Genomic DNA, 72,089 nt, shown 5'->3' with positions numbered 1-72,089 from the left:
AGCCATTTAAAATCCAATAACCATAAAACAAGCATAAAACAATTGCAAAACAGCTTAATGTGGCATGATTCTGAATTTTGGATTGATTGAGTGAAGTTCCTTATCACTGAATTGCACTGAATTGAAGTCCTGTGCATGCTTCCCTGTCTGAGTAAGCCCCATTGAATACATTGGGACTTGCTTCTGAATAAGTATGCATAGAATTGCATCGTGGTGTGGTCATGGTCCCCCTCTGTTGTTTACACCCTGAGGGGCAGATTAGCCTGAGAGATGGTACATAGCCCATGGTTACCCAGGAAACTTTGTAGCTTATTTCCATTTTAAAATTTAATTATAATGATTAATATGCAGCAAAGTTTATGAAGTAATGCAGATCCACATAATACATTTAAAGCACATCCAACTCGCATTTAAAGCGCATGACTTCCCCCAAAGAATCCTGGGATGTGTAATATATGAAATGTAATATATGAAGTTACAGAGGCCAAAGAAATTGTTTCCATATAGGTCCCCAGTTCTAGATTCTGACCCTTTTGCCTTAGGTAAACTCTGCACTACATTGTGAAAACTATAGAAGTTACCTGCCATGTGCCATGGGGTCTGCTCTTTGGAGAGTGGTGGCTGGGTTTGGCAGTGGTCAAGAGATTTATGGGGTGCGAAGATCTAAACCACCACAAAATTCCTTGCTGTGACCATCTGTCCGAGAATTTGACAGGTACCTCCAAAAACTCAGACTTTCCTATCTTCACTTCATTTTGACTTGCAGATACTTTTGGTTTTCTGTCTTGTTTTTACATCTCACATTTCTGGCTTCTTTCTTTTACCTATTAAAGACTTTAGCAAACTATGAGATATCATAGTTTTCTCATTTTTAAAAAACAAATTCTTACAGAAAGAGGACTGCACATTTTCACTGATAATTTAGCTTGATGAAAGGTGGAATGAACTGAAGAGTTTATGACATGACATGTAAATTGTCTGCCACAGTATTTACCTATCCTTTGCAAATTGGCTGTCTGCTTTTGATAAGAAGGATTACAGCTGTCCACACTGATGAGGAAAGCATGTTTCCCCCCTCACAAAACATTTTCTTTTTAAAAAGAAGTTAACACTGAGAAAAATGCTAAGTGATTTATGGCTAGTTCAAATGAAGGTTGTGCAATTGCAAATGTCAGCTTTTCTTTTCCTATTTTATTTTTTTTGGTAAGAGGGGAAGCTAGGAAAAATACAAATAATGTTTTCTGTTCCATACTACCGTATTATATACTTTATCACCCAATGGCTTTGTGTAGTAACTGTTACTGAAAAGGCTAATTTAAGATCTAAATTTATTTTAATTAGGTTTTATAATGTTGCAGCAGATGTTAGTCTGTTTAAAGACAAACTTGCACTTGCTAAGAATTTCAATGAAGCCTCTATTTTAGATGCCACATTAGAATAGAACTAGAGAATAAAAGAAAGATATATTAGAATGGGGGGGGGAGAGAGAAAAGAAAAAGAAGGAAGAAGGAAGGCTCAAGGAAAAAGCGAAGCCTTTTTCATTTTGTTAGACATGCCCAGTTATCAGCTCCAGTACCGTAACATTGGGGTCGCAGTGCAGTATTAATAACTGCCAGTTGTTGTTAACTACTATGGAACACTAGATAACCTTACTGAGAATCTATATCTAGATCTTAGGCAGCAGAGTAATGAGTCCCAGTGGAATGAAAGCACCAGCCTTCTTTGTTGTAGCTATTGATCTCCTGTAGAATCCTGATGTGATTTAGATAAGAGAGGAAGAGATAATAACATTGATTATTCTATTTAGGAGCCAGACAGACTAAACTCAGGTACAACATGAACACATATACACACACATGCACAACCCACTTCATCATCTCTTGTCTTTTCTTCATAGTTCAAGGCAACACATGGTGTCACAGCAACAACAACAGACAGGGGCATATATCTTTCTGAGCGTGTGGCTAAGCACTTTGATGTAATGAAACAATGACATTTTTCCCCACTCCCTTTTTTGCATAACTATGCCTACAAAAGAAAACACTAAATGAATAGGCAGTTTTTTCTACCAGCAAGGCCAACTTTGCTGAGGCTGCTCTTCCTCTGGCAACAAACTATGCATAGCTAATGTTGATTTACATTCCTTCCATCCCATTGTGCCAGCCAGCGAGGCTGCTTACTTTAGAGGTCCAGTCTTTGAAGAGCTAAATGCAACAGCTGTCCAGCACTGGACATTGTAGAGAATGATGGAAACAGTTGATCCCTTTGAGATATGGTACCATACATGTACTGTATGGTACATGTATTACAATAGTGATCATATAGAAATAGAAGAGGACAACAAAAAAGGTAGAACAAGAGCCCTATTCCAAAAGTTTAGAGAAATTAAAGGAAAACTTGAACCAAGAGGGAGGGATGTTGAATAACCAACAGGGGCACACACTGACTGACCAAGATAAAATAAAAGGAAGATGGAAGTAATACACTGAAGAAATCTATAAAAGAGAGGCAAGGATGACAGCTTCATTCATGGAGGAACCATATGGTGAAGAACCAGAAATTTTAGAATGTGAGGTGAATGCTGCTCTTAAAATACTTGAAAGAAACAAATCACCAGGAACAGATGGCATAGTAACAGAGTTGCTACAAGTTACTGAGACTGAATTTGAGTCCAAATTTTGACAACAATTTATCAACAAATATGGAAAACAAAACAATGGACCACAGACTGGAAGCATTCAATATATATCCCAATTCCAAAGAAAGGGGATCCCAGGGAATGCAGTAATTATCAACCTATTGCCTTAATATCCTGTGCAAGTAAAGTAATACTCAAGATTCTACAACAAAGGCTCTTACCATATATGGAGCGAGAAATGCCAGATGTCCAAGCTGGATTTAGAAAAGGAAGAGCTACCAGAGATCATATTACACACATACGTTGGATAATGGAACAGACCAAGGAATTTCAGAAGAAAATCATCCTGTTCTTTATAAATTACAGCAAAGCCTTTGATTGTATAGATCATGAAAAACTATGAAAAGCTTTTAAAAAATGGGGGTGCCACAGCATCAGATTGCCAGAGATGTGTAACCTATACTCTGGACAAGAGGCTACTGTAAGGACAGAATATGGAGAAACCGATTGGTTCCCAATTGGAAAGGGTGTGAGACAGGGGTGTATTTTATCACCCTATTTGCTTAATCTATATGCAGAAATTATCATACGGAAAGCGGGATTGGACCAAGATGAAGGAGGTGTGAAAATTGGAGGGAGAAATATCAATAATTTAAGATATGCAGACAATACCTTACTCTTAGCAGAAACCAGTAATGATTTGAATGAATGCTGATGAGTTCAAGAGGAAAGCACAAAAGCAGGACTACAGCTGAAAGTCAAGAAGTCTAAAGTGATGACAACAGAAGATTTATGTAACTTTACAGTTGACAATGAGGACATTGAACTTGTCAAGGATTTGCAATACCTTGGCACAGTCACAAACCAAAATGGAGACAATAATCAAGAAATTAGAAGAAGGCTAGGACTGGGGAGGGCAACTATGAGAGAACTAGAAAAGGTCCTCAAATACAAAGATGTATCACTGAACACTAAAGTCAGGATCATTCAGACCATGGTATTCCTGGTTTCTATGTAATCATCTGCAATGTCGTGTTGGAGAAGAGCTTTGTGCATTCTATAGACTGTGAAAAAGACAAATAATTGGGTGTTAGAACAAATTAAACCAGAACTATCACTAGAAGCTAAAATGATGAAACTGAGGTTATCATACTTGGACACATCATGAGAAGACATGATTCACTAGAAAAGACAATAATGCTGGGGAAAACAGAAGGTAAGTAGAAAAAGAGGAAGGCCAAAGAAGAGATGGATTGATTCCATAAAGGAAGCCATAGACCTGAACTTACAAGATTTGAACAGGGTGGTTTATAACAGATGATATTGGAGGTCGCTGATTCATAGGGTTGCCATAAGTCATAATTGACTTGAAGGCACATAAAAACAAACTATACATTTAAACCCCAGATTTAGGGCTCATCCAGACGACTGCAAAATTTGTGACACGCCCGCTATGTGTGTTCATTATTTTTCGGTCGTCCAATTGATGTCAGGCACTGTTATGCATTTTCGCGGGTTAAATCCGCTCCTTGTAATACCGGCAAATATGCGATTTGCTGTTTAAAATCAGGAATCATCCGCTGTGCCTTCAGGAGTTAGGATGCAATACCGTGGACTTTACAGCTGATGGGCGGTTCTTGGGTTTTCCCCCTTGCCCCTTCTCCTCATTCCAGCCAATCACGTATCTGCACTTTTGCGCATGTGCAAGAATAAGCCTAGGAAAATTGAACCAATCATCGCAATGGTGGGGTGTTGGGGGGGGTCTGCAACTACTGCGCAGATGCATTTTATTTTTTGCCAGCCTGCAAACTGGGCAGCCGCTCTGGGTGAGATCTGCAATGCACAGCAAGCAAGAAAGGGCGGGTGGTCGGTTTCAGCCTGCCTCCGAAAGCCTTGTCAATTTCATTCTACTTGCTGGGGTTTTTGCTTCAAATCAGAAAAGCATACATTCTTTTAAGTGTAATATCGCAAATGCAAACAAGAAAAGAGCTTCTGGTCGGTTTCAAGCCTGCTCCAGAAAGCTTTGTCAATTTCATTCTCTGTGGGAAGGAAAGGGAGAAGGGGGGGGACACGTTTCTTGCTTTTTTGGAGAAATAAGTGCATTGCCAGCATGTGTATCTCCTTAAATATCAATAAAGGCAGAAAAGCATACATTCGTTTAAGTGTAATATCGCAAATGCAAACAAGAAAAGGGTGTCAATTTCATTCTCCGTGGGAAGGCAGGCGTGAAACCGACCAGCAGCCTTTCCTTCCCAGGTGAGAACTCCTTTACAGCCATATTGTGCTTCGTTGCAAAGGGGGAGAGGAGCATATGTACTTTTTTTGCTGACCAATTGGTTGATAGGGGGGAGGTTTTAGAGGTGGAGCTTGGAAAAAGCGAAAAGAATGTAGGGGTCTTACCGCTGAGTGTGCAGGTGCAAAAAAGCTTTTTTTAATTGGGAAAGAGCAAACTAAAAGGCAAAGTGAGGACTATCAGATGACAAACCGAATATGGAAACCATGGATTATTCCGCTCCATTTGGATAAGCCCTTAGTCTCTAGACACAATTTAGAGTACTGATTTGTTTGGTTTTTTAAAATCCTTCAAATCCCATAAAGTTTTGCAGGCTTGCAAAATGTGTTACAGACCAAACCAAAGATAGACCACTAACCATGTACAATGACTTGCCAGGTGCTTTATAGCCCTTCCTTCCTGTATTGTAGCCCTAGGGTACAAATTCTATATGTTTGTGAGCTGCCATATATGGCTGCATTTGGTATGGCTGGTCACAAGTTGTGCAGGCCAGCCAGCCTTAGTGGCTTGGGCCCAAATACATGTTGAACTGCCTCTACCCAATACCCAATCAGAACCTCTAAACTCTACCAAAAGCACCTCTAAGTACCCACAATCCAACTTAAAAATCCTGAAAGCTATAATTGGATGATTTGGCATCATGTTTTAATATTTTGCCAGGAATCCATAGGCAGTAATAAAAATTTTCCTGCAGTGTAACAGATTTAACAAATAAATTATGTTCTGGTTTCTAGAATGTGATATATAGCAATATCTTTGTTTGATTCTGATTTACTGTCTTCATTTTAAACCATTCAGTATTCTGCAGTTGAGATATACAAGCAATTTAAATGAATGAATGGATAAAACAAAAAGCAAATAATATACTATTAAAGAACTACAGAATCTGGCTGAACTCAAAAGAGTACTTTAGACTAACTTAAGAGTCTGCACCTACTCATTTGATTTTATCGATTGATGGATTGCATTTATATCCCACCTTTTGTCCAAGGAGCTCATGGTGGCATACATGGTTCTATTGTTCTCCTCCTCCTCATTTCATCCCCACAGCAACCCTATGAGGTAGGTTAGGCTGAGAGGCAGTGACTGGCCCAAGGTCATCCAGCAAGCTTCATGGCTGAGTAGGGATTCAAACCCTGGTCTTCCAGGTCCTAGTCCTACACTCTAACCACTATATCACACTGGCACATTTTAAAAAAACTTTTGTGAACAACAAGGTTCCATATCACAACCTGCTTTTGTTACTATGACGTCCCCACCCACCAGTCCCTGCCTTCCTGCAGCAGACAAGGGGGATGTCTGCCTCTATACACTGTATAATATACTCTTTACACATGTACAGAGGCTATTCAACGCTTCCCAGCCTTATGTGTAGGCTTGCCAGGTTTCCGGTTTTAGCCCAGAGACTCCGGTTTTTGGGGGTCCTCTCAAGGTCTCTGGGTGACTCATCTTAATCTCTTGACTCTTAGCTTTCATTAAAAAAAAAGTTTCTAGGTGGTCTGGTTCAAATGATATAAACCAAAATGTCAGTTGCTGTCCCCACAACTTCTGTTAGTTCCAGCTGCTCTAATCCCTGCCCTTTCAGGTTTTTAGCCAATAAGTGAAGTCAGGGTTGTGACTGACAAGATTTGTTGACCCACAGGCAATAGCTAAACCCACAGTTTCCTTTTTCTGCTTGTCTCACATCAGTAATTCAGTAAATATATAGCTTTCAGGAGCATAAAGAGTTCTTTCGGACTTGCTTCTGAGTAAACATGCATAGGATTGCACTACAATAGAAGATCACAGCAGGATCTTGTTAAGCATAAAAGTGTACATGCAGGGTTTTTTAAATGCACGAAGAGGGCAGTTTATTTGTCTTATTCATAACCTGTTTTGAAAACCTTCCCAATATGAAGCTTTTCTGAGAGTAAAGCTGCAATGCTAATTCCACATACCTGGGAGATAACCACACTGAATTCTGTAGGACTTACTTTTGAGTAGACATGGTTAGGATTGTGCTGAAAATTAGTGGGACTTTTGAGTGAACGTAGAAAAGGATTGTGTTTCAAGTCTTTCTCTCCCCCTCTGATCCTCTTTTTTTAAGCAGGCAGGGCTTACTTAGGTGTCACTGCTTTTATTTGGCAGGAAACTGATACTTTTTAAAAAAAAGGTCTGCAATGGCCAACTGGTTTTGACAATAAACTATGATATGGGGTGTATATATTTTTACATCTCCAGTGTGTGTGTATATGGAATATTTCCATCAACCCTGTGAGGTAGGTTTGGAAACCAAGGCAGCTCACAACATGAAATAAAGCCATTTAAAATCTAATAACCATAAAACAAGTATAAAACAGTTGCAAAACAGCTTAACATGGCATGATTCTGAATTTTGGACTGGGTGAATGAAGTTCCTTATCACTGAACTGCAGTCCTGTGCATGCTTCCCTGTCTGAGTAAACCCTACTGAATACATTGGGACTTTCTTCTGAGTAAACATGCATAGGATTGCACTATAAATACATTTACAGGTTGTGTAAATAATCTTTGACACTCATGCTTATATAAATATTTCTTCATGCTACATCTTGATATATATCTGATTTACACTATGGTTGTAAATTATTATTTACAAATTATTATTTCCTCTACATTTTAAGTGTGCCCTTCTTCCTTATTTATTATTTGATCTATATCTCGCCCTTCCTTCCGGCAGGAGACCAGGGCAGCAAACAAAAGCACTAAAAACTTTAAAACAAACTTTAAAACACATTAAAATACAACTTTAAAAATGTTTCTCTAAAAAAGTTTTCAAAACATCGTCTAAGATTAAAAACATTTTTAAAAAGGTTTAAGAACATATTAAAAAACACTTCCAACACAGAAGCAGACTGGGATAGGTCTCAAAAAAGGCTCGTTGAAAGAGGAAGGTCTTCAATAGGCACCAAAAAGATAACAGAGATGGCGCCTGTCTAATATTTAAGGGGAGGGAATTCCACAGGGTTGGTGCCACCACACCAAAGGTCCGTTTCCTATGTTGTGCAGAATGGACCTTCTAATAAGATGGTATTGGGGTGGTTCCTTGGGGTGGTCATGGTCCCCCTCTGTTGTTTTTGCCCTGAGGGGCAGATTAGCCTGAGAGATGGTGCGTAGCCCATGGTCACCCAGGAAACTTTGTAGCTTATTTCCATTTTTAAATTTAATTATAATGATTTATATGCAGCAAAGTTTATGAAGTAATGCAGATCCACATAATACATTTCAAGCACATCCACCTTGCATTTAAAGTGCATGACTTCCCCCAAAGAATCCTGGGATGTGTAGTTTCCCCCCACAGTTATAGATCCCACTACCCTTATTTATTTATTATTATTTATTTATTAATTGAATTTATATCCCGCCCCATAGCCGAAGCTCTCTGGGCAGTTCACAACAGATAAACATCCAATATACAATTAAAACATATATTAAACAAGTTGAAAACTAAACCTAAGCAAACACATAAGCAACTACAAAACTCAATACTAAATATTAAATATTTAAAAAGTATTAAATTGATTGGAATATTAAGATGTTAAAAAGTTAAGATATCAATATCAAAATGTTAAAATATTAAATATTAAAATGTTAAAATGCCTGAGAGAAGAGGAAGGTTTTGACCTGGCGCCGAAAAGATAACAATGTTGGCGCCAGGTGTACCTCATCAGGGAGAGAATTCCATAATTCGGGAGCCACCACTGAGAAAGCCCGTTTTCTCGTTGTCACCTTCCGGGCTTCTCTCTGAGTAGGCCCCCGTAGGAGGGCCTTTGATGTTGATCGCAGCGTACGGGTAGGTTCATATCAGGAGAGGCGTTCCATCAGGTATTGTGGTCCCAGGTATTGTGGACCCTTAACAAACTACAGTTCCCAGGATTCGGTGGAGGGATTCATGTGCTTCAAATGAATGTTGAATGTGCTTCAAATGCATGGTGTGGATCTGCCCTAGTATGCTGTGCATTCAATTGTGAACTGAAAATTTAAAAGATACATTTTTAAACAGGGCTGCAGTTCAGTGGTAGCACACATACTTTAAATGCAAAAGTCCAAAATTCAATCTCTAGAAAAGACTATTGCCTGAAATCTTGGACAGCCAATGCTAGTCCGTGTTATCAGAACTGGGCTAGATGGTACCAAATGGCCTGACTTGGTATAAAAGAGGAAAGGGACCCAAGGGCCACAGTGACTCTAAAATTTATTTATGTATTTTATTTACAACATTTATATACTGCTTTGTTGTAAAAAAACTTCAAACTGGTTTATAGAAGAAATTAAAACAATAAAATTATTGGCAAGAACAGTTAAAGACAGGTATTTAAAAACATTCAAAATAATAAAACCAACAATGCGTTAAATACAGAAAAAAAAATCATATCTTCTACATGCCTGGGTACGCTTGCCTAAAATGAGGTGCCAAAATGAGTACAATGAAGGTGCCTGCCTAATGAAAATAGGCAGGAAGTTCCAAAGCGTAGGTACTGCCACACTAAAGGATTGATTTCTTACAAGAACAGAGCAAGTACTATGTGGAACCTGTAATAGGGAAAGCACACCTTGAACTTGGCCTTGTAGCAAATCGGCAACCAATGCAAATTTCAAAGCAGAAGTAATATGTGGTGATAGGGTCTCATTCATGTCAGCAATAGTGCCGCAGCATTCTGCATTAACTGCATTAACCTGAGGTCAGGTGCTGCATGGGGATTTCTGTGACCTTGGCTGACTGGATGCCAGGATTTTTTAAGTTTTGGTTAGGAACACTGACTGGTAGTGGGAAGCTGAGTTTTCTATCTTACTCATAGGAATCCTGTTGTGGTTGGTATGATATTTCATTTAGGAAATCATCACTATCTTATGGGGTTTTTTTCTATATGCATTTCATTTACCTCTGACCTTACTCCCTTACATCCATAGAAGCAAGAACAGTGGTTTCATGTGCTCAGCTCAGCCCCCTTAAACCCGCTGATGATACACTTTGTTGTTTGCATGATGGTTTGTATCTTGCCCAATAGTGGTAAAAGAGAATTCACGTACTAGGAAGTGTGGCTTCAATCGCTTTTGTTCACAGAGATGTAAAATTTCAAGAAATTGTGAAGCCATGGGAAAAAACCATTTTTTCCCAGGAAAAAAAATGAAAATTTTGGAAAAAATTGAAAGAAAAGCAATATTAGCACTTTTTACAGATTGAAAGTCAGTTTGTTACTTTAGGAACACAAAATGTAATTATGTAGAAGTTGGTTTGGCATTAAATTATCACACTATCACAATTATTATGCATTCGTATTCTGACTCTAAAAGAGGCTTGCTCAAAGAATGTCTGCTGGGCAAATGGTATGATGGTCTTAGTAATTTAAAAGCTTCCTGCCAGTAGGTTTTTTCAGTTATTGACAATTGGGTTCCAGAATAATATATTGGTCTTGCAAGAGCTTGGTCAATTTGTTCCTGATCTTCAGGTGTCATCTTGTCTACAAATGAAGCTATTGAGTATTTTTTGGATGCAGCTCTTTTCAATATTTGTTTACTTGAAGATGCTACTGACGGGACAACACTTCATGAAGATGCAGATGTTACAGATGGAGCAGAAAAATTTGGAAAATAACCAGACAAATCATATTCTTGTATTTAACAAGTGTTCTGTAGATATTAAAAAATCCGTCATGGATGTAAGTGAGGAGGACCATAATGATGAAAGTACATGGAGTACTTTTAATATACCAAATGTGATAATGATATGCCAACCCAACTTGTACATAATTATATTTTATGTTCCTGAAGTAACAAAGTGACTTTCAATCTGTAAAAAGTGCTAATATTGTATTTTTTCAACTTTTCCAATTTGGTTTTTGTTTTTTTCTGTGTGGTGGGTGGCCACACTGGGGGCTATAAGAGAATATTAAGAGTTTTTAGACAGAACGCTGGAACAACAGCAGTAAAGAGATGTGGAGGTGGAAGAACAACAGCATGTGGTAGCAGAAGAGGAGACTGCTTTGGAGAGGAACAATGAAGTGGAGGAAACTCTGTGGGAAAGGGTGACAGTTAGGAGCAGAAGAGCTAGAAGACACCCTTCACCAGTGGAACTATGGAACTACTTGTGGATGAGACTGGAGAACAGCCTGTGGTGGAAGAATTACAGGAGACCCCGTGTGACAATGAGCAAGAGGCTGAAGCTCAATCAAGCTGGGGTAATGAAACCATGCCCCACAACAAGAAGAGAAGAGTACTAGTAGTGGGAGACTCCCTACTGCGTGGGAACAAAACCCAAGCATGCTGAGAAGATCTGTGGACTCACCAGGTATGCTGTTTACGAGAAGGATGGATTAGAGATGCAACAGAAGGGTTGCCATCACTCATCAAGCCCACCAACAGGTATCCCTTTCTCCTCATCCATGTGGGAACAAATAATACTGCCAAATGGAGCTATGAAGAAATCACATCAGACTTTGAAGTTCTGGGAAGGAAAATCAAGGACTTTGGGGCCCAGATAGTTTTTCATCCATGCTTCCAGTACTTAGAAGAGTAGTAGAAAGGGAAAGCAAAATACTCTGTGTTAATTAATGACAACGAAGGTTGTGCCAACATGAGAGATTTGGATTCCGGGACCATGGGCTATGGTTCCTGGAAGATGGACTGCTGGCAAGTGATGGATTTCATCTCACAAGGACTGGGAAAAATGTGTTTGGCACAGCATAAAGAAGTTCATTAGGAGGGTTTTAAACTGAATCCTAAGGGGGAGGGAGATGTAAACTTGGTTGTAACGACTGATGAAGGGTTGTGCACAGTAACGGGAACAGAGAGATTGACTCCAATAGGGCCCGGTAACAGTCCTCAGAAAAACGTAGTAAGGAAGCCAAGCCATAAATCACATGGTCTTCGATGTCTGTATACTAATGAGCAGAGCATGGGAAACAAGCAGGACAAACTTGAACTCTTAATACAGGAGGGTATTTACGACTTGATAGGTATAACTGAAACTTGGTGGGATGACTCCCGTGACTAGAATACAGCAATTAAAGGATATCACTTGTTCAAAAAGAACAGAAAAGGGAGGTGGAGTTGTGCTATATGTTAAAAATATATGTTAAAAAATTTACTCCTGAGTGCTCCCATCTAACAACTCCACAACACTTTCTTCCTACAACAATCTTCTGGTGACTAGCCTGGTCTGAGGGCACTTAAACCCTTGTTGCCAGAAGCAAGTTGTTGTTGTTATGTATCTTGAAGTCAATTTTGATTTATGGAGACCTATGAATCAGCGACATCCAGTAGCATCTGTTATAAACCACCCTTTTCAGATCTTGTGAGTTCAAGTCTGTGGCTTCCTTTATGGAATCAATCCATCTTTTGTTTGGTCTTCCTCTTTTTCTACTCCCTTCTGTTTTTCCTAGTGAATCATGTCTTCTCATTATGTGTCCAAAGTATGATAACCTCAGTTTCATCATTTTAGCTTCTAGTGATAGTTCTGGTATAATTTGTTCAAACACCCAAATATTTGTCTTTTCCACAAAGCTCTTCTCCAACAACACCTTGAAAATGAGTTGATTTTTCTCTTATCTAGTTCTCTCATAGCTGCCTTCCCCAGTCCTAGCCTTCTTCTATTTTCTTGAGTATTGTCTCCATTTTGGTTAATGACTGTGCCAAGGTATTGATAATTCTTGACAAGTTTAATGTCCTCATTATCAACTTTAAAGTTACATAAATCTTCTGTTGTCATTACTTTAGTCTTCTTGATGTTCAGCTGTAGTCCTGCTTTTGTACTTCCCTCTTTAACTTTCATCAGCATTCATTTCCAACCATTACTGGTTTCTGCTAGTAGTATGGTATTGTCTGCATATTTTAAATTATTGATATTTCTCTGTCCAGTTTTCACACCTCCTCCACGTTGGTCCAATCCTGCTTTCCTAATGATATGTTCTGCATATAGATTAAACAAATAGGGTAATAAAATACAACCCTGTCCAGAAGATTATCCAAGCCATTGATAACTTTATCTCTAATATCTTCATTAATTTCTTCAGAGATAACGTTAAATTCCAAACAGTAGATTTATGGATTAATTGACATGTTTATTTGGAGAAAAATTGATAGATATATTTCTTAAAGAATTGAAACCTCTCTTTGACTTTTTGTGGAAAGAATAAAGTAATGTTTATGAGATTTGATGATTAATTAAGATAACTACTGGAGGAAAGTGATTTTATAATATGATTTAAGAGACAAGATTGTTATATATTGTAGACCTATAACTGATTTGATCTGTGACAAATGGGAAGTCAATATTTTATTTTTTTTGTTTAATTATTTTTGTTTTGTTTTGTTTTTTGTCTTTGAATGTTTTATGATTTTGTTTTGTATGTTTTATGAAAATTTGAATAAAAATTATTGTAAAAAAAAAAGGACAATCAGCTGCTGTAGCACCCCTATTTTTTAAAAAGCATTTCATAGTTTTTCATGATCTACACAGTCAAAGGCTTTGCTGTGATCTATAAAGTACAGGAAGTTTTCCATTCTGAAATTCCTTGCTCCGTTCCATTAGCCAACGTATGTTTGTGATATGATCTCTTGTACCTCTTCCCTTTCTAAATCTAGCTTGGACATCTGGCATTTGTCACTCCATATATGGTGAGAGCCTTTGTTGTAGAATCTTGAGCATTACTTTACTTGCATGGGATATTAACAGAAGCAAGTAGGCTAGATTAAATGTTCCCTGCCCAGGCTCCATCTTTGAGTTAAGATTTCTATCTTAATTTCCAATTTTGGTATGCTCCAAGCAACTATGGTTGATGCTTAATGTATCATGCTTAATGACATCACTAGGGCCTGCTCCCTATGACATCACCAGGGCACACCCTTATGACATCACCTTGGAACACCCCCATGAAATCACTAGGGCACACCCCTGAAATCTCAGGGTTTGCGATTCTTCTTACCTGGCAATCCTACTTATGTGCAATATTTCCACTCACAGCCTGGGCACTGCACAGTATCCCACCCTTATCTCTGGGTGATCCAGGATACCTCAAACTCACTGTGGATATAGTTATTGCTAGGTTGTACGTGTTGCATACTTTTCCTTCAAGGGTACCCATATGGAATAAAACTGTCACCAGTTTCAGAATGAAACACCTGTTAATATTTGCCAAGAGATACTGCAGATTGTATTAGAATCAGTACCCCCCTGACTAATATTTATTTATGGTATGTAGTAACCAAGGTCAGGCTTGAGTATGGAACAAAGGAAAACAAAATGATACTTTATTTTCAGATGAATATTTTTAAACCTTACAAATAGAAATAAGCTCTGACACGATATATCACTACGCTACACTATCTAACTAAATCTTTCTTTCCCAGACCAACCACCACCCTCTTTCACAATTCCAAATCTAACTATCTATCCAAACCCCAGAATAAAATCAACTGACCACTTACCTGACAAAACCTCCCAGTATATTTTAAACACAAACCCTCACTCATACTCTCCTCCCAACAAGAGAATCCAACATCCAATCAGAAACATTCATGACAAACACTCAACGCCCTAACACTCTATTTTACCCCTCCCCTCTTTACTTACCAAATATGGACATATAATAGCAAACAAGTATCAACAGAACCAGGATTACATATTTACATAATCTTGTGATGTCACAGTCAACACTGTTCATTTTGTATATGGAAACTCTTTTTCTGTGCTTAATGGGAAGGATTACATCCAAGAAACGCAAGTCTAAATCACCCTTGCTTAGCACAGAATGAGTTATGTAGCACTTTGGATTCTAGCTTTTGTATCTGTCCATCTCCTAAGCAACATCTTAATATCAGCTTTCTTTCCTTTCTCTTGAGCTGCCTACTTTGACTGACATTTTAGTATTTCAAGTAGAGGTATATTTTAATGGTAATTAGAGTGCTTCAGGGGTTTGGCTATGGATTTTGAGAGTATGTTAATGAAGCTGAGGTACTAGATAGGTCTCTTCATGTCCATATAGCCCCATGATGTGCTCACAAAAATTTAGGTGATACTGAAACCCACACAGCTGATAACATCTCTAATATGATTCAGACGTGTTCTTGCTTGAAGGCTAATTATAACAGAACATTCCTTCTCCTGTTCTTCTTTTTTCTTTAGCAGTGTGCCAGATTTCCCTATTATTCACAACACTTTCTATGAGATCTATAATTAGCATGGAAAATAGCTAAGCTTGACACACCCTTTGTAAGGGGTGTGTAGTGGCTCTGTGTAGGTCTTGAATAATGAAGCAAAGTGGGGTGATTCAGAGTGCCTTTCCCCTTCCCAAACTGAAGCACAATGTAAATAAAGTGCTCTGAGTTGGATCAGGGCCCCTACAAAGCCTGATGTTGTTTTGCTGTTTCTGAACTTTTCTGTAGCCTCTAGTTCTGTTTTCCTAGATCCATGACATTTGCAGGATATGAAAATATTGCCTGTTTTTTTGTTTGTTAAAGCACAACAGTTAACTAAAAAAAGTTACAAGCTTCTTTCATTTTTAAAAAAATCTTACATTGTTCTGCTTTAACAAAAACAACAATCCACAGCTCTTCAAAACTTTGCAGTCAGTGTTCTAGGCAGTCTCACATTGTAAGGCCTATTAGGGAACACAAACAAGCACCAGAAAGGGCAGTTGGGGCTGCAAAACATACAAACAAGAGCATACACCACTTGGCCACCTTTTAATTATTTTAAGGTAAGAAAGAACAAGACACAATCCTCCCCTCAAAAATATGAAATGAATATGGATTTTGGTGTTTTAGTTGGCCTAATAAAGGCATTGCCTTAATATGGATTATGGGTGAAAGTTAATCCTTTTACTTCCTCATCAAAGATCTATTTGTAAATCGGCAGGTTTTTTTTTTATTACCTAGGAACATCTCTCTCATGTCAATGAATTTTCAAACCAGTTGCCCATATTCCCTAGAGGAAAAGCCACTGCAGCTGCCTTTCTGAAATTTGATAGGCTTCATGTCTCCCAGAAGGGACAACTGTGGTGCAAACTGCATCCAATTCTGGGGGGGAAATGAAATAGTTCTCCCTTGTTTTAAAAAATCAAACTTTAAAGGTGCCCTGCACAACAACCATTACATGTATCTGTTTGTAATTTGGCAGGCTTAGTCCACTCTGGAGAAAGTCCTATGACTGCAAATTTCACCCACTTTAGCCCACAGAGGGGAAATCTGGGCTCCTGCTGGGAGGAAGGGCGGGATATAAATCAAATAATAAATAAATATAGTCATTTTTAGATTCCCCATTATAGAATACATATATTCTACTATCGGAATACTTTGTGAAAACATAGTATTATTTTATAAAGAGCAGCTCAGAAATTTAAATTACAGATTGAAATGGACAGAGTACAGAGTGACTCAGAAACAGATGAGAATTTTTTTAAAAGCACAGATACAGATACAGATACAAGACAATTATTTCGGCCTTTAAAAAACAGTAACTGAGAGAACCCTGACAGCATGACAAAGCATGTTTACTTTGAAGAAAGCAGTATTGAGTTTAATGAGGCAGGTGTGTGTATAACAATACAGTTTATACCCATTTACTGAGGAGGAAGCTCATTGAACTGAATGGTATTTACTTCTGCATAAACATGATTGCCCTGTAATTCTGTTCTTTATCTACACACACACCAGTTTAAAATTTCTTTGGAATATTGAATTAATGTATTACTCATTGAGAAACCCAGTTTCATTTCATTTTAGATACACCAGTTGTTCTGCAATTTCTTTCTGTATGTTCTATTTCTTTTTTAGACCTAAACTGTAATGATATCCTATTTTCTTTCATTTTAAAAAAGTTGTTTTTCCTTCACTTCTGGCTCACTATAATTAAACAGTTGAAGTCTATGCCACTCTTTGCAGTGAAACAGAATACACCAGTTCGTTCCCTTGGCTGAAAAACATTTTCCTCTTGTAAAAGGCAGCATTTCTTGTCACAATACTTCATGGTAAACATGACATATCACTACTGTAATGCTACACATTAATCAACAAAACTGACTGGATTGTATCCAGTGGTGTCATTCCCCTTGGATAAATTTGGAAGAAGGCCCTTTATTTGCCCTTACAAGAGTCAAACCCAATACTATATTTCTGTGAGTGCAAGATGATGTGCAAATTCTTGCCAGTACTGGAGAACCAATAATTTTTCAGCCAGTTATAGGGGTACCAATAGTAGGCATAGTTAGTAAGAAAAGACAGAAAGGAAGGAAAGCCTGGATGTCTAGATTCTTGCTTGCCCAGGCATTGTAAAGGGATTACATTGTTGTTGCGGTTTTGATTTAGCATTGTTGTTCTGGTTTTTTGTTTAACTCATTGCTTTATAATTGTATGTGTTTTGCTTTAATTGTATTTTATTATTGCTGTACGCTGGCCTGAGATTTGTTTGGATGAAGGATGGGTTAGAATTTTTTAAAAAACACACACACAAATACACACAACATTGTTTTGCAAGTAGATATTTCACAACTTGCTTAACAGAATGCTGAAAGCTGTGAGTCAAGGTAGTTGCACTAGAGCTCCTTCCACTAATTGTTCTGCCAGTGCTTGCACAACTGGCATAAAGTCATGATGGCATATATTACTGCCATTATCAGATGGACAGTGGCTCTGAATACCAGCTTCTTGGGATCTTCAGGAGTGGGAGAGTGCTATTGTGCTCATGTCCGGTTTGTAGGCTTCCCAGAATGCTGGGCTAGACAAGCCTTTGGTCTGATCCAGCAGAGTTCTTCTTAAGTTCTTAGTTGCTGGCAGAACAGTGCTACCACACCTTATATGTTTTCTGCTAGTGTGGTGTTGGATACAGCCTATTATATTTACAAAACTTATTCCTTTGAGAAACAATGATGAATGCATATAGCAAATGTGATGCAAAGAAATTGGAAAGCATAATTATAAATATAATAGTGTCAGGCTTGCGGAAAACATTATTTAAAATGTAACTCCCCAAAAAGCTTAACACAACTGTGCAATTTTTTTTAACATATTTCACCTTGGCAGACATGTTTTAAAATGTACTTTATATAATAATAATAATAATAATAATAATAATAATAATAATAATAATATACTTTTGTATTATTTGGGAGGGACAAGAATTGCATTGGAATATTTGGAAAGTGCAAAAGCTGGCAATGACTAAGGGTGTGGTCCAACTCACGTTTTTACCGGGCTGGGGTGAGCTGGATGCGCCAGACCTCGGCTGTGCCAGTCTTCGCTGGGCTCTACCAGCAGGATCTTCCCGCTACCAGGGGTCTGCTGGGGATAGCCAACCTGGTGGATGGAAGGGCTGGTAGAAGCCAGGGAAGCCCTGAAAATGGAACGTTCTGGGGGCATGGCAGGGGAGGAGTCGCAGGGGAGACTTACTCAAGATCCTCCTCCAAAAGTCTGGCAGAGTAAAAAATTGTAATGGGCCTCTTTGGGGAGCACTTACTCCTCGGGAGGCCTGTTTGTTGGAGCCAGCACTTCCCAGCTGGCTTGTGTGCGTGGCTCCCAACACAGCTGGCGTTCAGCCAGGCCGGCGGCTCCTGAGCTGGTGGAGGATCCTGCAGAACTTTCCACTGGCTCCTCCTCCACCGCCTCCCCCCCCCAGCTTCCTGGCATTTGGATTGTTCTTTAAGTTCTGAACTGCACATTTATAGGGAAGGTGCAGATCAGGTCAGTTTTTTCCATGAACTTGCACTAGAATTTGCAAAGATAGAATTCCTCAGGCATTCCTACTTTAATCCATTTGTCCATCAGCCACATTTATGGCTGCATGCTGTTTAGAAAACTAACTTGTGCTTAGGCTTTCAGTGCTTTCAAGCTGTCTGTAGTTCTGACTAAACAAAGCAGAGGAGCAAAGTGATTCTGGCATTATTAACATATTTTCCTTCAACCCCCTTTTGCAACACTTAATTCAACAGAAAGCCACCCTTTGACTTTAATGGATTTTAGATGAAACTCCTGGCCATGAGAAAAAGTTAAAATTAAAGTGTTATAAAGCTTAGAAAGGGTAACTGTCCTACTTGCCTACAGTCCTTTTTTTGAAAACCTAGAAATTTCTAAGTATCATACAAAAGCAGCCTTAATAATATGGTAGCAGAGGGTAACCCTACATTTTGTGAAATAGGCCAGAAAAAAAGCAGGAATTAAACTAGAAATTATGTTTGACAAAAAGAAGACTACTTAGCAAAACTGGAAACCATGCTTTAAAGCTTTGATGTTTTTATTACTAAACATGAATATTCATTTTGCAATAATGATTTGCATAGTGTAACGTGTAGGCATGCATATGCAATGGAGATAACAGAAGTTTGAATCCTCGAGGAACCATATTTCCAGTTTATCATATAAAGACAAGTAAAAAACTGAAATGCTAGAATGTACTGAAACCTGAAGGCCACAAAAAATGACTGATTCCACAGAGAACATGCCAGCTATATTATGTATGCAGGCAGAAAAATGTAGGGAAGGATCACAAAATACCATGTCTTAAGTTTAATAACCCATTTAATATTGCCTTTCAATTCCATTTCATGCTCAGTAAAGCAAGCATAACTGAACCTTTCACTGATTCCGCCATCAGATGAATAGCTTTTGTTTTGAAAGCTCCAGTTACAATACTTTATCATAGCCAACAATTAAGGTCTACCACTGGGGTCATATTGGTGTTTTCCAGTGATTTAGTCAAAGTCTGGCAAGCAAATCATTCCAATGATAAATGCTTTCCCCCTTTTTTTCTTTTACTTAAACTATGGGACTACACCTAACTGCTTGCTTCAATGGGATAATGTATCCACTTTGTTCCCATCCTTTTCATAGCAAGATAGTTTTAAACTGGTGCAAGATTGAAATGTCCGTTCGGCTGAAGTAAACACAATGCAGTTCACTGTCCCATTTACTAAGGGTAATGGCAAAAGAAAAAACAAGGTATCTAAACTCATGGCATGCTGAAAACTGCTTTGAAAAGGTTAATGGTTATAGGTCTTCATGACTTTAAAAGAAAAAATAGTATGGTGGGATTCAAGCACCTAAGGCCCTGTTTATACATGCAGTTTATACATTAAGTAATAAAGTGTTTATTAGATTTCAGGTCACCCTTCTCCTCCCAAAGCCTCCTTTAATGTAGAAATCTTGTATGTCAGGGCAACAGATTCAGTCTAGCCTTTTCCCCACCATGGTACTTTTCTGCCTGGGGGAAGTTTGTCCTCCCTGGAGACTCAAGTGCGACAGTCCAAGTAGCATTTTATCACTCAATTATGTATATAAAAATAGGCCAATGAGAACAATATAAGAAGAGCAAGAAATTGTTGGCAACAAAGGTTACAAATCTTTTCATTGTCATTTCTCCTCTTTTGTACTGTTATTTATTTATTTATTTAGTTTCATTTATATACCGCCCTAAGCCTAACAGCTCTCTGGGCGGTGTACACAAGAGATAAACAGCTCAATATATAACTACAATAAATATAAAAGTCAAAAGCCAAAAACAGACAAACAACAACAAAAACCAAACAGCATCATAATACAACACCAGTAAAATACAATTAGAAATACACTTTAAAAACAGTTTAAAATACACTTTAAAATGCCTGGGAGTATAAAAAGGTTTTCACCTGACACCGAAAGGATAGCAGCGTCGGCGCCAGGCGCACCTCATCAGGGAGACTATTCCACAATTCGGGGGCCACCACCGAAAAGGCCCTAGATCTAGTCACCACCCTCCGAGCTTCTTGATGAGATGGCACTCGGAGGAGGGCCTTAGATGTTGAGCGCAGTGTACGGGTAGGTTCATATTGGGAGAGGCGTTCCACCAGGTATTGCGGTCCCATGCCGTGTAAGGCTTTATAGGTCAAAACCAGCACTTTGAATCTAGCCCGGAAACAAATAGGAAGCCAGTGCAGACGAGCCAGAACAGGTGTTATATGAGCGGACCTTCTGGTCCACGTCAACAGTCTGGCCGCTGTATTCTGGACTAGCTGTAGTTTCCGAATTATCTTCAAGGGCAGCCCAACATAGAGCGCATTGCAGTAGTCCAATCTAGAAGTTACCAGAGCATGAACAACAGAAGTGAGGTCATCACCGTCCAGTTAGGGATGTAGCTGGGCTACCAAGTGAAGATGGTAGAAGGCATTCCGTGCCACCGAGGCCACCTGGGCCTCCAGTGACAAGGAAGGATCAAAAAGAACTCCCAAGCTACAAACCTGTTCCTTCAAGGGGAGTGTAACCCCATCCAGAACAGGATGAACATCCACCATCTGGGCAGGGGAAGCACTCACCAACATCGTCTCAGTCTTGTCTGGATTGAGCTTCAGTTTGTTCGCTCTCATCCAGTCCATTATCGCGGCCAGGCAACGGTTTAGTACGTCAACAGCCTCACCTGAGGAAGATGAAAAGGAGAAATAGAGTTGTGTGTCATCAGCATACTGATGACAACGCACCCCAAAACTCCTGATGACTGCACCCAGCGGCTTCATGTAAATGTTAAAGAGCATGGGGGACAGTACCGATCCCTGTGGGACTCCACAATGGAGAGTCCAGGGTGTCGAGTAATGTTCCCCAAGCACTACCCTCTGGTGACGACCCACCAAGTAGGAGCGGAGCCACTGCCAAGCAGTACCCCCAACTCCCAACTCCATGAGTCTTCCCAGAAGGATACCATGGTCGATGGTATCAAAAGCAGCTGAGAGATCAAGGAGAATCAACAGGATCACACTCCCCCTGTCCCTCTCCCGACAGAGGTCATCATACAGGGCGACCAAGGCTGTTTCGGTACCAAAACCGGGCCTAAAACCGGATTGAAATTGATCAAGATAATCAGTGTCATCCAAAAGCCCCTGGAGCTGGCCGGCAACCACCCATTCCAGCACCTTGCCCAGGAACGGAACATTCGCCACAGGTCTATAGTTGTTCAAATTATCTGGGTCCAAGGAAGCTTTCTTCAGGAGTGGTCTCACTACCGCCTCTTTTAGGCAGTCAGGGACCACTCCCTCTCTCAAAGAGGCATTTATCACCTCCTTGGCCCAGACGGCAGTTCCGGTCCTGCCAGCTTTCACCAGCCAAGAGGGGCAAGGGTCCAGCACAGATGTGGTCGCCCGCACCATTCCAAGGATCTTGTCAACATCCTCAAGCTGCACAGACTGAAACTCATCCAATAAATAAGGACAAGACCGTGATCTGGATGCTTCATTAGGTCCAACTGCTATAATAGTGGAGTCTAAGTCCCGGCAAATGCATGCGATCTTATCTTGGAAGTGCCCAGCAAACTCGTCACAGCGGGCTACAGATGAATCTATAATGTCCCGAGGGCCAGAATGTAAAAGCCCTCGTACAATTTTAAAGAGCTCCGTTGGGCGGGAAAGTGATGACTTAATGGTGGCAGCAAAATAGCTCTTTTTTGCTGCCCTCACCGCTATTATATATCGCTTAGAACAGGCACTTACCAAGGCATAATTGCATTCATCGGGAGTTCGCCTCCATCTGCACTCAAGCCTCCTCCTCTCTTGCTTCATCGCTCTCAGCTCCAAGGTATACCATGGAGCTGTGTGAGCTCTGCATAGGAGGGGGTGCATAGGAGTGATCGTGTCAACCGCCCGGGTCATCTCTGTATTCCACAGATCGACCAAGGCCTCGACAGGAGCACCAGTCTTCTCAGTCGGAAAATCCCCCAGAGCCCTTTGGAAACCTTCCGGATCCATTAGTCTCCGGGGGCGGACCATTTTAATAGGTCCCCCACCTACAGGCAGTCTGGCAAAATGAGCAGTCTTAAGTAATGGAAAGTTCAGGAGAAACAAAGGTATCAATCCAAGTTTACAAGAGTATAAATTTAGGCATACAAAAAACTAAACACAAAATAGCACACTATGTTAGCCAAATTTTTGACTTAGCTGGTGATAGGAAATGGTGAAAGTGAAAGTTAAAAGTGTGAAGTTAAAAGAGTGGGGCCTAAGTTGTTTAAGGCTTAAACACTAGCATGAGCAGTTTAAATTAATCTGAACTGTCAGTCAATGCAACTGTTTAAGAACAGGGGTTATATGAGTCCTAAAAGCAACACCAGCTTGAGTGGAATGAGGGGAAAGTTGCACCCAGATAAGTGTAAGATGTAACCTGTTCAATAAAATGGTTGTTAATCTGCCATCTACTGTATGCTTTATACTCTTCCTAGCGAAGACTAATACTTTGAACTTAATGTAATTAATCACCAGACTTTCCTCATTACAATAAAAATCCAAAGTCTTTAGAAGCTGTCTTAGACCTATATTTGTCAGAGACAGAAGCACCACATCATCAGCATACAGAAGAACTGACAGGGATCTATTTGCCAATCTAGGCAGATGAGAGCTAACTTCCGCTAAGCTTTTAACTAAGGAGTTGATGTAAAAATTAAATAAAGTAGGGGCAAGTACACACCCGTTTAACTCAACTGAATATTAAAATAGACACAGGTAAGTGGCTAGCACAATTGCAACTAATCTGCAGATGAGTATTTTCATACAGTCTGCAGATAAGTGTTAACAAGCATTTATCAGTTTTGATATCCTCAAATTCTATCCCTCTGAATTAAATCAAAAGCTGATTTGAAATCAATGAAAGCTACATAAAGAGCTCCCTCCTTTGATAATGCACATTTTACAACAAGATGTTGGAGGACAAGGCCCTGATGCATAGTAGATCATCTCAGCCTACAATCAGCCTGTTCATCTTGTAGAATATTTTCTTGTTCCAGCCAGTTTAATAGCTTCTCATGTAAATGGCTGGCATATAATTTACTAATAAAACTTAATAGGCTGATGGGTCTGTAATTTGCAGGGTCCAATCTTTTCCCTTTTTTGTATATTGGGATGATAATAGTGATCCCCCAATCCTCTGGGATGCACGCTGAATGATCAATATAGGGCCACTGGAACGGGCGCCTGCCACTCTATATTGGCTTTAAGGTGGGATATTATCTCCTCCAGGAGCTTTGCTGAATTTAAGATTAGATTCTTGTGAGAGTGAATTCCATAGTTTAACTATGTGCTGTGTGAAGAAGTATGTTGTTTTGTCTGTTCTGAATCTTTCAACGTTCAGCTTCACTGGATGTCCACAAGTTCTTGTATTATGACAGACGGAAAAAACTTTTCTTTATCCACTTTCTCCATCCCATGTATAATATTACACATTTTTATCATGTCACTCCTTATTTGCCTTTTCTCTAAACTAAAAAGCACCCTGTCCTCCTAGGGGAGTAACTCTATCCCCTAGATCATTCTGGTTGTCCTTTTCTTTTTTTTTTACAATAATTTTTATTCAAATTTTCATAAAACATACAAAACAAAATCATAAAACATTCAAAGACAAAAAACAAAACAAAACAAAAATGATTAAACAAAAAAATAAAATGTTGACTTCCCATTTGTCGCAGATCAAATCAGTTATAGGTCTACAATATATAACAATCCTGTCTCTTAAATTATATTATAAAATCACTTTCCTCCAGTAGTTATCTTAATTAATCATCAAATCTCATAAACATTACTTTATTCTTTCCACAAAAAGTCAAAGAGAGGTTTCAATTCTTTAAGAAATATATCTATCAATTTTTCTCCTAATAAACATGTCAATTAATCCATCTCATTAATAATAATAATAATCTTATTGTCATAACCATAGTCCAAATAAACATATCGATTAATCCATCTCATCAAAATCTGTTAGGTCCAATAATTTCATTAGCCATTATTCCATTATCCATATTAATTCCATCTTCCATCTTCAATAGTCCTGTTAAGTCCAGTAATTTCAGTGTCCAATCTTCCATTATCAGTATTCCATAATAATCTTGCTGTCATAGCCATAGTCATATAATAAGAGTCTGATGGGAATTTCCTCTATCCCAAATATTTTCTTGCCATCAATTCTGAATAAGTTGCTGAAATATTGTTGTAAAGTCATATCTGTGTTCTTCTTTTTTACAAAATGCACTGGCTCATCTCTTGAGAGTTTTTCCATTGTCACATGGCTGCAGTTAATTCCATATATTTTCTCTATATCAAGCTCCATCACGTCATTCCAGTCCAGAAGATTATCCAAGCCATTGATAACTTTATCTCTAATATCTTCATTAATTTCTTCAGAGATAACATTAAATTCCAAACAGTAGATTTTATTTCTAATATCCATAAACTCCAGATCTTTTTCCAATTCCACATTTGTTCCAATCTCCAGGGCTTGTATCTTCCCTTTATTTTTTCTTTTCTCATCTCTGATCTCATTCTCCTCTCTCACAGGATCCCCTATTTCTTTAAGCTCCTGCATCATTTTGCTCAGTTCAATTTTCAGCTCCTTACTGCCCTGTCGCAGGGTTTGTTTCGTTATCTCAATCTCATCCATTATTTTCTGAAACATAATTACTTCCAGATTCTCAGCCACTTTCTTGATTGCCATTTTTAAAACCACGAAAACAAAACAAAACAAAAATAAAGAAGAACCACTTCTTATTTCAGCAACAATTGGGTTAATATTCCAGGCTTGATGACATCACAGTATAAACAGAGCAGCCTGCCTTATCTCTCTATGTTCAAGAATACAAAACAAATTTAGTTCCCAGCATCAAAACAGTTAGTGGCGTCGTGAAGAAGCAGATTCGTCAAAATAAAATAGACCAAAAAGAGAATAGTCCCAGACAATATAATGTTCCTCGGAATAGAAATCCCTCTTCTGTTTATATCTTTAGAATGCACTTCCAGGACAGCTTTTTGCAATAGAAACAGAGATAAGCTGTTAATTTCGTGAATAACAGAGAAGAGTTATAGCTCACCCAGAAGTTCTTTAAAGCTGATTCATTTGACAAATCTCTTTTTGCTGCAACAATTTAAACCAAGTAAAAAAAATAATAGAAAGAAGGGTGCTTGCCTGTTAGTCCATTTTCTCTTTGAAGAAAAGATAAACGTATCTCATTAATCAGATAGAGCTTGTTCGGAAGTCCATCCGGCATTGCTGGCTGGACCTTTTCTCATAAATTAATGAAATCCAGTCCTCCCAACAAAAACAGGCTTTTGAGGTTGATCTCTACGTTTCTCCCTGCCCGGGAGAAATTTCATCAATCAAAAAAAAAAATGTTCTGACTGATTTATATCTGAATAAGCTTCTTTTGAGGCGGGAGCCCGTCTCAAAAGCAGGCACAAGCGAAGTCACCCTTCCCGGAAGTCTCTGGTTGTCCTTTTCTGAACCCTTTTCAACTCTACAATATTCTTTTTGAGGTGAGGTGACCAGAACTGTACTCAGTACTCCAAATGTGGTCACACCATAATTTGTGTAAAAGCATTATGATATTGGCAGTTTTATTTTCAGTTCCTTTCCTAATGATCCCTACCATGGAATTTGTCTTTTTCACAGCTGCCACACACTGGGTCAGAATCTTCATTGATCCACCCAAGGTCTCATTCCTGATCAGTCACCACAAGTTCTGACCCCATGAAGGTATACGTGAAATTAAGAGTTTTTGCTCCAATATGCTTAACATTACATTGAATTGCATTTGCCAGTTTACTGCCCATTCACTTAGTTTGGAGAGGTCCTTTTGGAGTTCTTTGCCTTCCCTTTTTTTAATTAACCCTGAACAATTTAGTATCATCAACACCTCACTTGGCCACCTCACTGTTCACACCTAAACTCTATATCATTTATGAACAAGTTAAGAAGCACAGGTAATTCCAATCCTTGGGGGACTCCACTTTCTATATCCCTCCATGGGTAGAACTGTCCATTTATTCCTGCTCTCTACTTCCTACTACTTAACTAGTTCCTTATCCACACAAGGACCTCTCCTCTTATTGCATGATTGCTAAGCTTACTCAGGAGTTTTTGGTGAGGTACCTTGTCGAACGCTTTTTAAAAGGCCAAGTACACTATGTCAGCTGGATGACTTCTATCTATATTGTCATGAGCCCTGCTGAGAACTCTTGGCAAAGTGTGAAGGAGGAGAAATACTAAGGGAGAAACCCAGTCGTCTGCAATGGGATGGGCTGAAGCTGGACAAGACTTCAGTAGTTTGGCCAGTGACAGTGCAACACCCGAGGTGCCACCTGTGATAGATGAGCCAGCGGCCAACAGTGAACTTCCCATCTCCAAGCCTTGTAACCTTGCCCTGCCTCCAGAGTCTCCTCCATCTCTGCTCTCAGGACAGGAGGAGTCAGAGTTGTGACCAGAGGAGACTGGAGAAGAACTGGTCATGGCATCTCCTCTCCCGTCACCAAGGATGCCCCGCTGGCTACAGGTGTGAACAGATTGAGCCTGCTCACCAGCCCATCCATAGGAGTGCCCATTTGCTGGCCCAGTCCCAATCTGGGAGGCATCTCCTGTGCAAGTAGTGAACCCACTACTAAAGTGGTCTCTGGGTGTGTGTCAAATTGTTGTGACAATGTCTTAGTTTGAGTAGCTATGCTTAGCCATGCTGTTTAGAGACCCAGAGACCTGTGAAATCTGTAACCTAATCTATGTACTGCTCTAGAGTTAAAATTTTCATTAAAAATAATGGAGAAAAGTACATCAGTAATACCGTGTCTGATTCTAAGGGGTGGAGCCAAGACATATATGCTTGTTTACACTTTTAAAGAACTGTATTCGGTTGGTGAGATGGGACTTACCCTTGCAGAAGTCATGCCAGTTCTGCTTCAGCAACACTTGTCCTTCTATATGTTTTTTAAAAAATCTCTAACAATACTTTCCACCAGTTGTCCTGGGGGACATTAAGCTAACTGGTCTGTAATTTCTGGGATCCCCCTTGGATCCCTTTTTGAAAATTGGTGTTACATTGGCCACTTTCCATTCCTCGGGTATGGAGCCAACTCTGAGGGACAAGTTACATATTTTTGTTAGGTGATCAGCAATTTCACATTTGTAATTCTTTGATAACTTTCAGGTGGATGCTATCCAGACTCAGTGATTTGTCAGGGTTTTTTTGGTCTAAGCCTAGAACTTGGTCTCTTGTCACCACTATTTGCCTCAGTTCCTCAGGCTCCCTTATTGCAAAAGTTAGTTCAGGCACAGGGATCTGACCTATATCCTCTGCTGTGAAGACATATACAAACAATTAATTCAGCTTCTCTGCAATCTCCTTATCCTTCTTTAGCACACTTTTGTCTCCCTTATTATCCAAGGGTCCAACTGCTTTCCTAGACAGTTTCCTGCTATTAATGTATTTAAAGAATGTTTTGTTGTTGGTCTTTATGTTTTTAGCAATGTGCTCCTCAAATTATTTTTTTAGTATCCCTTATTGCCTGCTTGCATTTCTTTTGCCAATGTTTGTGTTCCTGTTTATTCTACTCATTCGGACAAGATTTCCATTTTTTGCCTTCTTGCCTCTATTGGTGTCTTTGACCCTGCTTGTTAACCACACTGGCATCCTCCTGGCCCTGGTGGTACCTTTCCTGATCTGCGGTACACACTCCAGTTTCTAATACTGTCTTTTTAAACAACTCCCAAGCATTTTGGAGTGATTTAATTCTCTGGACTTTGCTTTTCAACTTTCTTTTTTATCGTCCATCATTTGGGCAAAGTTTCCTCTTTTGAAATGTGACCATGTTGGATTTTCTTGGCAATTGGCTGTTTACATGCATGTTTAATTTAATAGCACTATAGTCACTGCTCCCAACTGGTTTGACAACACTTGCATCTTGCACCAGGTCATGGGCACCACTTAAGATTAAGTCCAAAGTTGCTGCCCCTATAGTTGGTTCCATGACCAACTGGCCACAGTCATTTAGGGTTTCTGCTATGATCACTACATTGCTGCAGTCCTCTACAGACCAGTTCTCCCATCTTAACTCGGAGGCTTCTAGCATTAGTTTATAAACACTTGTATACAGTGTCTCTCTTCAAGTGTCTTTGGCATTTGTGTTTCAGCCTTTGGTACTTTGGCCTCTCTGGATTGCTATCCTGTGCCCCTGCATTCACAATGTCTAATTCTATGCCTATCCCATTTAAATTTTCATCATTTTTTTTGGTCTTCATCCTAGAGGGGAGATTTGTTCAGAACTAAACCCTCCTCAGCTCCTGTCGGCTTTTCACCCTCAATCAGTTAAAAAGCTGCTCTGCCATCTTTTTGATTTTAAGCACCAGCAATCTGGTTCCATCCCAGTTCAAGTGGAGCCCGTCCCTTTTATATATGCCCAGGTTGTCTCAATATGTTCTCCAGTTTCTAACAAATCCAAGCCACTCCTCCCAATACCATTGTTTCATCCACACACTACAAAGCTGTGCCTGTCTAGGTGGCTCTGTATATGGAACCAGCAGCATTTCAGAGAAAGCTACCTTGGAGGTTCTGCTATGGGCCCCAAGGAGAACCTTTGGCAAGATTGGGAGGATGAAGAGTGGGTTACAGATGACATGGAGGGGGAGGGGGAAATTATGGGAGAAATGTTTCCAGAAATCTTTGGCAGCTCTGATTCTGATGAATCAAATAGTGTCCTTACCCCCCCTTGCATCTATGACAGAGAGAAAGGAATTCCCACTGGCATTCAACCCAGACATAGCTGTTGAACAGATAAAACTTAATGAACAGTGTGGAATCTTCCAGAAACAGCATAGTAAAAGCAGCATGTCAGAGTCAGAGATTACACTTTTGCCAGGGTCACATAGATTAGAAAAGAGATAGCATCACCTAAAGGAAATGCTCGCTGCTCCTAGAAGCAGCCTTTGCCTTGCAGCAAAAGCTGGAAAGTACTAAATACTCAGACAAGTAATGTGCCCTCTCACATATTTAGCATAGCTAGGCATGATTAGGTTGTTGTGACTCCACATACCAAGACTGTATGCTGAGATATGTCTGTTCATGTTCTGTATCCTGCAACATGCCTTGAATGTTTGATGTTGGATTCCTGTACTGACTTCTGAAATAAAGCTTTCTGTAAATCCCAGCTATCAAGTCCTGAGTCTCCTTCTCTGGTTGGGAGCCAGGACAGGCTCTGGCTTTCGCATCCTACCTAGCAAACTAAACTTTGCTTCGAGGACCTCACAACTATATTTCTCCATGTCACAGGTGCCAACATGCACCACAACCATTGACTCCTCCCCAACACTATCTACCAGGCTATCTAGACAACAGGCTACATCTGCAACCTTTACGTCAGAAGGTTCTATAGTGGAAGGCTAGTCAGCTAGCTTCTTTCATGTTTTCCAAATAAGCATGGATCTCAGTGCATATATTTAATGTATGGATATATTCACTTCCCTCATGCATGGTGGTTTTTATGTTGGAAACATGGTACTAACATAATTTAAAATTAATATGGCTGGAAAATGTATAGGTACAAAGGTTTTGATTTTACTACCAATTAAGTTTGCAACAAAGCACTCATAATGTTTGCAACAAAGCACTCATAATGCCAAAATACAATTTAAATAACATCCCAGAAGAATATAAAGATCACATAAGGAACAGGTTTGAGGCTTTAAACTTAGTTGACAGAGAACCAGAAGAACTATGGAATGAAGTCAGGGACATTATCAGGGAAGAATGCAAAAAGACAATACCTCATGTTAAAAAGAGAGAAAGACCTCAATGGATGACTGAAGAAACTCTTAAAATGGTTAAGGACAGAAGGAAAGCAAAAGCAAAAGGAGACAGAAACATGGTCAGAACCCTAAAGGCAACTATACAACAACTAGTATGTAGGGACAAAGAAAACTATTACAATAATTGTATAGAAATAGAAAAGGACAACAAAATGGGAAGAACAAGAGCCCTATTCCAAAAGATTAGAGAAATGAAAGGGAAATTAAAACCAAGAGTAGGGATGTTGAATAATCAACAGGGAAACACACTGACTGACCGAGATGAAATAAAAGGAAGATGGAAGCAATACACTGAAGAACTCTATAAAAGAGATGACAGGATGACAGATTCATTCATGGAGGAACCATATGATGAAGAACCAGAAATTTTAGAATGTGAGGTGAAAGCTGCTCTTAAAATTCTTGGAAGAAACAAATCACCAGGAATAGACGGCATACCAATAGAGTTGCTACAAGCTACTGAGACTGAATCTGTCCAAATTTTGACAAAAATTTGTCAAGAAATATGGAAAACTAAACAATGGCCCACAGACTGGAAGCGTTCAATATATATCCCACTTCCAAAGAAAGGGGATCCCAAGGAATGCAGTAATTACCAAACTATTGCCTTAATAACCCATGCAAGTAAAGTAATGCTCATGATTGTACAACAAAGGCTCTTATCATATATGGAACGAGAAATGCCAGATGTCCAAGCTGGATTTAGAAGGGAAAGAGGCACCAGAGATAATATCGCAAACATACGTTGTATAATGGAACGGAGCAAGGAATTTCAGAAGAAAATCACCCTGTGCTTTATAGACTACAGTAAAGCCTTTGACTGTGTAGATCATGAAAAACTATGGAATGCTTTAAAAGAAATGGGGGTGCCACAGCAATTGATTGTCCTGATGTGCAACCTATACTCTGGACAAGAGGCTACTGTAAGGACAGAATATGGAGAAACCGATTGGTTCCCAATCGGAAAGGGTGTGAGACAGGGTTGTATTTTATCACCCTACTTGTTTAATCTGTACGCAGAACATATCATACAGAAAGCGGGATTGGACCAAGATGAAGGAGGTGTGAAAATTGGAGGGAGAAACATCAATAATTTAAGATACGCATATGATACCATATTCTTAGCAGAAACCAGTAATGATTTGAAACGAATGCTGATGAAAGTTAGAGGAAAGCACAAAAGCAGGACTACAGCTGAACATCAAGAAGACTAAAGTAATGACAACAGAAGATTTATGTAACTTTACAGTTGACAATGAGGACATTGAACTTGTCAAGGATTATCAATACCTCGGCACAGTCATTAACCAAAATGGAGACAATAGTCAAGAAATCAGAAGAAGGCTAGGAATGGGTAGGGCAGCTGTGAGAGAACTAGAAAAAGTCCTCAAATGCAAAGATGTATCATTGAACACTAAAGTCAGGATCATTCAGACCATGGTATTCCCAATCTCTATGTATGGATGTGAAAGCTGGACAGTGAAAAAGGCGGATAAGAGAAAAATCAACTCATTTGAAATGTGGTGCTGCAGGAGAGCTTTGCGGATACCATGGACTGCGAAAAAGACAAATAATTTGGTGTTAGAACAAATTAAACCAGAACTGTCAGTAGAAGCTAAAATGATGAAACTGAGGTTATCATACTTTGAACACATCATGAGAAGACATGATTCACTAGAAAAGACAATAATGCTGGGAAAAACAGCAGGGAATAGAAAAAGAGGAAGGCCAAACAAGCGATGGATTGATTCCATAAAGGAAGCCACAGACCTGAATTTACAAGATCTGAACAGGGTGGCTCATGACAGATGCTTTTGGAGGTCACTGATTCATAGGGTTGCCATAAGTCGTAGTTGCCTTAGAGGTACATAACAACAACAAAATTTTGTTCATTTTTGATACCTACTAAGTTAAAAGAGAAATTGCCATGTGTCTGTGTGCAGTCGTAAAGTACTCTTGATCCAAAAGCTACGTGTACACGATTCTGCCTAACCTTTTGGCAATACAAACCAATCTGAAGATGTTATTTTGAGATAAATAAGAATTCTCCAAGTACCTCTTCTCAGTAGATGATTTATGGAATCAATCCATCTCTTGTTTGGCCTTCCTCTTTTTCTACTCCCTTCTGTTTTTCTGTATGTATGGGATGGAATTGGAACACTTCCAGTCTGTGGGCCATTGTTTTGTTTTCCATATTGCTTGACAGATTTTTTTAAAACTTTGGACAGATTCAGTCTCAGTAGCTTATAGCAACTCTATTGGTATGCCATCTATTCCTGGTGATTTGTTTCTTCCAAGTATTTTAAGTGCAACTTTCACCTCGCATTCTAACATTTCTGGTTCTTCATCATATGATTCCTCTGTGAATGAATCTGTCATCCTGGCACCTCTTTTATAGAGTTCTTCAGTGTATTGCTTCCATCTTCCTTTTATTTCATCTCGGTCAGTCAGTGTGTTCCCCTGTTGATTATTCAACATCACTACTCTTGGTTTAAATTTCCCTTTCATTTCTCTAATCTTTTGGAACAGGGCTCTTGTTCTGCCCTTTTTGTTGTCATGTATTTCTGTACAGTAACTATTGTAATAGTTCTCTTTGTCCCTACGTACTAGTCACTGCATTGTTGCATTTAGGGTTCTGACTGTGTTTCTATCTCCTTTTGCTTTTGCTTTTCTTCTCTCTTTAACCATTTTAAGAGTTTTTTCTTAAAATCAGAAATGAACAAAATTAGTGTAACGCTATGTTAGTGTTTTGACTGATGGCTTAAAGACTTTCTCGGTATATGGTGACCTTCTACTATCTTAAAAAGTCTCTTATTTATTTGGTTTTATAAAAAACTTTTTGAGCATGTGCTCCATTAAGCAGCTCACAATATAACTAAATACAAAACCAAATAAAATATAAACCCATTTAAAATATCCACTTCTAAAACACTAATGCTAAAAGCTAGCATGAAATAGTAATAGGAAGTTGCCTTATCCTGAATCAGACTATTGGTCCATCTAGTTCAGTATTGTTGATACTGACTGGCAGGTTCAGACAGGAGACTTTCAGGCGCAGGATGTTCCTAGCCCTACTTAGAGATGCTGTGGATTGACCTTGGAACCTTCTGCATGCAAAGCAGATTTTATTTATTTTATTTAACCAAATTTATATACTGCTTGAATGTAAGCGGTTTACAAAAAGGTTTTAAAATCATCAATAGAACCGTCAAAAGCAAGTAATTATAATAAATTTTAAACAATTAAATCAGCTACTAACTAAAAAGATAAAGATAAAACAGATGCTCTACTACCGAGCTACAGCCCTTCAGCTACAGATGAACACATCTCAACATAGTAGTCCCAGTTTATGATTCCAGATTATCCTACACATCAAAGGCCTTAAGGAAAGATTATGTCTTCAAGCCTTGTTTAAATAATTCAAAAGGGGTTGAATTCCGTAACTGTGGGGCTACTGCTAAGAAGGCCCTATTACAAGTGCCTGCTAGACTAATTGTATTCACTGATGAGCACTTGATGCAGATCTCAAGGTATGGGCAAGCTTATATGGGTGTAGGTGGCCTTTAAGTAACTCAGTCCCAAACCATTAACAGCTTTAAAGATCATAACCAGAATTTTGACTTGCGTCCAGAAACACACTGGCAATGAATGCAATTGGTACAAGATTGGTGCAATATGTTCTGACTGCCTGGCACCAACCAGTAATTCCTCAGTTGCATTTTGTACCAGTTGAAGTTTCTTCAAAGTCAGCCTCATGCAGAGTGCCCAGACTTTGCCAACCTGGTGCCCACCAGATGTTTTGGATGACAAGTCTCATCAGCACCAGCCAGTATGGTCATTGAAACAAACGATGAGTGGAAAGCCAAGAACAGACCTTGGCTTTTGTTTATACTTTGTTTGGAGGGAAACAAGCCCTGGACATTGGACTGCATATAACACTAAGCCAACATTCTGGTTTGCTTACTTATTTACTTCTTTATTTGAAAATATTTCAGTCATGCTATTCATTTACAGAGAAAATACCAAAGCACACCTTGGGAAAAACCATTTCCGGCTGATGGCAGAAACATCCCACAGTTAGTGTCCACCCAATGTCAGCAGTGAGAGCATTTCATATGGTAGGTTCCACAACAACACAGCACAGGAAGGAAAGGAGTGGGTACAATTCAGAAGCATGCACCAGGATGCTGTTCATTCACAGTAAAGTCAATAGTGGGCAGTTGATGGTATGAAAAAATGCAAGTTTGGCTCACCCTGGCATGTAGTGAGCATAACTCAGCACTATTCTCATGGTCAGTCAAACTGCAGTGACAACACAGCTATACGAAGGCTAGAAATGGCAGCTTCCATGAACTGAAAAGGTCATGTGAGCATTAATGATTATTTGTCCACAGATATTTTTAAACAATAAATTCAATTTTTGATCATACGCTTCCTTTTAGATTCAGTGAAGTCAAAAGGATACATGGATTCAGTACAGTATTTGCATCAGATATCGTCTGCGTTCTACCCCATTAAGCTGTGGAACCCCAATAATACGTTAATCTGTGCCTTTTTGTCTGCTCTCCTATGTAGATTTCAGCATTTTTAAGGCAACAGTACTGCAGATATTTATTGTCAACTGAAAGCTATATATCAGGTTTCATCCTCTAAGTTTTGGTATTTCTCTCAAAAATGGGGATGGTGGTGAACCAAACAACCAGCCAGCCAGCCAGCCTGCCTGCCTGCCTGTCTGTCATTGGATTTATATCCTGCCCTTCCTCCCAGCAGAAGCCCAGAGCGGCAAACAGAAGTGCTAAAAACACTTTAAAACATCATAAAAACAGACATTAAAATACATTAAAACAAAACATTAAAAACATTTTAAACATTTTTAAAAGCTTTAAAAACTTCTTTTAAAAAGGGTTAAAACATCATTAAAAACATAACAAGCAATTCTAACAAACACATTAAAACAAAACAACTTTAAAAACATTTTTAAAAAGCTTTAAAAACATCTTTAAAAAAGGATTAAAAACATATTGTTTTTTTAAAAGGTTTTTTAAAAAACATATTAAAAAGCAATTCCAACACAGACACGGACTAGGATAGGTCTCAACTTAAAGGGCTTGTTGAAAAAGTCTTCAATAGGTGCCGAAAAGATAACAGAGATGGCGGCTTCCTAATATTTAAGGGGAGGGAATTCCACAGGGTAAGTGCTGCCACACAAAGGTCCGTTTCCTGTGTTGTGCAGAATGGACCTCCTGATAAGATGTTATTTGCAGGAGGCCCTCACTGCAGAGTGCAGTGATTGACTGGGTATATAAAGGATAAGACGGTCTTTCCGGTATCCTGGTCCCAAGCTGTATAGGGCTTTGTAAACCAAAACTAGAACCTTGAACTTGGCCCAGTAGCAAATGGGCAGCCAGTGCAATTCTTTCAGCAGCAGGGTGACATGTTGGTGATACCCTGCCCCAGTGAGCAGTTTCGCCGCTGCATTTTGCACTAGTTGCAACTTCCAGACCAACCTCAAGGGCAGCCCCACATAGAGCGCATTACAGTAATCCACCCTGGAGATTACCAGTGCATGGACAACAGTGGTCAGGCTATCCCAGTCTAGAAACAGCCACAGCTGTATTACCAGTTGAGGCTGGTAAAAGGCACTCCTAGCCATGGAGGTCACCTGGGCCTCTAGCAACAAAGATGGATTCAGGAGCATCCCCAGACTATGGACCTGCTCTTTCAGAGGGAGTACAACCCCAGCCAAAGCAGGCAACTGACCAATTATTCAAACTCGGGAACCACCAACCCACAGTCCCTCTGTCTTGCTAGAATTCAGACTCAGTTTATTGGCCCTCATCCAGCCCACCACCGAGTCCAGGCAGCGACCAAGGGCTTGCAACGGCCTCTCCCGATTCAGATGTTACGGAGAAATAGAGCTGGGTATCGTCAGCATACTGCTGACACTTCACCGCAAGTCTCCTGATGACCACTCCCAAAGGCTTCATATAGATGTTAAACAGCATGGGGGGCAAGATGGCACCCTGCAGCACCCCACAGCACAACTGCCAGGGGGCCAAAAGACAGTCACCCAATGCTATTCTCTGAGGGCGACCTTGGAGATAAGATTGGAACCACTGTAAAATAGTTCCTCCAATACCCAGCTCATCAAGTTGGCCCAGAAGGATACCATGGTCAATGGTATCAAAAGCCACTAAGAGATCAGGTAAGAATAACAGGGTCACACTCCCCCTGTCCTTCTCCCGATAAAGGTCCTCCATCAGGGCGACCAAGGCCAATTCAGTCCCATAACCAGGCCTGAACCCAGACTGGGATGGGTCAAGATAATCTGTTTCATCCAACAGTACCTGCAATTGGTGCACCACAACCCTCTCAATCATCTTCCCTAAAAAGGGGGTATTTGCAACTGGTCGGTACTTGTCACAAACCAATGGGTCCAGTGTGGGCTTTTTCAGGAGTGGTCGGATCACTGCCTCTTTCAAGGTGGCTGGAACCACTGCCTCACGCAATTATGCATTGACCACATCCTGGATCCACTCAGTCAAACCCCCTCTGCCAGCTCCAAGACAGAGTGGTTTCCTTATGACAGAGATGGAAGTTCTGTAGACTATAGCAAGTCCTCCCCCCCATCCCTGCAGCCTGTGCTGGTGTTGCACCGAGTATCCAGGTAAGCAAAGCTGGGTCAGATCAACTCCTCCCAGCTCACCCACCCAGGTCTCGGTAATACACACCAAATCGGCACCTTCATCCCCAATCAAATCATGGATGAGAGTGGTCTTATCGTGTACCGATCTGGCGTTAAACAACAACACACACAGGCCAGTGGACACAGCAGATGAGCAACCAGGAACCCATCCATGAGAGGAGTGGCAGCAAGGAACAAAGAGCAGATAGCCTTGCCCTCATCTTCTATGGTAATTCACCACATCCCCATGGCTATACTTCCCTCTACCTGTGATCACTGAAATTGGGGTGGCATCACCCATGTTCCTCCATACTAAGACTCTTCCTAAACATCTGATATGGACCCAGCACGAGCCCACCAACAAAACCTGCCAGAGCCAATTATCCCAGTAGGCCTCTGTGAGAATTGGGAACAGTCATATCCATTCAAACTTTTTCACACGGGCCCATCTACTCCCCTCCTGTCTCACACCCAGGGGGGGCCAGACTCTCACTCTGAAGGCATCTGGTGACTTTCTCCTATCGTTCAGTTCACTACACAGGCTCTCACCCTGTGCAGGAACTACACATGCACCACACACCCTCCCCACCACCAATCTCCTCTAGACTGGTTTAACAGAAAAATAATAAAACAATTTTTTAAAAAAGTAATAGAAGGGCGGTAGCACCCTTGCCCTTGGGACTCCCCAAGAGATTACCCCTTTGGTGTCTCCACTTCGGTGGCAACCCGGGCAGTGGCAGACCCGCCACCCAACGGCAGCTGGGCTTTTATGCCTCCTGATCAAGCCAGCAGCTGATGCAAGATTAACTGCAGCCTGGAGCCACAGCCAGGCAGGGGGTCCCAGTCCTTGCAGCACTTACCTGGGACCTCAGCTGTCTCAAGAGACAGCAACCCAAAAGAGCAAGCAGCAAGCACCCAGATGCTCAGATACTCACTCCTAGGGCAGGCAGGTTTTCTTCAGTCCCCTAGTGCTGCAGCTGTTCCCCTGGATGTGTGGGGATGGTGGTGAATCTATATATCTTTAAAGCATAACATTGACTTTTTAGTTTAGCTGCTATTAAGATTTATTAATCCTTGTGATCTAACAACATCTTAGATGTTCCCCAGTCAATATGATTTGTGCAAATAAATCTTGATATTGGCAACAAGAGTCAATATCTTCTTAGGGTTTTTCAAAGTGGTGGCATAAAATGATGATGGTATGAAGTATGGAAAACAGCAATGGCAATTTCTCTGATGTTTCATATTGACATCTGATTTGATTTATTCTTCACAAGCTCGATTACTTTATGTGCAACATTCTGAGTGCACAGAACAGTAATGCTATAATAACAACAAAAATTGTGCTTTTGCCTGTATCAAAACATTTGGCCATTACACCACCCAGGTCAAACAAACAAAAGAAAGATACATATTTAAATATCTTAAATTTATACTTATGGGGCTGGGTCCAGAGTTGACGTTCTGTTCACAGAAGGGACTGCAATCCAGTGGGGGCTCCTGCTGGAAGAAGTAGGAGGGGATGTGTTTTTTCCTGATTTTCTCTTCCCTGCATGCCCCACATGCCACCTCCCTCACTGTTCCAGAGGGTGCCTCCCAATCCTTTGGAGCAGGTTATAAGGGGACACAGGAAGCTCTTGGGAGAAGAATGATAATCTAGCCCCTTCTTCTAATGGGAGTGTCCCATAGGCAGAGTTCTGCTGAAAGGACTCTGAATCCATGCTATAAAATAGGGGCTCACAAACAAGTAATAAAAGAAGCAATAAATATAATTCAGTTTGAATATTTAATGCAAGGGATGTGCAATCTCCTGTCATCAACCACAAATCCACAGACATGCCATGGACCACCTGAATTAAGCTTGCAGAGCACAATCTGGGTATCCCTGTCATTAGTAAAATAGAAAAATTATTAACACTGTCATAGCTATCCAAGAATCATTTACTTTAGTTTACCATACTTTTCTAATTACTGATATTTCTATATCAGAAAGTATTACCAATGGTATGACTGTTTTTCACAGCCTGGAAAAAGAAATGCTCTGACAAAAGTCTCTATTTTGGCATTTCAAAACCAACTGGCACATTCAGCATCTTGTGTTTCACAAACCTCAAATACAAAAGTCAATCTGCAGAAACACAGGACAGAAGTCCTTATTCTTATCCAATCATCTCAGCAAGCCATGATAGGAGCCACACTGACCACACAAAAACTTCCTTAACAAGCTCAATCATGGATGCCCTATGCCATTTCTTGGGGGAAAAAATCTACATGTACCTCCTTGCTGTCTGTTCTTGATTTTAGTGTATTTTTTTGTTCACAGTTGTGAATTACTGTTTTCTATTTAATTAAACGCAACCAACTGTAATTCCCCATAGGTTATATAACCTCATCCAAAACACAAGGTCTTCTGCACTCCATGCAATTACATTAAAAATAAATAAATCTGCTTATATAATGGCAAGACTGAATGAAGTCAACAAAGCACTTCAGTTACACAGAGTATTGATAATATTTTAGCTCTGCCCCCATTGTGTGTACAATATACTGTAAAAGTCAATATTATAATGGGGAAACTAGAGTAATTACCATCTTCCTAATATTCCTATTTAAATGCATGAAAAACGGATTAGCTGAAGGAGACCCTATATATAGCAGAAATTGCATCTGCTTAATATTTATGCAAATGCAAATTCCATATTCTACCAAAGGTTAGAGTTTACAGAAATAGTCTCCTCCCAGCATATTTGAAAAAGTACAAATATTATTTCAGAAACAGACATTTAATAAATGTAATATATGCAAAAGACTACAGATGATATATGTTGTTTTTTCAGACCTTAGCACAGGTGGAGCCAATATTTATGAGACAATTTTATTAGAATTTTTATTGATACATATAAGATAGCATACATCTACAATGACTATTATTTAACAGGCAAAGTTTTACACATCCCTGATCTGCTGTGCCAGAGGGTGTTGGCATGGGGAGGAAATGTACTGCCAGCAAGGAGTGCCCAATGTGCCCACCCAAATGGTATCCTTGCCATTTGGAAATGGTGGCAGGGCTGGATCCTGAGTCATCCCTGCTGCCGTCAGTCTCATGATGGGCTGCTGTAGGTAAAAATGGGGTAGGAGTTGTTATTAAGACCACTGGTTATTTAATCTGTTTGAATGTCCTGTGTTTGTCTGTTACCTAGGTATTTGGTTAAATTGGAAACTATTTTTTGCCCTCATTTGCTTGCTTACTTTGTGACAGAACTGTTAATTTGTTTACTGGAGCTGTTTATATGATTTTGTATATATATTTTTAATCTGTTTATCTTTATTATTTTGTTCCGGGTTCTGAGATTAAAATTATTCAGTACTGTAAACAAATAAATACATAAATGATGTCAACATGCCTGAATCTGGGCCTCTTCACTGCACAACTTTTGGAGCTGCCCCTGCCATTTTTCCCCTCTCCATGCCCACCTTCCACACTCACCAGGGTGAGTGGCAGGGGTGTAGATGCGGAGAAGTCTATGCCATTCCATCAAGCCTCGCTGAAGCTGGCCAGGGATTTGGATTGCAGTCTGAATTAACAGGTTTGCAGTTTCAGGGATGGGAGGACAAGTCAGGATTGGGCAATAAGTAGTGAACATGGAACATATGATTGGGAAGGTCAACTAGGGACTTCTGGCAAATTGAAAGGCAGGATATAAAATGCTAAAAATGTAATTAGTAAAATAAACTTCTTCAGTATATGTGAGGTGGAGAAAGGTTGGCCAAACTGTTCAGAGGCCAGACCAAGGGAGGGTTGTGGGTTCATGATATGGTTCCCTCCTGCTGCTCATACATTGACAGAGGAGGAGCTGGCCAACTGAAGATCCTGCCAAGCACTAAAGGGGAATTGACTCTGGAGGAAGCCTGAGACAAGTAATGTGGATGTGTAGAAGTATGGATGGTGACTGAAAGATGGTTTAGAAACGGCTCTGCTGTAGAAACGAGTCTAGCAAAGGAAAAGAAAAGAGGCTTGAGGGAAAGGGATGTTTCAAGTATAATGAGTAGCAGGTCAAAAGATGTACAGGAATGGGAAGGGGAAACAGAGGTGGACAGCAGCATAGAAATGGGATAATATCTTATTAAGGCAGATGATGCAGGAGATGCTGTTGGGGCAGAGATGTGGAGCAGTGGCGTCACTAGGGTTGGTGTCACCCAGTGCGGCCCGCACCCACTGCACCGCCCTAGTGACGCCCCTGATTGCAATGTAAACTTCACTGGGCTGATCCGCAGACAAAATCCAATGGGAAACACAAGGTAAACCTGTTCCTGCAATACAGACCCGTGTTTTCGCTGGACTTTTAAATGGCCAGTTTGCAGTAACTGCTCTGAGGCATGACTGGTGGCATGGGATCCGTCTTTGCTCAAAAGTGACCTGCTCCTCCAAAAGCCAAGATTTTAGAAGAGAATGGAGAGGAGAATGGCTTTGCCTCTTTGAGTACTCTGATCCCTTAGCTCATCTATTGGAGAGACTAAAATGAAAAGGACCACTCAGATACATTTTCATATACGAGCAGTGTGAATGGCAAGATTTGCAATACCGGTGAATGGGTTTAATTCCGCGTCCTTGCATTTGGAAGGAAAGCATGACACTCCAACCCTGTTTCCACACACATTTGTTCGGAAGCAAGGCTCTTTGATTGCAACAGGGTTTGTTTCCGAGTGAGGATGCTTATAGCCATAACCCTAGATTAGAGCCGGCAAAGCAGATGCAACAAAGATTGGAGCCACCAGCGATCCAGGATCAGTTCTGATGATCACCCCTACTCAGGAAACTTTCCCCCCGAGTACAGTGGAAGTTATTTCCACGTAGGACCGTAGCCTCCGGGCTGCAGCTTGCATTTGCCGTGAAGGACTAATGATATCTCACTGCGCAATCCTAACCATGTTTACGTAGAAGTAAGTACTAGTGAATTCAGGTGGGCTTACTCCTAACTGACCTTAGGATTGCAGCCTTCATTTTCAATACTTTCTGTTGGGCCCCAATGAAAAGCAAAAGCAACAGGCCAGGTTGGTCACAGACTATCCCTACAACATAAAACAAAACAAGCCCCCACATGATTTATTGAAGGAATGCCACAGAAAGAGTGAGTCTTTTGATACATGCGCCTTTCCCTACCTATACTTTCAGAAAGAGCAGGCGCACTTCAGCCTTCCCATAGAGTTTCTTTTTACACCGTGGTTCTGGCATGAGCCGAGATGCAAATGTGCATTTGAGCTGAAGCCTGATGAGGAGCTCCGGAACTACCTGCCCCCTCAATAACTAAGCACAACAGCCAGCGCTCTCGAAAGAAATTGGACTTCCTCCCAAGCTTAAGATTGGGGCGTAAGAGAAGGACGACACAGGAGGGGGGAGATTGCCCCTCAGAAGCACCAAGCTGAACCCCCGATCTGCAGAGCCCAGCACACTTTTGACCAGAATTCTGGGGATTTTGCTGCGACCTGCGCAGGTTAAACCATGCCTACTTTGCCCGAAGTGGTTAGCTAACTTGTGGGAGTGCGCACGTGAGATGGAGGGAGGTGGGAGAGAAAGAGCGTGCGGGAGCGAGCTGCGAGAGAGTGTGAAGGAGCCAGCCTGTGAGGCGGCAGGGCGGGCGCTGAGGGAAGAGGGCAGTCACCACGCTCTCTCCTGATCTCTCTCTCTCTCTCTCCTCCTTGGCTGCGCCTGCTGCTTCCCGGCGGCGGTGCCTAGGGCGGGGGGCGGCTCTGGGTGTCACCCCCATCTCGTGGTGTCATCCAGTGTGGCCCGCACCTGCCGCACCGCCCTAGTGACGCCCCTGATGTAGAGCACTTCAAAGCAAGTTTATAACCTGGCCAGGGGGGATGTTTTTCTCCCTGAGTATCTGTCACCTTTTCTTGTAATTGCTGATCTCAATCTGGACTGAGCCTGCAGGTGCCTGCCCATCTCTAGTGGATAATGTCAGGGACTGTAATACACAACAATACTTCAGTAACAATGACAAACATAGTTAAAGTTGAATTACATCTGAGAATTTGATAAGAGTGAATATCTCAATTGGTATTGTTTAGATTGTTCTTCTAGGATAATAGGCTGTGATTTTTACACTCTAATCAGTGAAGCTGTTCTCAAGAAATGATGCACTACATTTGAGAGGAGTGGTCATCAACCTAAAATGAAGCATTGGAAAAACTCACAGATAGTATCCACCACCATTATTCACCTGGATAGTTTTTGATTTGAACCACCACCTCAGAGCTGGCTCCATAGCAGATAGAACTTAAAAATAGTCTAGGCAGGGGAGGAACAATTCACATTGGCATGGAGGGCCATTTCACCTCCACATTGGGTCCCCACACTATCACCTTGGCTAAAATGTCTCCATTTTGTCTGGACATTTAGCTGGCAAGGTATAGCATTTTAGGACATAATGTATTTGTACTGACACCTTACTGAAATGGAAAAGGTAGTGATCCAGCCCTCAAAATGCTGGCCTGGAAACATGTGGCCTTCCTAATTGAATCAACACAGTATCACCTATATATTGGCTACTGAGCTCTTTTATGACATTACTGTTAGTATCATAACACATTTACCCAGCATCAAGCATACCTCTTTGTCAGGGAAAGTCAACCACTCCTCCCTTTTTTGCACCTAGAGCCTTCCTTCCAGCTGGCATCCTATTCTGTTATTAATTTTGGCTTTCTGAAATTATAACTAGCTTAGACCTCTGAAGTCAGTGAAAATTTAAGCGTTTGTATGAGATCCCACAAGCAGATTCTAAGACAATAGTCTTGCTAGGATAAATTCAGCCTGACTGACTCCTGGAGCTCTCAGTTTTGGGTGTCTACCATTGCACTCAGAGATCCCTGCCTGAAAAGTGTTGTCTTGCCCAAGGAGAACCTGAACATGGAAAAGTGAGTTTCAAATTCATTTCCTATGTATACATGCCAACAGATTACTTCAATGTACCGCTTTCTAGAATAGGCCTCATACTGATAATATGCCAGTTATGAACAAAGAGCAACAGTAGCAGTCCAGATAGCAAATTGACAGGTTGTTAATATTTTGGCAGGTAATCCAAATTTGATGTGGGGACTTATCAGCTGCATACTGCTACTACAAAAAAGGGGGGAGTGTTCAGCTCTAGTTGAAAACAAATGTCAACATTTATTATTCAGTCAGAATGCGAAACACTTCAATATTCAAATTAAAAGTCAGATTCTCAAATTTGTCAGGAGTGGCCCTTAGATTTGAGGGTTTTCTATATGTACTCATCAGAAATTGGATGAACTGTGAATAAAGAATAGTGGTCAGGAGTTCACTTGAATAAATATTTCAAAAGGCAGGACGATGTTATGTTAATACTGCAGGTTTCTTTTAAAAGTTTATGTAAGCAGACGGAAAGAAGTGTATTGTTTCAAACTGTCTTAACCTCACCCAGTCAAGTGTGTGTTTTTCACTGCCAGGAATTGAGTGAGAAATCAGGTGTAGTTTTATAGGAACATTTTTTATGCTGCCATTATTTCCTTGTGGAAAAACAACAGCTGTTTTCTCCCTAGCAATATAAGCAAAAAGATTTTGATGTAAGAAATAACACCAGTTTCAGTTTGGGTTCATATTAATTCCTTCCCTAAATCACATGGGGATGAGAATAAAAATAAATTTTTGAGACTGTATTTAACAGTTTTTCTAATGCATAACTGTTATCTGATGTAGCTATCAACAATATATTTTATATTACATTGTTGTCAGCTTTGGAAACTAAGTAAACCACTGGGCTGTTAAGGAAGCAGCTTTCATGGGCTCTAGTGAAACACCAAGTCAGAGCATATCTCCACTGATACTTTAGCATGAGTCAATGCCTATTTAACCCTACCTCCCTGTTCATCAGCTCCCACTGGTAGTACATGCCCTGGTCACCTCTCGTTTAGACTACTGCAATGCGCTCTACGTGGGGTTACCCTTGAAAACGGTCCGGAAATTACAACTTATACAAAACGCTGCGGCTCGACTACTTACAAATTGTTGCCGCCGGGAACACGTCACTCCAGTGTTATTCGATCTACACTGGCTTCCAGTTATTTTCCGGGCTCAATTCAAGGTGTTGGTACTAACCTTTAAATCCCTACATGGTTTCGGACCAGTTTACCTGATGGAGCGCCTCCAGCGTCACCAATTATGCCGCCTGACAAGATCAGCCACTCAGGGCCTTCTCTCAGTCCCACCAACTAAAACAGCTAGGTTGGTGGGGACTAGAGAAAGGGCATTTTCAGTGGCGGCCCCCACTCTCTGGAACTTCCTCCTGTACGATCTTCGGCATGCCCCTTCCCTGAATGTATTCCGCAAAGCCTTGAAGACCTGGCTTTTCAGACAGGCCTTTGGGACTTCCGGGGAGGGTTAATTTTCAGGACTAACTGCCTATTACTCTGAACTGTTATCATTCCTATTTATAGTTTCCTTGTTATATTGTATTTTATGTGTATTTTATTGTGCTGCATTTACTGCAACTGATTTGTACGTCGCCTAGAGTGGCCATTGGCCAGATAGGCGACACATAAATTAAATTATTATTATTATTATTAAGATATTGGCATATCATATAGGACCTGCATGGCTCATATTACAATGAACAATCATAGCTAGTAATTCATGTGGTAACTAATATAGATGTAGAATCAAGGCTGACAGATTTCATACGGGCTAGTTTTACTGTTGTTTTAAATTTTTAACTGTTTTATATACTGTTTTAACGTGTACGTCGCCCAGAGTGGCTGGTCTACCAGCCAGATGGGAGACTAACAAATCGCATAATAAATAAATAAATAAATAAATAAATACTACAACATGCTATTTGGACAGAAATCCAAGGAGTCCAATACCACTACTACTATATTTGTCAATTTGCAATGGTTTATTTATTTATTTAAAATATTTCTATCCCGCCCTTCTACCCTATAATAGGGCACTCAGGGAGGCTTACAAAAATCAAATCAAATATGTACATAATAAAATTGTAAACAGTAAAATCACAAAAATATTAAAATAAATTAAAATACATAAAATACATAAAATACAACACATACACACACACACATATACATACATATAGGGATTGGTACTAAAGGGACTACAAAGGTAAAATTTAACGTAGGAGGCATAAAATCAGTGTCAGGCTCTACCTTCAGTCCTTCCCAAAGGCTCTCCGGAACAAGATTGTTTTCAGAAGTCTCTGGAAAACCAACAGGGAGGGAGCAGAGCGAACTTCTTGGGGTAGAGTATTCCAAAGCTTGGGGGCCACCGCTGAAAAAGCTCTCTCCCACGTGCCTGTCAATCTAACATCTTTCACTCCAGGCATGCAGAGGAGACCAGAGGAAGATGATCTTAAATCCCAGGCAGGTACATATGGGTGTAAGCGGTCCCTCAGGTACTTTGGTCCAAGGCCATTTAGGGCTTTAAAGGTCAGAACCAGCACTTTGAATTGGGCCCGGAAACAAATTGGGAGCCAGTGGAGTCGATAAAGCACAGGGATAATATGCTCCCTGCACCATGTTCCAGTTAACATTCTGGCTGCTGCATTTTGAACCAACGGCAATTTCCGAACCGTTTTCAAAGGCAGCCCCACATAGAGTGTGTTACAGTAATCAAGCCTCGATGTCACCAATGTACGTGTCACTGTGGCCAAGTCAACTGCCTCCAGGAACAGACGCAGCTGGTAGACCAGTCTGAGTTGGCCAAAAGCACTCCTGGCTACCGCAGCCACCTGATATTCAAGCAGCAGGGCAGGATCCAGGAGGACTTCCAAACTTCCAAACTTCCAAAGCAGGCACTGTGGCCACATTTGAATTTAGATTTGTGGATGGGCACTTCAGGCCAGCAATTAATGTGTCCTCCTCTCCAACATACTAATTATATTTATTTTTATTTTGCTTATTGGCCAAAAGACCTCAGGACCACAGTCATAGATTCATCCAAAATTTGAATTTTTACAACTCTGCAACAAAAACTGAGTGGCAATGTGCTCACCAATATTCATTTGAGCACCAGTTAGAATACGGCAATACACAGCAAAATACTTTCTCTTTTTCTTCAGGGAAAAGGAAGCAAAATATGATACCTGCACCCTTCCCCAAAATACCTGGTAATTAAGATGGAAGAAATTATTCATATGCATTTCAAACAAATTACAAAATTAGAACTAGATAATTTCTTGTAGCATCTGCCCATGACTGTGAAGATATATATATTTTACCATACTGTCTCCCAGCAATGGGCTACATCTGAATGGGATGGAAGAAGAAAGAGGAGGCATAGACCTGATTTAAGTTCAAATAAAGCACAGAGGGGAGATTTCCAAGAGAGAGGGAGGAAACAGAACCCAAAGGAAAGAGAGGAGAGGCAATGCTCATTGAGTCTGTTTACACATTCGGCTGCAATCCATCATTATGGCCATGTGTTTCTGTATGTATTCACATCATTTGGTGGACATTTTAGTTGAAAATGGTTATTAAAGTGTGTGTGTGTTGCCTCAGATTAATTTATTTTTTTCTTCAAATATTTTGAAGACTTCTATCCTTTTCCTTACCTGCTTTCTTTTTTTTGGGGGGGGGGGAAATAGCTTTGATGTACATTACTCTATTCCGACCAAGTATGATTGTTCCTATATATTTTTGTTCATTCCTATGTACTTCTGTGCACACATCCCGCTGAAATGGGATGGCTCTCAGAGTGAAGTATGGATGGAGAAGGAATTAATTTGGTCTGCTTTTCTCCATGGACTGATCTGATCAGATGCTTCTGAGCTTGTGTATCGGAATACAACTCCTAGTATATTTTATGTAAAATACAATGAGTTTTTTAAATAAAAGATTTGTGCAAATGCATATTTTATGGGTAAATGCATTGAAAAGTGTTTAGGTTTTAAAAGTGTGCATTTTACAAAAAAGTACATATTTTATGAAAAAGGTACATACAAACTGTGTGCAATTTAAATGCAGGGTTTTTTTTGCAAATCAGCAAAAAAAAAAGGATGAAATAAAATAGAACTATGATTTAGTAGTAGTGAGACTGAAATAGAATGTAATTATCTGCTCAGTCCATCCCTAGAATAAAGACATGAGGTAGAGGGTTGAACTGTGCGCCACACTTGATTTACATGTCTGATCTACTACATTTTCTAGTTCGTAGTCCGAATCATAGAATCATGGAGTTGGAAGGGGCTTATAAGGCCATTGAGTCCAACCCCCTGCTCAATGCAGGAATCCAAATTAAAGCATACCTGACAGTGGCTGTCCAGCTGCCTCTTGAATGCCTCCAGTGTTGGAGAACCCACCACCTCCCTAAGTCATTGGTTCCATTGTTGTACTGCTCCAACAGTTAGGAAGTGTTTCCTGATGTTCAGTTGAAATCTGGCTTCCTGTAACTTGAACCCATTAATATGTGTCCTGCATTCTGGGACGATCGAGAAGAGATCCCAGCCCTCCTCTGTGTGACAACCATTCAAGTACTTGAAGAGTGCTATCATATCTCCCCTCAGTCTCCTCTTCTCAAGGTTAAACATGCCCAGGTCTTTCAGTCTCTCTTCATAGGGCTTTGTTTCCAGTTCCCTGATCATCCTTGTTGCCCTCCTCTGAACCCATTCCAGGTTGTCTGCATCCTTCTTAAAATGTGGTGTCCAGAACTGAACGCAGTACTCAAGATGAGGCCTAACCAGTGCCGAATAGAGGGGAACCAATACTTCGTGCGATTTGGAGACTATACTTCTGTTAATGCAGCCTAAAATAGCATTTGCCTTTTTTGCAGCCACATCCATCTTTGGATGGTGTTCCTGGATCATCTTTATTGCTAGAGGCCCGGCGACCTGAGTGGCTAGGAGTGCCATTTACTAGCTTCTGCTGGTAAGACAGCTGTGGCCGTTTCTGGACTGGAATAGCCTGACCACTGTTGCCCATGCACTGGTAATCTCCAGGCTGGATTACTGTAATGCGCTCTACATGGAGCTAAATCTGCCAGCTGTGACTTATCTATTTAGTGGGCAACCCAAACTGACCCAAATCACTTAGACGCCTCCTTTCAACAGAGCAGAATAGAATTGTCTCCTAAAACACTCAGTTCCTAAAGCCAATTAGAAGCCAGAGTTAAAGAAGTCCTTTGTTGCTGTTATGTGCCTTCAAGTTGATCACAACTTATGGAGACCCTATGAATCAGCGACCTCCAACAGCATGTGTCAGACCACCCTGTTCAGATCTGTGGCTTCTTTTATGGAATCAATCCATCGCTTGTTTGGCCTTCCTCTTTTTCTACTCCCTTCTGTTTTCCCCAGCATTATTGTCTTTTCTAGTGAATCATGTCTTCTCATTATGTGTCCAAAGTATGATAACCTGTTTCATCATTTTAGCTTCTAGTGATAGCTCTGGTTTAATTAGTTCTAACACCCAATTATTTGTCTTTTTCGCAGTCCATGGTATGTGCAAAGTTCTCCTCCAACACTGCATTTCAAATGAGTTGATTTTTCTCTTATCCGCCTTTTTCACTGTCCAACTTTATATAGTGAACACTTCCAGTCTGTGGGTCATTGTTTAGTTTTCCATATTTGTTGACAAATTGTTGTCAAAATTTGGACAGATTCAGTCTCAATAGCTTGTAGCAACTTTATTGATATGCCATCTGTTTCTGGTGATTTGTTTCTTCCAAGTATTTTAAGACCAGGTTTCACCTCACATTCTAAAATTTCTGGTTCTTCATTATACGGTTCCTCCGTTAATGAATCTGTCATCCTTGCATCTCTTTTATAGAGTTCTTCAGTGTATTGCTTCCATCTTCCATTTCATCTGGGCCAGTCAGTGTGTTCCCCTGTTGATTATTCAACATCCCTACTCTTGGTTTAAATTTCCCTTTCATTTCTCTAATCTTTTGGAATAGGGCTACCCTTTTTTATTGTCTTCTTCTATTTCTATACAAGAACTATTGTAATCATTCTCTTTGTCCCCAAGTACTAGTCATTGTATTGTTGCATTTAGGGTTCTAACTGTGTTTCTATCTCCTTTTGCTTTTGCTTTCCTTCTCTCTTTAACCATTTTAAGAGTTTCTTCAGTCAGCCATTCCCATATCTCAATCCCTCCAATCCTCCCCGAGTCTTGGATTTCCCACTTCCAGGCAATTTTTGATGATCCATCCTCCTTGGACCAATCCTCTTTCACTATTCCTATTGATTGTCCACAATGGCCCCCAGTAACTGGAACTGAAATAGACAACTTGATTTCACAACTGCGTTCTGGGAAAGCCCCAGGCCAAGATTTGTTGCCAGCTGAATTGTATCAATCTTTTCCTTTATGGTGGCGTCCCATTCTTGCCGCCTTATTTACTAAAATCAACGAAACAGGCTACATTCCCCACAGTTGGAAAACGAGTATTGTAGTTCCAATATTTAAAAAAGGAGATCCCACTAAACCATCAAATTTTAGACCCATAAGCCTCCTGGACATTGTGGCAAAACTGTATGGGCGTTTCCTTCTAAATAAACTCCTTGACTGGGACAAGGAGCAAGCTATCATATCAGATGCCCAAGCAGGATTTAGAGAAGGGGCCTCAACACTACACCAACTGTTTATTCTCCACCACTTTATTACGCATGTAAAGATGAACCTGCAGCGCTCTTTATATCTAGCGTTTATTGATTTTTTGGCCGCCTTTGATTCTATTAACCGTCATTTACTTTGGAGTAAACTTGAAAAGGCTGGCATTAATAAAAGACTGCTCTGGCTTCTCCAATCCTTACATCAAGACACTGTCTTAAGAATTCGCTTAGGTCACAATGGTCTTCTTTCCCAGAAAATTCCAATGAGGAGAGGAGTAAAACAGGGCTGCATACTGGCCCCTTTCTTGTTCAACTTTTTTATCAATGATATAGTCCCGGCAATGTCCTCCCCATCATTTTTTCCACCTTCAATCAAAGATAGAAAAGTTCCGGTCCTTTTATATGCGGATGATTTACTCCTACTCTCCCAAAATAGGCTAGGTTTTAAACGAATGCTTTCACAATTTCAGACATATTGTGCCGCCCAATGTCTTCATATTAACTACTCAAAAACTAAAATAATGATTTGCGGAAAGTATAGCAAAGTTAAATCCATCTGGCGCTTAAATGGGCATACAATAGAACAGGTCCACACTTTTAAATATTTGGGTATATATATTAACAACAAATTGTCATGGGCTCAACAGCTGGCCCATATTAAACTCATAGCTCTTAAGGCCCTTGGCCTTCTGAAGAAATTTTTTTACTCTAAGGGCGGCCAACTGATGAGACCCATGTCTAAACTTTATATATCAAAAATTCTTCCAAAAATCATGTACGGGTGTGAGATCTGGGGCCCCTCTTTATGGTCAGCCCTAGAACCTATTCAACACATCTTCTTTAAGCAAATCTTAGGCTTACCCAAAGGCACGCCGGCGGCCTTTATGAGAATAGAACTTAACTCTCCCTCCTTAATGGCCAGAGCCGACCTAGCGTTTTTACGCTTATGGAAAAAATTCTCGGAGGCCAATCCATCCTCATTGGCCAAACTCTGCTGGGAGGTTCAGCTTGAAAAAGGGGGTTGGGCAAAAATATTTTATGCCCTGGCCATTCAGTATCTTCTGACCCCTTCTCTGCTCACTAGTTTTAATTCAAAGGCTCTGTCTAACCAAATCTATGATAGTGACGCAGAACAAGATACCGCAGTGATCGCCACCTCCCATTTTTCCAAATGGTTTACCCATATTAAACCTAATCATACATGGCCTCCTTACCTAGATGTTCTAACAAGCGCCCCCCTCAGAAGAGCTTATACCGAATTACGATTTCAGGTGATGCCCTCGAACTATCTGTATGGTCGATACCTTGGTATCCCATATGCCAAAAGGCTATGCATAGCAGGATGCAGAGTGCCAGAAGACCTAGTTCATTATATGCTCGATTGCCCTCTATTTTCTTCCCCACGAGCAAAATTTTTAGCACCACTGATCCCAGTTAATAATAACGACAAGTCTCAGACTTTGATTTTGTTATTATCTGCTACACAGCCACACATGATAATTTCTATTGCAAACTTTGCTTTAGCGGCAAAGAAACTGAGAGCCTCTTATTCTGGGAATGGTTGATAAAATTAATTTGCTTGAAATTTTAATTCAATTCAATTCAGGATGATTATTTTACAATGTGTCAATGTATATGGTCTTTCTGGGAATAGTTATTATAATTAATTTGCTTGGAATTTTAATTCAATTTAATTCAGGATGATTATTTTGTAATGTGTCAATGTATACGGTTTTTCTGTTGTAACAGCCTATGGCTACAAACAATTTATTATAAATAAACAACAGTCAGCCACTGAGGTCTTTCTCTCTTTTTAACTAGAGGTATTGTCTTTTTGCATTGTCAACTAAGTTTAAAGTTCCTTATTTGATCTTTATATTCTTCTGGAATTTTATTTAAATTGTATTTTGGCATTATGAGTGCATTGTTGTCCTTCTTTAGCTTTACTCTGATTTTCAATATGACCAGTTCATGATCTGTACCACAGTCTGCTCCTGGTCTTGTTTTCGCAGAAATTATGGAACTTCTCCATCTTCTGTTACCAATTATATAATCAACTTGATTCCTATATTGACCATTTGGTGATGTCCACGTGTACAGTCGTCTTTTTGGTTGCTCAAAAAATATGTTTGCAAACTGATTATTGGCTTCACAGAATTCAATATGTCTTTCTCCTGCTTCATTTCTATCTCTTAAGCCCCATTCTCCCACAATTCCTAATTCTTCTCTGTTTCCTACCTTTGCATTCCAATCCCTTATTATTATCAGCACATCTTGTTTTGGTGTGTGATCAATTTGTTCCTGTACTTTGTGTAAAATCTCTCCAATTCCTCTTCTTCTGTGTTTGCCGTTGGAGCACAGAGCACAGATGGTTATGTTGATAGATTTCCCATTAAATCTCATTGATATAACTTGCTCAGACCTTGCATTATAGCTCCTAATTGTTTTTGCTACATCACTTCTCACTATTAAAGAAACACCATTTCTTCTTAATTTCTCATTTCCTGCATAAAATAATTTGTAGTTGCCTGATTGAAAATGTCTCATTCCCGTCCATTTTAATTCACTCATGCCAAGTATTGTAATGTTGATATGTTCCATTTCTTGCTTGACAATTTCTAACTTTCCCCAGTTCATGCTTCTCACATTCCATGTTCCTATTGTGTGTGTCGTACAACTCCGGACTCTCCTTTCACTTCCGTGCACATCAGCCTCTGGGCTTCTTTTCAGCTTTGATTCAGCTGCATCATTAGTCACAGTGCTACTCATATTTGTCCTTTGTTCTTCCCCAGTAGCTCATTGAGTGCCTTCTGACCTGGAGGTCTCATCTTCCAGCACTATCTTGTGTTGCATTTTGGATACTCTGTTCATAGGGTTTTTGTGATAAGAGGTATTCAGATTGCTCTCCTCTGAGTTTGGATGAATCTTAGTCTGGTGTCTCAGCTTTGACCATTTTGCTTTGGGTGTTCCTGCTAGAAGTCCAGCCTCTTGGTCTAGACTCCTGACGGCATTGCTCTCAGCTTCTTCAACACTCTCAAACCTCCTCACCAGAGCTTGGAAAAGTTACTTTTTTGAACTACAACTCCCATCAGCCCCAGCCAGCATAGCCACTGGATTGGGCTGATGGGAGTTGTAGATCAAAAAAGTAACTTTCCCAAGCTCTGCTCCTCACCACATTAAGGTGTGCATAGTAGAGGGGGGGAAAGTCCTACTCAATAGGTTATCAGCTTGTCTTGCACTGGAAGTTATAAGGCATGCCACACTGCTGTTGCAAATTGGGTCAGTGAAGATGCATAGCAGTTTTATACCATCTTTGACATGTCAGCTGCACAAGAACCTTCACTTCATCCAGCCCTCCAGATCAGCCCTCCAGACCACTTGTGTTTCACAAGCTCCACATCTCAAAGGGATATTGCCAAAGCTTGCCGTGACATATTATAGGCAGCTTGGGATTGTTGCTGACTTGAGCTGGAGTGAATGTGAGCAATGTGTTTGAATTCCAATATAACTCCTGGAAAATATTTTATCACCTCTAGAAATGAAGGATCAGTAACTAACAATCTTCTTTTAGAATAAATTGGAAATACCTGCACAGTTCACATGAGAGATTCAGTCTTCTTGAGTTATAGCAACTTATTGCACATTCAAATCTCTTGTGTGCATTTTAAGAAATCTCTGTATAATCCTTTCAGCCAGGTGCTGGCAGGCAATAATGTCCCAGGCTTAGGACCAACAATGTAGCAATAAGTCTGCATAAATCATTGTAGCTACAAGCAAGGATAATATTAAGGACCCTGCCCTCCCAAATTCAGAACCAGAATTCTTTATGATAAACTATTTTAATAAATATTATAAAAATATGTCCATTTTCTCCAGATGGAGGGGAGAGATGTAATGTCCAAATTTCATAGGCAGATGCAATAAGCAGATGTGATGCCATAGGCATCAAAAGATGTGTTGTCCAAATTCCATAGGCAGGTTCTTGATGGGTTAACAAGATTCTAGTGCAGAGGTGAGGCAGAGGGATGTTGTTCTATGAACTGTGAAATCAGTCTTGAAAAAATGTTGGCAAAGTGTCTTAGGCTCTTGATTAATTAAAATTGAGCTTGTTGTTCTGGTAAACGGCACACAGTTGGGATTTGCTGTTTGCATAATTTACACTTACTGTGCTGGCTGACTCTCAGTACAGCATTATGTGGATTTAGTTAAGAATTACATTTTTTTTCTTATTCCCAGGTATGAAATTTGAGTAATTAATATATTCAGAAAAAACTGAGCTCTTAAATAAGAATGATTCAATGCCCACTCAGACTCAGGTAGTGATAGGGTGTCACAACTATAAAATATAGTTGACTTACTTCTGCTTGCATGGTTAGTCATAATTCCTAAAAGAAGCCTTTATTACTGTGTTGCATATTTTGTAGTAATGTTTTTCTACCATATAAATACTTTTAAAAATATGCAAAAGCACATTTAGTGTTTACTTTCTAAGTGCATAAATGTGCAAGTAACACTGTGAAGAAAAAAACTAGTTCTGAAAATATTTATGTAAATGCACCTTATTTTATTTTATTTTATTTATTTGTGTTTATCCTGTTCATCCTCTAGTCAGAGGCAGAGGGTGGCTAGCAACATACATAAGATAAAAACAGAAGATACTATGTTGTTATGTGCCTTCAAGTCAACTACGACTTATGACGACTCTATGAATCAGTGACCTCCAAGAGTATCTGTCTTGAACCACCCTGTTCAGATCTTGTAAGTTCAGGTCTGTGGCTTCCTTTACGGAATCAATCCATCACTTGTTTGGCCTTCCTCTTTTTCTACTCCCTTCTGTTTTTCCAAGCATTATTATCTTTTCTAGTGAATCATGTCTTCCCATTATGTGTCCAAAGTATGATAACCTCAGTTTCATCATTTTAGCTTCTAATGATAGTTCTGGTTTAATTTGTTCTAACACCCAATTATTTGTCTTTTGCGCAGTCCATGGTATCCGCAAAGCTCTTCTCCAACACCACATTTCAAATGAGTTGATTTTTCTCTTATCCGCCTTTTTCACTGTCCAACTTTCACATTCATACATAGAGATCGGGAATACCATGGTCTGAATGATCCTGACTTTAGTGTTAAGTGATACATCTTTGCATTTGAGGACCTTTTCTAGTTCTCTCATAGCTGCCCTCCCCAGTCCTAGCCTTCTTCTGATTTCTTGACTATTGTCTCCATTTTGGTTAATGACTGTGTCAAGGTATTGATAATCCTTGACAAGTTCAATGTCCTCATTGTCAACTTTAAAGTTACATAAATATTTTGTTGTCATTACTTTAGTCTTTTTGATGTTCAGCTGTAATCCTGCTTTTGTGCTTTCCTCTTTAACTTTCATCAGCATTCGTTTCACATCATTACTGGTTTCTGCTAACAGTATGGTATCGACTGCATATCTTAAATTATTGATATTTCTCCCTCCAATTTTCACACCTCCTTCATCTTGGTCCAATCCCGCTTTCCGCATGATATGTTCTGCATATAGATTTAACAAATAGGGTAATAAAATACACCCCTGTCTCACACCCTTTCCGATGGGGAACCAATCGGTTTCTCCATATTCTGTCCTTACAGTAGCCTCTTGTGCAGAGAGGACAATCAGATGCTGTGGCACCCCCATTTCTTTTAAAACATTCCATAGTTTTTCATGATCTACTACACAGTCAAAGGCGTTGCTGTAATCTATAAAGCACAGGGTGATTTTCTTCTGAAATTCCTTGCTCTGTTCCATTATCCAGCGTATGTTTGCGATATGATCTCTGGTGCCTCTTTCCTTTCTAAATCCAGCTTGGACATCTGGCATTTCTCGTTCCATACATGTTAAGAGCCTTTGTTGTAGAATCTTAAGCATTACTTTACTTGCATGGGATTCTAAGGGAATAGTTTGATAATTACTGCATTCCCTAGGATCCCCTTTCTTTGGAATTGGGATGTATATTGTACACTTCCAGTCTGTGGGCCATTGTGTAGTTTTCCATATTTCTTGACAGATTTTTGTCAACATTTGGACAGATTCAGTCTCCATAGCTTGTAGCAACTCTATTGGTATTGAATACTATAGTAAACCATAATTAAAACAATCAAATGAAATTAATAGCAACAAATATGTGTAGTACCACCCCAGTAAAAATAAACTTCAGGTACAATCCAAAGGGCTGGACTAATAAAAATGTTTTTAGCCTTTGCTTGAATGTCTAAACTGCCGGAGATGTACCTTCAGGCCTGGCACCGGTTAGCCAGATTCGGCAGTGACCGAAGTCCCCTGCAGCCCAGAAGGGCCCCTGAGGGCCCCTTCCTTAGGCTGGGAGGGTGGAGCTCCTGCTCCATGATCTGTGGCTGCACTGGGTTGTGTGGCCCAGTGATCCAATGCTTCCATGGATTGCAGAGTGGGAGCTCCACCCTCCCAGGAAGCACACACACACAGAGATACAGATGGCATAGGCTTAAATAGGTCCTCGTGCCCCACCTACTCCCACCCACACATGAATGTATGCACGGATGCACACACATTTTTGTTTAAAGGTTGGAGACTGACAAGCTCAGCAAAGGGTTTCATCTGGCTGCTCCTTCCTGCTTCCTTTGGCCTCAATAGTCAATGAAGATTCCAGGCATCCTCCTTCCTTCTTATTCATGATTGGCTCTAACTCCAGCAGCCAAATCTAAGCTGTATTCCTCCATGGTCTCTCCCTTCAATTCCTTAAATAAGGTAAAGCAAATCATATGTGTCAGAGCATCCATTGTGTCACGTTAGGTTGCTGTATTGAGAATGAATTAAGCAGTAAAAAATAAATAAATTTCCCTCTAATATTAATGACTTGTGAGCTCTTGAATAGTGGTGGAACCCACGAGACTCCTGTTGTCTGTCCAGCTGTTGTGTCAATCCTCTGTATATTTCCTTTCCACTCTTTGTCACTACCTTGGTGGGTAGCTCCCAATGGGATAGAGGGCTGGCAAGATAATTCTTCACCATATACAGGAATTTCAAAGCTTTCAGGTCACCTGAAGTGATCTCTCTCTCTCTCTCTCTCTCTCTCTCTCTCTCTCACTCACTCACTCACTCTCTCTCTCTCACTCACTCACTCACTCACTCACTCACTCATTCTCTCTCTCTCTCTCTCTCTCTCTCTCTCTCTCACACACACACACACACACACACACACCGTTAAATAATGTTTAGGAATGAACAGAACCTATCCAGAAACTACAGATTTTGGTCTTTAAGGTCCACAACTCACTACGGAATTATTGAAATCCAGAATGAATTCTGCAATTCACACTGGGTATGCATGACAGGTTTAGTGCAGCATGTCTTCAGGCCACACAAGGCCCAGCCTCAGATGCTTGCAATATGGCAAACTGAAAACTAGATGCAGGTGAGATGATAGACCTAGGCTCTGCTGGGCATAGGGACTGATATACACAGGCCCATGGACATCCCTGAGCTCAGCTAGAGCTAGAGGTTTTGCCTCGCTAACGTAGTGAGGGCTGTAGTTAGCCAGAGCTTGGAAAAGTTACTTTTTTGAACTACAGCTCCCATCAGCCTAATCCAGTGGCCATGTTGCCTAGGGCTGATGGGAGTTGTAGTTCAAAAAAGTAACTTTTCCAAGCTCTGAGTTAGACAATATACTGGGAGACCTCCAAGGATGTGAGAGCAGTCCATAATAGTGAGGCAGCCTATAGGGACAGCTCTCTACATTTGTGTGATGTTCTAACCTGGTGTGAAAATGGTGTGTCACTAAAAGGTGTAAGATTAAAGGAGTCCTTTTTAATCCCCTTCATACCTTTCATCTTCCGCTGCTATAAAACAGATTATGTGAATAAATGCAAGCAAAGAAGTAGAAGAATGCCTTAACCCAGTTATAGAAATCAGCAGTAACTCTATCTAATGTATGAAAAGGAAGGCCATAAAAGGAATATATCAGAAGAAAATATTAATTTTCTGTACTGTATAAATGATGATTTACAACACAATTTTTGAAAATAGACTTTAGTCACTGGGCTGTTTTAACAAGTTAACATATTTTATTTGAGTTTTGGATCGTTCTTTAATAAGGAGGAGAAAAGTCTTAATACACAAACCTTGAGATTACTATGTTGTCATAAAACACGGTGATTCTGCTTGTTTGAAATAAATTATTCTCAGAAAGCCATTCCCGAGACAGGAAAAGTGTTATTGCTATTGATTTCTCTCTTTATATACTTTTTGCCCCCATTTCCATAGGTCACTGCTCAGACAGGAATTTCACTTGCATATAAAGTGACGGATGTTGCAGCAACATTCACAACCAATGTTCATAAAATACTTGTCTATGGTTTTCACTTGTAACACAGGAGCAGATAGTACTGCAGGCTGCTTTAGCAGCATACTAAGAAGGAAGTGTTGTAGCTGCGGCAAAATGCTTTTTATTTTTTGCATTTATGAGGTATCAGGTTAAGTCACTGCCATTTCCACTTGAAGGCTTTTGGGTAGCTGGCCTCAGAAGGACCTTTGCCTGAGACCCTTCCCCAGATAGCTGTTGACAGTCCTGATCTAGATGGACCATTGGTCTGAATCCTATCAAGCAGCTCTTCATAGCCTTGGGAGAAGTATTATGAATGCGTCAATGAGTTTTGAACTTTCCGCATTGTTTCTTTCTGAGAAATATGGCTCTAAGGCCCAGTTGTACTTGGAAAAATAGTAAAGGAGAGAAAATGGTGTTTTCCACCAACGAAATTGATTCAGGTGACTAAGTCAATGCTGAAATACCTGTTAAAAGATCTGTACACTAATTATGAAAGATCTTCGCATTGATATCATTACAGTACAAAATGCTAATAGTGTTTTAGTTTATTCAGGGCACGTCACTTAACCCAGTTTTAACTTTTGAAGTATCAGTGCAGATGGCTCTTCTGGCAGCTCAACCACCACCACCAACAGTATCTTACCTGTAATTGCCATCCTTCAAGCGGTCATCTGTGCAATTGCACATAGGGGTTTTAACTTGCACAGACATAGGAACTAGGTGAAATTGCTTTAATGGAAATCCTGCTCCCAACCCTCAGTATGCATGCTCAAAAGACAATGGATCTTTCCCTCCCACTCAGTTCCTGACACAGCGACCGTATAAGAAAGCACCAGAGCAAGAGCAGGTTAATCATCATCATTTATTTGTATGCCGTCTTTCCACAGCTGAGCCATGCTCAAGGCAGCTTACAACGTGGAAAAATTACATGATTCATTCTAAGAGTTACAAAACTAAAACAAAATATAGTCAAGCCACAGTCATAAGCAATAAACTAATGAAAACATCTCTATAAATATACAATAAAATTAAGCAATCTCCACATACGTCATAATAATGTCTAACAATAAAAATACAAAGCTATACTCCCTAAAACAGCAAAAACGCACCTCTAAAATTAAATCTTGACCCCAAGAGATTAATGAGACACATGGGCTGCTTTCACACTGCACTTTATTCTGTTATTTCAACAAATCCTTACCTGTTAATTTGCACATTTTATTTGATCTTTTACACAATGTAAAAACTAGTTCCAGATATCTAGTGGAATATAGTGGAAGTTTAGTGCTCATTTCTGTGACAAATGATTCCAGCAATAATCCATTTGCAAGCTTGGGAACCCAGAAAATCATGAAAGTTTTGCGCTAGCTGCAGCTGCTCATCTGAGAGACATCCTAGCATGCAATTCATTCCCATCCTTTAGGTGTGCATGAATTTTTTTTCTGACAAAAATTATACCAGTATTCAGCATAGGTGCAGGTAGCAGCTTCCTTTTCCTCTTTTTTCACATACACCTGTGTCCAGACAATTTGTGCAGTGAATTATGGGGGAACTACAGTGCGCATGTGTGTGCATTGGTATAACAGCTGAGAGATGAAACTAAGGTGTTGTTTGTTGCAGCAGTATGAAAGACATTTGCACAAAATGCTGGTATATCAACCAAAAAGGCCACAGTTCCTTAATGCAACAGATACTGCAGTGTGAAAGGAATTTTAGAAATCGGTACAGAAGTGCTACCATTTTAATCTGCAAAAGTGACACAATACGCCCCATGTATGAAAGCAGCCATGCAGTGAGAAAGGGGAGTGTGCCTTAAAGAAACACAGGGAAAAGTATTCACAAAAATCTGTATATGAGAGAAAATAATATATAAAAATGCATTGTATAAAGATAAATTGCTTGCAAAAATGTGTATATTAGGCAACATTGCATTCAAAAATAGGAAAAAGATGGCGGACTGATAGGTAGCTACTCCAGCTGCTCCCCTGACCATTCCTTTCTAGTGCTCCCCAAATGCCAGCTGCAGCCTACTTTTTCCTATTGACATGCTGATTTACTAACTTCAACACCACCCACTCTTTCCTGGTGTTTGTTTTGGTCGACCTTGAGCATGAGGAGGACTGTTTTTCTGGTCTGCTTGGCGTCCATTTCTCAGCTTCCTTTTACCTGGGATTACCGCAGACGAAGAGTCTTTCCAAGTAAGAAACTCTCACCATTTATGACTTGTCACAGCCTTTCCCCTCCCTCCTGGGCTGTTTGAATTCATGGGGAAAACAAATATACCGAAAAGATAAAGAATTGCTTTGCCTTAGCCTTGCGTTCTGGCTTTCTCTGGACAACAGCTGCTGTAATTTCAGCTCTCCTTTTCATTTAAAGTGATAGCATCCCATTATGGTTTATACCAGAAATACATACAGGAAATTCGGAATCCTTCCAAACTGTGAGATGCCTTCACACACAAAAAGAACAAGGCAGTCGAAAATTATACATTTTCCCCCCTAAAGTGAAGACTGGGAGACTAGATTCGCCTGAGGATGCAAAGAGACCTGATAAGAACTATGCTCTGACGGCTACGGAGTCCGAACCAACTACTACAGACCAGTCCTGGATTGGTCCCTGGATACTAACGAGGCCCTTCAAATGGACTTTGTTGACCCTCTTTCCACCAATCTTGCACATGAGATAGAGCTAGCAGAGAACCTGGCTGAGCATGGAACACACAACGTGCTGATGAATAAGCGCTCTCATGAAACAACCAACGGGTGCCCTGAACAACCCAAGCAGTCAAGTTCCAAACACTCTAAATCTAGTACGGATACAAACAGGATACCTGACTCGCCAACAGAGGCGTATTCACAAGGTCAATCTGACCAGCCCCTACTTGAGTGCTGGCTCTATATGATAACTAGGGACATAATTTGTATTAAAGACTATCTGACTGAATCCAACAAGTTACTAACCACATTGGTGGAAGCCCATAGGAAATCTGGCTCACAACATGAAATTGACACAAAGACCATTTGACAATGCACCGGCCCACTGCAACCACCACAGCTTACCAATCTCAAGCGGAGGGACACAAGGCTCATATGGGACCTTCTAGAAAAAGAAGGAACATTATCATCAAAAAGAGTAAGAACATCAAATACTCTAAGTTCCTTCGCTATAGGAAAATGAACTTTGCCAAACTGTTCAAACTACTAGACTCCATTCCCACTTTGAGGAACAGTCAAGAATCCAACACTGCAAAACTGGATGACACTTCCAAGAATGATAAAACTAACCTCAATCCTTCGGACGTTATGGCAATTCCACGCTTATCGTCTCCTTTTACTGATAGCTCATCTCAGCTTCAGAACTCTGAGCAACAGGATCCGCTGACTTTTGTATCCCAGGGACCTAAACATCCCCAGAGTCGGTTGTCTGAGACCAGATGGCGATTAATATTAAATCGCCAAAAGTTAGTTCTATCCAACTATTCTAAACCCTATGGTCATCCCACGCAGACTGAATGCAAAGCTCATATTCTGAAGACTCTAGACCCCATTATGCCAGGTCTTTTTACCTGGGATGATATTAATTACATAGAGCATCTTTACCACAACTCCTTCAATGCTCGTATAGTGGTGACCTTTAGTAATCCTGACAAAGTCAGTCTCCTTCTTTCTAACAGAGATGCGCTTCATACAATTGGAATCACTACACAAAGGATTTTTGAGAACGCTGCCCAGCCTCCGTCACTAATTGCCCTCTCTCTTTCATCCAACCAAGTGTGCCCGAAAAAACCAGACTGTGACATAGTAAATATTCTTATTGATCTGGATCCAGATCCACTCCCTCCTTCTGTCAAACCCGAAAAGAGATTGGCAAAATCAACTCTTGAGTTGGCAAAGAACTCTACTGAGTCAGAGCCACAGCCTGAGCTCCCTCTACATGAAGCCCACTCGATCCAGGCCAATGTAACTAACAACGGGTCGGACGGTCCTGAATATACTTCAGAAAATAAAGATGGACTGATCCAGTTCAACGAAGATGAGGAGAGACTATTAAGTGCCTAATAGTGCCCTACCATCCCCAGCTCAGTTGGACATTTTTGCTAGACTTGAGACTGATAACTCATCTTCGTGATGGACTGTCAAAACCTGAGCGCAAAATCTGTCTCATGAACGGAAAACATTGTTTGACGGAGGTTGTCGATGAGCCGCAAATTACCAACACTGCCAGGCTAAAGGCACCAACATCAAACTTGCCCGTGAGCAAAGGCACCTCTCTCCTACAGACTGTAGCTGAAATCAACTTACCAGCATATAAAACAACACAAAATGCAATCCGAAGAACTCAGAGTGTACATGCTCAACTCCCTCCTGGACTGATATGAGACTGTTGGATAAAAGTTAAGAGAGTTCTCCGATTAAGGTGCCCACTCCAGTGGTCTTTCCTGTCATCCTATCTAAGGAGGCAATCTCAAATGTCAGCCAACTAGACCCCTCCCTAGAGGTAATAACCTCCTCGCTGGCCAAACCGTCCACCCTATCCAACCCTCTTACTTCTTACAATGCGCCAACTGCTCATTCAATCAACAAGACCCAAACTAGGTTAGATTGATGCACTATGAGTTCTTCCACTCCCCGGCTTTCAATTTTGTCTTGGAACATTGCTGGATGGAGGAACAAGGCCATGGACCCCTCCTTTCTAGACTTTCTGAATGGCCATGATATTACCCTCCTTCAGGAGACATGGGCCAGAGAACAATTCGAACTGAATGGCTTCTCCGCTTACTTGCTGGAGGCAACACCAAGTGACAAAGGGAGTCTGCCTAAAGGAGGCCTCTCTGTGCTAGTTGCCACAAATCTCTGTGCCACCATCAACAGACTAACTGCTCTTCCTGGGCTAGCCATATCACTATGTATTGGATCTAATCGGGCTAGGCTCTTACTTATAAACGTTTATTTGCCCCCGCTTTGCCAGAAAACTATGGTAAAAGTTATCAGCCAGAAGCTACAGCGCTATATTTCCAGTCTGTCCTCGCTATTTCCAGATGCCATGGTGCTGATTGCTGGCGATTTTAACACCAGAATTGGCCCGAACGACAGAGCATTATACGCCTGTATCCACAAAATTCCACCTCCTACAGATGAGGCACTCAATCTTCCGGCCAGACAATCAAAAGATTTAGGATGTAACTTTGCTGGTTACTGTTTGCTTCAAATGTTACATAGTTTGAACTTGACCATGGTGAACGGCTCAGTTGATGGCGATAGAAATGGCGAGTTCACTTACCTCTCTGGATCTGGTGCATCTGCTATAGACTTTTTTATTGTATCTTCTGATCTTCTAAGTGCACTATCCAATTGCTCAGTAGGCAATCACACGGAAAGTGACCATCTCCCATTGATCCTATCCCTGTGCTGTGGCAATGCGTTTCCCCGCGCCAACTAGTTCTCCGTCATGGAACTAGATTACGCACCAAGCTTTGTGAGTGTCAAATGGTCAACTAAAACTGAGTTGGAACTTAAAGGAACACTATACTCACCCAGATGCCTTCGTCAGCGGGAGACTATCCTGGCGTCGGCTTCTGGGGAAACTTTACTCGTGGCGTATCAAGCTTTGATTGCTGATCTTCAACAATGTCTAATTGCCAAGTCCAAGGCAAGGCGACGTACATGCCTATACTACTCTAAACCTTGGTTTGACCAAGAATGCCTTGACCTGAAAAAACTTCTAATCACTAAATATAGAGCTTACAGGGATGAGGATCTTCTGGCACTCCCTACTGATTGCTTAGCACTGAAGAAGAGATGCAAACTATTAATTAAGACAAAGAAAAGATCGGCCCAGATCCAGCTCTGGCAAACCCTAATCCAAGCCTCACGGGCTAAAGATGCAGCCACCTTCTGGCAGTTGGTGGCCAGGGGATGGCCCAGACTGTCCACTAGTCTGGACTATCACATCTCTGTGCAACCCTGTGTCAGGATGCAGGATTGGGACCCTAGCACTTCAGAAGATGAGGAGATCATTTTCCCAGAGCTGGGTGAAGAGGGGGAGGGAGAACTCTCAGAGATAGTGTTGCCCAGCAGCCGCAGAGGCCTTGAAACTCCAACAGACAAAGTTACAGACACTTCTCAGGAATTTCCCACGCTCACCCCCCTCATCGAGCCAGAGCAGTTAGCCCAGGAAGGAGGGGGAGTTCAACTCTCTCCTCAGCCAGAGAAAAGCCCGCCTGATGGGCATGACGTTCACCCCCCTCTTTCTCCAATACCAGAGATAGAATCTTCAGAAGGGGAGGAGGCAGAACTTCCCCCATCACTGCGAACCCGGAGAAAACAAAAACAAGTCAGGGGAAGAGAGAGGAGGGGCGGGGACGAAAGCACCCTAAGGGGGAGTGAGAGAATTCGTGCCAGAAAGTCCCCTTAATAAGGATAAGGGGGGGCGGGAATTCCTTTGTTCTGTCAACTCTCTTGCATGTTGCTGGACACGTGTATTGTGTTCCTTCATGAGAAGGCACAGCTTCTGTTTGGATATTACGTTAATAAAGACTGAATTGCTTTCACAACTTGGTCTGGTTACCGAGTCCAGTCCTGGACACGACAGATTGACAGAACCACCTACTTCACCCTCAACGCTCCCACCGCTTGAACGTGACAAGATGGAGAAGGGAGCAGGGGGAACAAATCCCACTTCTGAGACGGAAGAAGTGAGACAGCTGAGGACTAATGTGGCGGACTTTCAGGCAGATGTTCAAACCTTGTTAGCGACTGTCAGGACTCTGAAGACTGACAATCAGACCTTGAGAACCACGGTAGATCAGATGCGAGCAGCCCCTCCGGCCGCTGTGGTGAAGATTCCTATAGGATTACCACCAAAATATGCGGGACAGAGTGAGCAGCTCTCTACTTTTGTGGCTCAGTGTGAATTGTATTTGGACATCAGAAATGCAGAGTTACCTAGTGATGTGGCCAAGGTGGCCTTCGTGATCAGTCTCTTGGAAGGAGAAGCTGCCAAGTGGGTGACTCCGTACCTGGTCAGAAAGGACGGCCTTCTCGGAAGGTATAGAGACTTTATGCGAGCCATGACTGAGATGTTCCAGGACCCTCAAAGGGCGGAGACGGTGGCCAGGCAGTTGGGGGCCTTGAAACAAGGGAAAGGAACGGTGTCAGAGTACACTAACGCTTTTAAAATTTTGTCCCAGGAAACTGGTTATAATGACGCAGCCTTGATGTTCATGTATAGGAGTGGACTGAGTTCTGAAGTCCTGGATGACTTGGCTAGAACCTCCCCCTCAAATAATTTGCCTGGACTGATTTGGCTATGCCTACAGATCGATCATCGGTTGGAAGGAAGGCGCCTGGAAAAGAAACAGGAGATCCAGAGATACTCAGTTTCAGCATCTCGCAGCAAGACCCTTCCAACCCCAGGAACATCAGGCAACGTGACAGAAGGACAGGGGGGGCTAGGCCGAAGCTGTCGGAAGAAGAAAAGGTGAGGCGTCGTAAAGAACGTTTATGCTTCTATTGTTCAAAACCGGGCCACGTGGCTAGAGACTGTGGACTGAAGGGGGGAAAAACAGAGCCGGCGGGAAACTAGCAAACCCAGTTCTTGTACAGGCCTGTGGACTGGGGGCTACGTTGGACAAAGGGCCTCCGGTGACAACACCTCCTTCAAGAGGAGTCTTGGTACTGCCAATTCGGATTATAACTTCCAAAGGAGTAATGTTTAACTCCACCGCGTTAATTGATAGTGGAGCAACCACAAATTTCATTGATGCAGAGCTAGCAAAGCGTTACGGAATTTCCCAATGGAAATTGGACACCCCATTGCCGGTGGAGACCATAGATGGGAGGCCCCTGAAAGGAGGGGGGGTAACGCAAGCAACAGAGGAATTGAAATTGCAAATCCTGGGGCACGAAGAGTTCATTTCGCTGTATGTAACAGACCTTTCGACCTTTGATGTGATTCTAGGAATGCCCTGGTTAGTCAAGCATGACCCACAGATAAAGTGGAAGGACGCTGTGGTGTGGTTCACTTCTCAGTATTGCCAGGAAAACTGTCAGGCAGAAGAAAAACCCGACACGTTGGCTGGAGCAGTGCAGGAAGCCAAGCAAGTAACCCTTCCCTCGAAGTATGGAGAATTTAGAGATGTGTTCGATGAAAAAGAGGCAGAGACGTTACCTCCCCACCACCCTTATGACTGTGTGATTGATCTCGTGCCAGGAGCCAGCATCCCATCGGGAAGAATTTACTCTCTCACAGAGAGAGAGGGGCCCTGAAGGAATTTCTGGAAAAAAACCTGAAGCGAGGATTCATACATCCCTCGCAGTCCCCCGCTGGAGCACCCCTGTTGTTCGTGAAGAAGAAGGGGGGGAGCTCAGGCCTTGTAATGATTACCGTGCATTGAATCAAATCACCATCCCTAACAGCTATCCACTGCCCCTGATCTCAGAGCTGTTAGACCGACTGCGCTCTGCAAAAATCTTCACGAAACTGGACTTAAGAGGGGCATACAATCTGATCAGCATGAAGGAGGGAGATGAATGGAAAACAGGGTTTTTGACCTCTTGTGGACAGTTTGAATATCTGGTCGTGCCATTCGCACTTTGGGGAAGTCCAGGCGTGTTTCAAAAGTTCATGAATGACGTGTTTAGAGACCTTTTGGATAAGTACGTAATCTGTTATTTAGATGATATCCTGGTGTTTTCAAAGAACCAAGAAGACCATGATCAGCATGTGAAAACTGTGTTGGGAAGACTGAGAGAGAATCATCTGTATGCTAAGTTAGAGAAATGTGGGTTTGATCTAAAGTCTTTGGACTTTCTTGGATATCGCATCTCAGCAGAAGGAGTACAAATGGATCCAGAAAAAGTGAGTTGTATACTGGATTGGGGGCAACTGGCCACTAAAAAGGATGTACAACGTTTTTTGGGATTTGCCAACTACTACAGAAAGTTTATTCCACGCTTTTCCAGGTTAACAGCCCCTCTCACCGACTGTTTAAGGGGGAAAAAGAAATTTCAATGGACAGAGGACGCTGCAAGAGCCTTCGAGGAGCTGAAGGGAAAGTTTTCCTCCGAACCCATCTTGCGTTTTGCTGACCCTACCCGCCCTTTTGTTGTGGAGGCAGATGCTTCAGATTTTGCCATCGGGGGGGGTTCTCTTACAGATGAATGGGGAAGGAACGGAGCTACACCCTTGCGCGTACTTCTCCAGAAAACTAAGGGATGCTGAGAGAAATTATACAGTGTGGGAAAAAGCATTACTAGCCATTAAGGATTCTTTTCAAAACTGGAGACAATACTTAGAGGGGGCTCAACATCAGATAGAAGTACGTTCAGACCACAGGAACCTGGAGAGTCTACAGACGGCCCGGAAGTTGAATCAGAGGCAGATACGTTGGTCACAGTTTTTTACCAGGTTTAACTTCAAGATTACTTACCATGCCCATGCAAAAAATCAGAGAGCAGATGCCCTGTCCAGGCAGCCACAATACCAAGGAGGTGAGATTGACAACCAACCCCAGAACGTAGTTCCGCCAGAGAAGCTGGTGTTGGGATCATGTCAACCTTCTTGGGAAGAGGAGCTCAGAAGGGCCCAAAAGGAGGATCCATGCATGCAACAGTATATCCAGGAGATGGAACAGAGCCAGGGCCCAGAAGTAAATTTCCATTGGAAAGATGGGCTGTTGTGGCGTAAAACTGCCAGATATGTGCCGAAGGGTGATCTAAGACTCAGGATCCCGCATCAATGTCATGACTCCATCACAGCGGGACACTTTGTCATCTTTAAGACCATCCAGAATGTAGCCAAGGACTTTTGGTGGCCTCAAATGCGCAGAGACATTGAGAACTATGTAAAATCCTGTGCTGTCTGTATGCGAGCAAAAACAGAGACGGGAAGACCTTCAGGATTGCTGGAGCCCCTCCCTACTCCGAACGAACCCTGGAAAGATCTATCCATGGATTTTATAACTGATTTGCCGAAGTCCCAAGGAATGACAGCCATAGTAGTCATCGTGGATTCCCTTACAAAAATGGCGCATTTCCTCCCTTGCCCAGGGGCCTTAGAGGCTAAAGAAACAGCCAAGCTGTTCATAAAGGAAATTTACAGGTTACATGGGTTGCCAAACAGTTTAGTCTCAGATCAGGGAACCCAGTTCACAGCTAAGTTTTGGAGAGCAGTTTGGAAGCAGTTGCAGATGGAGCTAAAACTTTCTTCTGCTCATCATCCTCAGACGGACGGGCAGACGGAGAAACTGAACGCCATGTTAGAGAGGTATTTATGTTGTTATGTTTCGTATCAACAAAATGACTGGGTTTCCTATTTGCATTTCGCAGAGTTTGCCTATAATAATTCCTTGCATACTAGCACTGGACAGACACCCTTCTTTGCTAATTATGGGTTCCATCCCAAAGCCTTCCCTAGTAGTGCAGCAAGTGTGCTGGTGCCTGCAGGAGGGGAATTTCTGCAGGAATTACAGGCTGTGCAGCAGGTGCTTAAACAGCAATTGAACGATGCCAAACTGGAGTATAAACGAATTGCTGATCAACATAGAAGAGAGGGGGCCTCCCTCCAAACAGGAGATCAGGTGTGGTTGTCCACTCGCTTCCTTCAGATGCCGGGCAAGTGTAGGAAGCTGCAAGACAGGAGACTGGGGCCTTTCGAAGTGGAGGCACAAATCAATCCCGTGGCTTATAGACTGAAATTGCCAGCTACCTTCAAAATACATCCTGTGTTTCATCGCTCCTTGCTAACAAAAGCAGCCCCCCCCAGCAATTTACGACCACTGAAAGTCCCGGGGGCACCCATTCTAGTAGGGGGACAACCAGAGTTCAAAGTGGAACAGATTCTTGATTCCAGAAGGAGGTGTAATCAATTGCAGTACTTAATCCACTAGAAGGGTTATGGGCCAGCTGACAGATCGTGGGAAAATGAGAGGGACGTGCATGCCCCAGATTTAGTGGAAGAATTCCATAAACAGTTTCCCCATCGCCCTAAGCCGACAGGTGGGGGGGCACAGCATGAGAGAGGGGATGGTGTCAGGATGCAGGATTGGGACCCTAGCACTTCAGAAAATGAGGAGATCATTTTCCCAGAGCTGGGTGAAGAGGGGGAAGGAGAACTCTCAGAGATAGTGTTGCCCAGCAGCCGCAGAGGCCTTGAAACTCCAACAAAGTTACAGACACTTCTCAGGAATTTCCCACGCTCACCCCCCTCATCGAGCCAGAGCAGTTAGCCCAGGAAGGAGGGGGAGTTCAACTCTCTCCTCAGCCAGAGAAAAGCCCGCCTGATGGGCATGACGTTCACCCCCCTCTTTCTCCAATACCAGAGATAGAATACACATGTGTATTGTGTTCCTTCATGAGAAGGCGCAGCCTCTGTTTGGATATTACGTTAATAAAGACTGAATTGCTTTCACAACCTGGTCTGGTTACTGAGTCCAGTCCTGGACACGACACCCTGGGAACTACACTTTTATAATATCTATTCAAGGGGCCAGAACTGAACCCAACATGATGAGCTCTCGCTAAAGGATCTCCCCAAATGGCCTCCAGTATCGGTCAAGGAAGTTTCCTCATTAATTACAAAACTGAAGCCGGGTAAGTTTCCTGGGCTCAGCAATATCTCTCCTGAAATATTCAAATCCAATATTGACTGGTGGGCCCCGGTCTTGGCAGCCCTTTTCACGAGTATTGACCGTACTGCCTGTATTCCTGAAGATTGGGGTTTAGCTATCATTATCCCAATCTATAAAAAAGGCAGCCGATCTGATCCAGCTAATTATAGACCAATTAGCTTATTAAACATCGTTAGCAAATTGTATGCTTCCCATCTAGTCGAAAAACTGCAAAGCTGGGTGGACCAGGAAAATATCCTGGTGGAAGAACAAGCAGGCTTCAGAGTGAAGCGCTCCACCATGGACCATGTGCTGGTACTCCAACATCTTGTGGAAAAATATTCATCTAGAAAGGGGGGCTGCCTCTATATGGCCTTTATAGACTTCAAGTCAGCTTTCAATCACATTCCCAGAGATAAGCTATGGGAAAAATTTGAGACCAGTAATATTGACAGACGACTTTTAGTTCTTATACGGTGCCTCCATGAAAACACCACATTGCATATCAGGTGCAATAAGGCCGGCCATCAGACTAGGTCTATTGCCACCTACAAGGGTGTCAAGCAGGGTTGCGTCCTAGGCTCCCACCCTGTTCAACTTTTATATAAACTCTCTGGTTGGACACTTGGCGCAGGTTTCATCTCACCCACCTACTCTTTTCAATAAACCAGTGTCCATTCTATTGTATGCTGATGACACAGTTCTTATCTCGCTATCTAGTATCGGCCTCCGACAACTGCTGAAAGCACTCGCTGACCATTGCTCTAAGGAACTCTTAGTCATCAACCAGGACAAGACGAAAGTACTAGTGTTCACTAGGAAAAAGAGGAAGCACCGTTGGTACTTGAACGGCCTCCCAATTGAACAAGTACCCTCGTATCGGTATCTGGGAGTGACCTTCCACTCTTCCGGAACATGGCATCTCCACGCCAAGAACGCCATTACCAATGCACAGAGGAACTCTAAGGCTCTCCTCTCATTTTTTTACACGAAGGGAGGGCAATATGTCCCCTCTGCTATACAAGTCTTCGTGGCGAAAGTCATTTCCCAACTGCTGTATGGTTCCCAGGTAATGGTCTGCTCAAAATACTCCTCCTTTGAACCTGTACAATCCAAATTCTTGAGATCTATTCTGGGTATTCCATCTTGCATTTCAAACACTGTTTTGCGCCTCGAAGCAGGGCTCCCCACAACTGAGGCCCATATATGGAAGCTCAAGGTTGGGTATTGGTTAAAACTGTTGTTCTCTCCTGTGGGCCTGGCTCCCCTTGTTCTTTCTGATGTATCCTATCAAGCTGGAAAAAATCACTAAACAGGAAACTTTTAAGTCTAGGTTTTTCTCTCCCCGCCATTTCCCTGCTAGGCCTCACCAACGCGAGGCAGGCCATC

The sequence above is a fragment of the Rhineura floridana genome, chromosome 4, assembly GCF_030035675.1.
Source record: "Rhineura floridana isolate rRhiFlo1 chromosome 4, rRhiFlo1.hap2, whole genome shotgun sequence".
NCBI lineage: Eukaryota > Metazoa > Chordata > Lepidosauria > Squamata > Rhineuridae > Rhineura > Rhineura floridana.
This window is presented reverse-complemented; position numbering follows the sequence as displayed.